This window comes from Mytilus galloprovincialis, chromosome 11 (assembly GCF_965363235.1).
Source record: "Mytilus galloprovincialis chromosome 11, xbMytGall1.hap1.1, whole genome shotgun sequence".
Lineage (NCBI taxonomy): Eukaryota > Metazoa > Mollusca > Bivalvia > Mytilida > Mytilidae > Mytilus > Mytilus galloprovincialis.
Genome location: NC_134848.1, coordinates 60,298,609 through 60,349,515, shown reverse-complemented (window position 1 = coordinate 60,349,515; position 50,907 = coordinate 60,298,609). Strand labels below are relative to the sequence as shown.

Genomic DNA, 50,907 nt, shown 5'->3' with positions numbered 1-50,907 from the left:
GACGAGAACCAATCAACAATAAACTCAATAGGTAGGTCCTGTAATCTGAGACTACTTTTATAGAATTCTCAGCTGTAATAGATGCCAGTGGCGGATCCAGAGGGGAGTGTAGAGGGCGTACGCCCACCCTTTGCTTGGATTTTTTTTTTTTTTTTTTTTTGTAAAAATTATTAATCAGACTAAGACTTCGTGAAATTTGCCATTTCCCGTATATTTTGTTTTTATGCGACATTTTTTAACTTATAACGATAATTTTTGCTCGTATTTACTGTAATATATTATTGGTTATGTCAACGTCATGTGATTCGGCTACGGCGGTGTTAACCAGTGCGTCGAAAAAAAACCTGTCATTCAGTCATTTTGAAATTCAGATTACAGTAACACTTGCTTATGATGAAGGTTACAAGCATGACACCTTCAACATGTTCAAAGCAACAAAGGATTGAACATGAACGTATACTGACTTCTATTTCATAATTCCACCAAACAGAAAGTAATACTCTATTACACTCTCGTGAAAGTTCCATAGCAATATTATCTATCTACAAAAAAATGTTTAATCCCAAAGGCCCTTCGGGCAGCCTATAAATAACATAGCTGATGATCCCCAGTCAGTAAGCTCTAGACAGATTTTATGTCTTTTAAAGGTATGGACTATTTGATTTGAGGGGGCAATGATCTGAGAAGTTTGAGAGAAAAAATCTTACCCTGATTTTTGTCTTAATCATAAATTCTGGTCGTATATATCTGGATTGAAAACAATAATTTTGTCCACTTATTTGCTATTAGAAACAAAAATTTCAAACATAATTATTTAGCATAAAATGAACATGATGAATAATAAACGGGTGTTATTTTTTGTTGCCGGGGTTTGCATGTAAATCCCATATCTGACCGGAATATTTGTTTCGCCGAACTGATATATTGAATACATTTTTCAAGGCCCGACTGCAATCTGCCTGCTTGGTGTGGCCATTATGTCTCCATTTGTCGACTATTATTCATAAATTCGTTGTCCTTTCAGACTCATTCGTAGCCGGACTTTGGTTAATTTGGAACCCTCACTTCCCTTGTTGGCTGAAACATTTCAACCAAACATTTGGACAAAAAATGTTTGTTTGTTTCTTATCTCGTGTCGGTTTATTGTAAATTTCATCGATAGCCCGGCGTCTATCTTGTTTACAGCAAATAAATTGTGAGGTTTTACTAAATAAACAAACGAGAAATTTCCATGTCCATTTTTTACTGCCAACTCCCACATCAAATATATTAGTACATGTATAGCTTTCGATCTATCCAATCATTTATAATGGGAGAATACGGCATCAAAAATGTCCGACCCTTACACTTTATAGCAACTATAAAATATGCATGCCCAACTTCAGAAACCGTGTAAAAAGTTCATTGTACACTTATTTTATGTATTTTATGTTTTTTAGCTCCGCTCGGCGAAATTCAATTTACTTCGCCCACCCTTTCCAAAATCCTGGATCCGCCCCTGGATGCCATCCAGGATGAAAAAAAGTCAATGAAACTTGGACTGTCACTGAAATATTAAAGTATATTGAATAGGGACAGACGTTTGCCTTGCAACAATCTGAGACAAAGGCCACCATCGGCCCCTCAAAAAGTTGTTGCAATGGTTCAAATTAACCTGCAGAGGAGAGCGTGGCACTCTCTTTGCCAGATGAATCGGATAAAACGTCATCACTAGATGTATACATACCGCGCACAATCAAACGGACGTCCAACTTTGGCAAGGGCAATGGTTTACGTCCAGTCGGAAGAAGACCAAAGTAGTAATTTTATTCCCACTTGCATTTTTCATGTACATGTATATAAAAAATCACTTGACCTTGTCAATCGAATGACTAAGAACAGGTAATTCAATTTATTGCATAGCAATATAATATTCCCCACAGAAAGTAACCAAAAGTTAACGTGCAATAAATTCTAATATTGCACTAGTGCAATAAATTATCAAAATTTATGACGTCATCAACAACTAAATCTTAGTTTAACCCAATTTATACTTTCAAATATTATATTGCTATACAATAAAAGGGTTATTGCATGAATATTGGGGAATATTGTCCCTCGTAGAACATATATTGCACTCGCAAGCTCGTGCAATATAAAATTCTACTCGGGACAATATTCCCCAATATTCATGCAATAACCCTATATTATCAAGGTTGGTTGGTAGATAAGTATATTAGTGAAAATAACAGGCTATATTTATAACTCAAACAAAATATAGAATGACTGAGACGAGAGTAGCGAACATTTTGCCAAACTAAATACACTTTGTAAAAATTTGTCGAATTACTAATATGAAGATAATTATGCAGATTTGTACCACTCCCACATCAGAGATTCAATTAAAAATAAGAAAGTTGAAGCTCCAACTGCTTAAACGATTGTGTGTGAGATGCTTCGTTCAGTGTCATAATTATTTTTGGTTTGTCTTTATAATACAATGTTTGTACTTAATTGCAGTGTCAATGTAAAGAGAAGTGGCGTGGGTTGCTAAAGTTATTTTCATGTAGTATGTTTCGTGTGTACAATTTGGAAATTAGTATGGCGTTCATTATCACTGAACTAGTATATATTTGTTTAGGGGCCAGCTGAAGGACGCCTCTTGGTGCGGGAAAACTTTTCGCTACATTGAAGACCTGTTGGTGACCTTCTGCTGTTGTTTTTTTTTTTTTTTTCTATGGTCGGGTTGTTGTCTCTTTGGCACATTCCCCATTTCCATTCTCAATTTTATTAATTTGCTCGTGTTTTTAAAGATGCAACAACGAACAAATATGAAAATATCTATATAGTATATATACCATAGGGGGGCAATACCTTTTCATGTAAACCTGTTTTGGCCTTTTTCAAGGTGTTGTTATCCGAGATAAAATTGGTTTGTTATCAACCCAATTTGTTAACTGTTATCAGATTTTTGCAGTTGTTGTTAACTGTTTTTGCCAAGATCGAGGTGTTGTTAACATGTTAACGGACCCCCTATTGCGCCCACTCTATAGTCAGAAAAAAACGTTTGGTGTTTTATAAATATGCAATAACAATGTCATATACTATCGCTTATGTAATCAGTATACATGCACATGGCTATTTGTACATTAATTAATGTTATTTATTTGTTGGTCTAATATTCAGTAGCAAATTTATATGTCATGACTATTCAGTTCAAGTTCATTCATTTAAATCAGAGTTTCAACCGTAATAAAGTCTTTTTTGTATAAAAAAAATACTCATCGGACAACTTTACTATCGATGTTATAAACTCGCCAATTTTCGAGTGTATTAGAATCATTTTCATAACAGCGTGGACCATACCATTTCTTGACACGCTCAGGTTAGGTGAGCGTTCGTCTGTAACGCCCAGTTGTCATATCGTGTGTGTCAAAGACATTTAAACTGTGGGTCGCTAAAGATTTTAAACGCCTTAATAAAATACTAGTAATACGAATAACTAGCAGAGGAATGAACCGTGTGTGGTGATTTAAATGTTTAATACTTTTTTTCTCTCGTGCACCTGCATGTACTTACTGTTTTATTCTATTTAAATCACCACCGGAAGGCCTCTGATAAACTGAATGAGCGTAAAACACTTATCAATAGCCGATAAGGGGACGACCATTTGATATTCTGGGGGGTGGGGGGGGGGGAGGATTTTGAAAATAAATAACTCAGCCTTGATAATCACAAAAATAAATGGTTTGTTCTGTGGTAGTTTGAAAATAAATTACTTGACTTGCAATGTATTGAAAATAAATAACTCAGCAGGTCTAATCGAAAGTATGAGATGGCACCAGATTCTTCATAAATTCATCTTTTTTTTTTTAAAGATAAAAGTATAAAAGTATAAAATCATTTAAATATACTTGAAATGTCTGAAAATTGATTTCATTTAAATTGAGGTATATTCAGTCAGTAGTCTACTTCGTCAAAATTATCTCCCCATTACGCCAGTTCATTTTTACAATCGTAGAAATGGAAGCCATTGTAGGGATGACGCGCTACCAATATTGCTCTTGGAAACCTATAAATTTATCCACATTGCACCATTACGATCCTTATATGTCAGTTGTATTTTAAAAGACAAATGTATCAACTAGCTAATGAGCATCAGTTAATAATCTTGTCTGCATTGATTCAACTTAAAACTATTGTCTGATCGGTTGTCAGGTGGAATTTTCGAAAATTCATAAACATTTAAAAAAATTCTAATTAAATATTTCGTGGAAGGGCAGACTAGATTTTTTAAGTGTATGAAGACTATAAACCCTAGTAATCACACACAAAAAATTAGAATTTTTCGAAGATATGCATTTTCATCATCCAACTTGAAAGACTGTCGTTAAAAAAATAGCTATTCGAACACACCTTCTCTGTTTTTGTGACTCATTAGATAGGTATTTCACTTGACCCATATATTTCATCTTTTAGTACTGTGATTTTTTTGTGTTATAAAGTCAACCTGTAGCTTTAATATATAAAAATGATAGAATCTGAAGCGAGACGATGTATGAAATATTCTTACTTTGTACGATATCAAGACAAAATACTCAACTCAAACACGCTGTTGTGAAAGTACAATTTACACGACGTAACGTCATATTTATTCCCGTACTTTCACTCATAGGCGGATTTAGGGGGGGGCCCGGGGGGCCCGGGCCCCCCTTTTTGGGAAAAAATTTGGTTGCTTATATAGGGAATCACTGAAGCGTGACTGGAGCGGGCCCCCTCTTAGGTCAGTCAGTGGGCCCCCACTTATGAAAATTTCTGGATCCGCCACTGTCACTTTCCCATTGTTGACGTCAACTTCCGCCGAGCAATTGTTTATATGGTTTTGAAGAGCGAAGTTGATATACACCTCGAACGAAGAATAAGAAGATTGATATTTGACTTGATATATATTTTATAAAAGGTAAACAGCATACATTTTACACATTTTACACACTGTATTATTTTACTGATCTCCGCATCAGGTTCTAAATATATACTTTGCCCTATTTATAGATTGTAGTTTCCCCTGTTTAATATAGCGCGATCGGCAATTCAAACACGTTAACGTTGGTTGTTCATTTGTTATTATTCATTCGCGTATTCCTGTGTGAATAAACTGTGTTGTATATTTATTGTGTATTATAATAAAGTATTGTATTTTTACATGTTGTTTGCATATAAACGTAACTGCCGTATAAAGTTGTGGTAATTGTTTAATGAGACAAATACTTGTTGTGAAGCCCATGTATGATTTTACCCGCTCGGACGTTTATTCTATAAATAAATAAGTTCACAACAACTGGTGGATTTGAAATATTTATTGAAATACCGAAAACGATCATATAAAAAAAAAAAAAACACACCTTCAAAACCAATAGCTAAATCAGCTATAAAAAGTATAGAAGTAATGCTAGCCCTACAGTTAAATTTCAAAACCAAAAGCTAAATACGCTTTGAAAAGTTTTGAAACCCTTATAAATCAGCGGAACACGATATTTCAAAACCAAAAGCAAAATACGCTTTGAAAAGTTTTGAAACCCTTACAAATCAGCGGAACACGATATTTCAAAACCAAAAGCAAACACTGCTTTGAAAAGTTTTGAAATTTAAATAACACGAATACGATATTTCAAAACCAAAAGCAAAATACGCTTTGAAAAGTTTTGAAATCAAATAACGCGAAGTAAAGGGGAAAGGGTCAAAACCAAAAGCCAATGAATGCTTTGAAAAGTTTTGATACGCGGGAAACGCGGGACAAAAGGACAAATTTCATAGACTAAAGCAAAATATGCCCTACAAAGTCTAGAAATTTAGGATCACGTGAACTTAAAACCAAAAGCTAAAACAGTTTTAAAAAGTTTTAAATTCGGTAAAATATCACGACAAGTTTCCGAACAAAGAAAACAAAACCAAAAGCTAAAAACTGCTTTGAAAAGTTTTGCAATCTTTAAATAACACGAATTTTAAATTAATCCCACGGCTGTCACCAGTTGTTGTGAACTTATTTATTTATAGAATAAACGTCCGAGCGGGTAAAATCATACATGGGCTTCACAACAAGTATTTGTCTCATTAAACAATTACCACAACTTTATACGGCAGTTACGTTTATATGCAAACAACATGTAAAAATACAATACTTTATTATAATACACTATAAATATACAACACAGTTTATTCACACAGGAATACGCGAATGAATAATAACAAATGAACAACCAACGTTAACGTGTTTGAATTGCCGATCGCGCTATATTAAACAGGGGAAACTACAATCTATAAATAGGGCAAAGTATATATTTAGAACCTGATGCGGAGATCAGTAAAATAATACAGTGTGTAAAATGTGTAAAATGTATGCTGTTTACCTTTTATAAAATATATATCAAGTCAAATATCAATCTTCTTATTCTTCGTTCGAGGTGTATATCAACTTCGCTCTTCAAAACCATATAAACAATTGCTCGGCGGAAGTTGACGTCAACAATGGGAAAGTGAAAGTACGGGAATAAATATGACGTTACGTCGTGTAAATTGTACTTTCACAACACACGCCCTAACATAAAAAGGTGCACTCGATTTTCTCTTTTCGATACAATTGTTACCCATTTTTTGGAATTTTTTCTTCAGTCACATAATGGAAGGGCAGACACGAAAATTACTGAACTAATAGATTGATATGTTTTCCGTCCGTGGTAATTTTTTCATAAAAATCGGAGGTTATGCATTTTCTTCATCCAACTTGAAAGATACCCATGTCGTCGACTTGATATCTAATTGTTCTGCTTAACTATGTACTAGATAAATTGAAAACTTATGCAAATGGTGTTTTTAAAATAAAACACCTCGTAATTGAGAAGAAAATTGCAATTTTGTTTGTTTCTATTAACTTTTAAAAATTTTGTCACTATAGTAAACAATACAGTAAACATTTATCGCCTTCTCTAACAAAGAGCTTCGATTCTTTTGTTCTATTTCAACCTGGTTTCCGACTGTATTGTCTCAAGAAACCTTACCTCACTTTTATTTTAACAGAGCCGTAACTGCATTGAGGCAAATGCCTCATGTAGGAAATTTCAAAACCAAATGATTGTCTCCATATCAAATTGTGTTCACGGCGAGTGCCTTGCAGGAAGCAAGTTCTGTTTTCCCTCAGACGTAGCCCTGATTTTTTCGGGATCAATGTTTCTTAATTATTTATTTGTCTTTTGTTCATCGATTGCCCTTCTGTATTCTGTTAGTGTTGCATTTCTTTTGTAATATAGTAATTTTCTTACGAACTTGATCATGAGTTTAAAAAAAACCACAGCAGCCACAGACTTAACTATGTGAATTCCATTTTTGCTTTATCATGCACATTGGTATTTTGATGTTGTTCATAGAATTAACTTAAGTCTTACACTGAATTGTTAAAATTTTGCTTTGAGACCAAAATAGTTTCAAAAAATGATTAAAACAAAACTTGCATTTTCAGATTATGAAAGGGTCTTCGGAACACCCAGAAAGCATGATTTTGCATCATTTGTTCTATAGCTTCTTGGGCCTTGAAAGTGGCTCCAAAACCCTTCAAAAAAATTGTTTGCCTCGCTCCGCTCGGCGAAATACATTTGTCATTACTTTTAAAAGAGGCTAGTTACAACCAAACTTTAATACTGTGTATGTATGCAATACATGTATATGCAGTTGGGAATATAAAAGATTCATTTCTGCAGAGGATGATGATTAATTCTGATTAAATGGTACATAATGACTTGACTATACATGTATTATTAATAATAAACAAATCATTTAAAAATTGTATGTTTTCGAATATCATAAATATAGTTGTGAAAATGAATAATCAGTCCCTTGCTTTAATGAAAATGAAAAATCTTGCTTCAATAGTGCAGAAAATGAATAATCTGTCCTCTTAGTTTAAAAAAATAAATAACTGATCAAAAACAAATCCTCCTGCCCCCCCCCCCCCCCCCCCCCCCAGAATATCAAATGGTCGTCCCCTAACAAACAAGTTAAAGGTAAATGATTCAGTAAATATTATTACCAACATAAGTAATGCGGTTGTCCACGCTGTTTAGAAAATGATTTTATCAATTAACATTTCGATAGCTCTCAGTTTTTTGTTTTTTTAAGTTTTCGATCTTAAACAATGTCATTTATCTTTTGGAACTGTATTTGCAAGATGAAAATCTGTCTAAGTAATGAAAAATTCTAAAATTAAATTCCTTTCTGTAACAATCTTCTAAGCACAATCTTCTCTGCTGTTATCAAAAGTAAAAAAAGCTGCCTTTTCATTCAATATACTGTATTTTATGTATAGATTTATTATATATAATTAGACCGTTGGTTTTCCCGTTTGAATGGTTTTACACTAGTAATTTTGGGGCCCTTTATAGCTTGTTGTTCGGTGTGAGCCAAGGCTCCGTGTTGAAGGCCGTACTTTAACCTATAATGGTTTACTTTTTAAATTGTTATTTGTATGGAGAGTTGTCTCATTGGCACTCACACCACATCTTCCTATATCTATGATGATCATAACTTATATTACATGAAATGGTTGGCATATATATATAGTAGATTAACTTTGTGATTCATCAGTGTGTTTACAAATGTTTATCTCTGTTATTACTAATGTATTACTCTAACTGAATCCTTTACTTGCCAAAATCTACACGTATACATGTATGTATGATTTAATAATGTCCTCCATGAAAAAATGTCCACCGGACACATTTTGATAATATTTACTTATTTAAATGTGTCCCGGACACAATTTCCTATGAAAACATGTCCTTAGGTATGAAAAAGTGTCCATGAACATGGCCATTATTCACTACCATAATATTGCTCCAGGTTAACATTTTTTCACAGGACATTGTGTCTGCCAGGGCATTTTTTGATAAGATTAAAGTATTAAATGATATCCATTGCCTTGTTATTACTGGACGCAATAATTATTTTACTTTAATTAAGAACTTGAATTAATTGTTTCTTTGACATAAACTTTGTCTCATTGGCACTCATGCAATCCCTATCTTCATATCTATATTTTTTAATAGAATTATATATACATGTATAATTCAAACTCAAATAAGGGAGCTACCATTTGATTTTTATGGGGGGGGCTAGGATGAAATTTGAAAAAAATAGGCAGGACAGGAGTTTTGAGTAAAAAAAAAAGGCAGGATGAGACACTTACAAAAAAAAAGTCAGGATAAACTAAAAAAAAAAAGGCAGGACCGAACAGAGTGAAAAATAAAAATGCAGGACAGAGATTACAGCTAAAAAAAAATGCAGTACAAAATTTTTCATCCTAGCCCCCCCCCCCCATAAAAGTCAAATGGTAGCTCCCTAAGTAACAGATGTTGTTCAGTATTATTTTCCTTGGATTTCCCACTTTAATAACATTCACTACGAAAATTTGTTCTGCAGATGGACCATATTTCACAACTGTTGCTGTAAATGCTGTCCAATTAAGAGTCAATATTTCAGGGCAATGGCCAATATTTTGTATTGTCTTCTTCTCTGACATAATATTTAGTATAGTAAAGTTCTTCATATTTGATTTTACACTTCCTTCTTATTGTTATTCTTTCATTGTCATTACCATTAATGCTGGGAATTTCTAAGAACTTAAATTTCTCTATATTCATTTCCATCCATTCTTTATTTGTTTACATTTGTATATTGATCAATTTCTCATCAATCCTTCATATTTTAATTAAAATTCAAGAATAATAAAACTTTGTAATGAGCTTTGCTGCAACTCATTTAAAGCCTTCTTCTCTATAAATGAGATAGGTAAACATGCTAGATATACTTACTGGAGGTGTGATATATGAGATGATTGAAGCTGTTAATTTTCTCCTTGATATATATTTGTGTACGTTTCGGCAACAAAGTTTATTGACAGGTTGTAGGTATCCCCATGGGCACTAATTTGTGCCCCTTTATAACAGACTTGTTTTTGTACTCTTACGAATTACAATTTATGACTAAACTCAGTAAAGACCCGTCGAAATTGCATTTAATTGATAAATTCAACAACACATACCGTTGTCTTGATGATATTTTTTCGTTAAATAATCAAGAATTTTCTCAATATACTGCTGAAATTTACCCCAAGGAACTTACTTTAAATAAATCAAATTTATTCGGTAATAACTGTCCTTTCCTGGATTTAGATAGTTCGGTTTTAAACGGGAAACTCCACACAAAAATTTACGACAAAAGAGACAATTTTTTTTCGTTCCCTATTGTTAATTTTCCATTTTTAGATGGTGATGTTCCTTTGGCACCATCTTACGGTGTTTATATTTCACAGCTCGTTCGCTATGCCGGTGTCTGTTGTGACGTTTTTGATTTTAACGAACACAATCTATGTATTACTGGTAAATTATTAAACCAGGGATATCGTTACCATAAATTACTTAAAACCTTTACTAATTTTTTCCATAGATATAAAGATTTTGTTTTGAAGTTTGGTTGTGCCTGTAGAAAACTTATTTCAAATGGAATAGCACATCCTCATTTTTACGGAAATGTTGTTAACCGTGCCCGGAGAAATGATCCATGTAAACTTGTCGCTCCTTTAAATAAACTTATTCTAAAAGGTTTCCTATTCAACACTGTAATAAGATCATTGAATATTGTTTTTATTGGTATAAATATTGATTTTGTTATCAGTAAATTAAAAGCTAACTAATTATTACTAGTATGTTATATACATATACATATTCAGGGATCTACAATCTGTCGATACCTGTAACTTGGCATTGCACAAGGTCATGTTTTTCTCTGGCTGTTTATGACGTCTTTACACTAAATCCATTGGATGTTTGATGTGTACGGATTGATGGTTTTGTCTTACAAATGTAGATGCATAATTTTTTTATTAGTTGTCAGTGGCTTTGAATTAGCTGTCAGATAACTGCGAGTACTCTCAGATCTGTTCATAGTGTCTTTTTGTGTCGGGATGTATAAGTACCCAGCCACATCCACTTGTATTTTTGTCCATCTGATGAGTTAAGCCCTTTTCAACTGATTTTTATAGTTCGTTCTTATGTTGTACTGTTATACCACTGTCCCAGGTTAGGGGGAGGATTGGGATCCCGCTTACATGTTTAACCCCGCCACATTATTTATGTATATGTGCCTGTCCCAAGTCAGGAGCCTGTAATTCAGTGGTTGTCGTTTGTTTATGTGTTACATACTAGTATTTGTTTTTCGCTCATTTTTTTTTTATATAAATAAGGCCGTCAGTTTTCTCGTTTGAATTGTTTTACATTGTCTTATCGGGGCCTTTTATAGCTGACTATGCGGTATGTTCTTTGCTCATTGTTGAAGGCCGTACGGTGACCTATAGTTGTTAATGTCTGTGTCATTTTGGTCTCTTGTGGACAGTTGTCTCATTGGCAATCATACCACATCTTCTTTTTTATATTTGTATTACTTCCCTTGGAGGACACAATTTACTAGCAACAACTGTGAAAATTTGTCCTGTGAGTGGTCACTATTTCATATTGTTAGCAGTAAAAATCTGTCCTTTTGAGGGACACCATTCCATGGCAATGGACATTATTAAATATCAAATTTCAATCAAAAACTGTCCATGTGGACACTTTTTTCACAGGACACTATTATGTCTTACATGTATACATAACATACACAACATTCACAAGGTTATGGTTAATCACCAGTGTGTGTTTACAAATGTAAATCTCTGCTATAACTTTAACTGACTCCTTTACTACACAAAATATCAAACAAAACATGCATAACTATAAGATTAATCACCGGTGTCCTGTGTTCACAAATGTTTATCTCTGTATGACTCTGGCTTACTCCTTTACTACACAAAATATACAAACATACATGTAACATACATAACATAAATAAGTATTCAAAGTTTAATCACCAGAATGTGTTCTTAAATGTGTATTTCTGTTGTTACTCTGACTAAATCCTTTTCCACACACATGACATTCATAAGGTTTATCGCCTGTGTGTGTTCTAACATGTGTATTTCTGCTATTACTTTGACTAAACGATTTTCCACACACATCACATTTATAAGGTTTATCTCCAGTATGTGTTCTCATGTGTCTCTGTAAGTCAAGCCTTCGAATAAATTCTTTATCACATTCTCCACATTTATAAGGTTTATCTCCAGTGTGTATAAGCTCGTGTCTAAGTAAGTTCCGACTCCTACTAAATCCCTTACCACATACTGTACAATCATTAGGTATGTCACCTGTATGTATTCTCTTGTGCCACTTTAAGTAAATACTTCTACTAAACCTTTTACCGCATAGTGTACATTCATGGGGTTTATCACCAGTATGTGTCCTCATGTGTACATTCAAGTTATTTCTCAAACTAAACCTTTTACCGCATAGTGTACATTCATGGGGTTTATCATTAGAATGTGTTCTCGTGTGCACGTTCAAGTTGCATCTCAAACTAAACCTTTTACCGCATACTGTACATTCATAGGGTTTATCACCAGTATGTGTTCTCATGTGCACGTTCAAGTTACTTCTCAAACTAAACCTTTTACCACATACTGTACATTCATGGGGTTTTTCACCAGTATGTGCTCTCATGTGAATCTCCAATTGGTTAATCCTACTAAACCAGTTACCACATACTGTACATTCATGGGGTTTATCACCAGTATGTATTCTCATGTGCTCCTTCAAAGGATTACTCAAACTAAACCCTTTTCCGCATATTGTACATTCATGGGGTTTTTCACCCGTATGTACTCTCATGTGCTTCTTCAAGGGATTACTCATACTAAACCTCTTACCACATACTGAACATTCATGGGGCTTTTCACCAGTATGTATTTTCATGTGCCTACATAAGTAATTACTCAAACTAAATCCTTTACCACATACTGTACACTTATGGGGTTTATCACTAAATGTGTCAGACATTTTTTCTTCCTTTTCTTTGTGAATTGGAGTCTTTTGTTTCATCAAATGGCCTGCAGTCTGAATAAGAAAAGATAATCATAAAATTGTGAGAAGCGGACAAACAAATGACAAAAGTATATTTGCAATCAGTACATACACATGTACAAAAATGTATCAGAACTCTTTTTTGTCAATTTATCGTTTTTCGAGATCTAAATTGACAGCGTGCCGGTACGGGGCGCCGAATGGGACTCTTGTGGTTTTGTACAAAATTCAATTCTGTCATAACAAAATCATTTTTGTCTTACAAAACTATGTGATACAGACTTGTTTTGTGAGAACTTCAATTTTGTATCACAAAATTCATTTTTGTAGACAAAGTTCATTTTTGTCATGACAAAAGTCAATTTTGTCAATTTTGTCATAAAGGTATGCAAATATAAACTTATTTGCATACAAAATTGACTTTTGTTACCTGATATGGAAATTAAAACACAAAAGTCAATTGTGTGAGACAAAATTGACTTTTGTGAGACAAAATTAACTCTTGAGACAAAATTGACTTTTGAGGGACAAAATTGACTTTTGTGAGACAAAACTGACTTTTGTGAGACAAAATTCAATTCAGGGTCCGGAAACGGTCATATATGCCAGACATGACCGATTTGGAAACTCAAAAGTCCTAATCATTTATTGGGATTTAGGTCAAATTTTATTTTTCAACAGAAATAATTTCGGTCATTTCGTTGAGATTGAGTTTCAAATCGCCATTTTAAACATATATTTTTGTTTTGTTATCGATTTTATGTAATTAAACTGCCACTCCAGTAAAGTGTTATAATCCTGAGGGCCCTCCTAATACTATATTAATGCCTCGGGGAGCTATTGGCTAATGATGGCTAATCTCTTTACCTGTGTATTTAATTCACACCTGACTATTAATCACAAGCTCCGAACTAATATTATGAAGAAATTAAAATTCAATACCAACTGTCTTCATTATTTAATTACTTTTCAGCTAAGACAATTGTCAATTATGATTTAAAATTAAATTAAAACTTGATTTAATTTACGTAGAAAAAAGATTTTTTTTTCACTACTAACACACGTGCTTTGTTTACTATGATACGCATGCCTAAAATTCTCTTCCGCAAATTTGACTAAATCGTAAATTTAAAATGATTTCTTGCTAAATAAAGCAAGTGCAACTATTTTCATTAATATTCTTACACTATTAAAGGTAAAATATTAAAAAAAAACGATGTTTTCCTGTGAATTTGATAAACAAAACTAATCCCGGGAATAAGTCCGGAATTGTTCGTTTTGGTATTGTCGCATTACATCCGGTTTGAATTTCGACTTCAGAATCGAAAGCCATGACTGAGAAAATTACGATTTTGAGTCATTAAAATCATTTTATTCTTAAACTGTTGCCTTCCCTTAATTGCTCTTGATCGATTTTAGGAAAATGGTAGGATAAATCATGAAGTAAACGCGATGCAACAGTTAAACAAGTTCGTTGATGCTACGAGTAGGAGCATACTCATGCAGTAATGAGATTTTGACAATCTGTTTTTGAAAAGGGGCACCAACTTTTAAGTTATATGAAAATGACCGAAATTAGGTGAAAAAATTTCCGGATCCTTTGAACTTTGGATTATGTGAACTAATTTACATACAAAATCGACTTTTGTGATACAAAATTGACTTTTGTGAGACAAAATTGACTTTTGCGGGACAAAATTGACTTTTGTGAGACAAAACTGACTTTTGTGAGACAAAATTCAATTTTGTATCATAAAAGTCAATTTTGTATGCAAATTTGTTTAGTTTGGAAATTCAAGGGTCTGCAGCAAACACCGGCAGCAGGTCTGCTGCAAACACGCAGGAGAAAGATTAATTTGCATAAATATGTTTGCAGCAGATCTGCCGCAAACACTCAATTGCATATAAATGTTTGCAGCAGGTCTGCAGCAAACACTCATTTGCATGGTAAATTGTTTGCAGCAGACCTGCAGCGTATTTGCAGCAAACACGCTGCAAACACAGACTCTGTGTTCGCTGCAAGTCTGCAGCAAGTTCGCAGCAGACCTGCAGCAACTATTTGCAGGAGGCTGATTTTTTCGGTAAGGTATCACAAAATTCATTTTTGTAGACAAAGTTCATTTTTGTCATGACAAAAGTCAATTTTGTCATAAAGGTATGCAAATATAAACTTATTTGCATACAAAATTGACTTTTGTTACCTGATATGGAAATTAAAACACAAAAGTCAATTGTGTGAGACAAAATTGACTTTTGTGAGACAAAATTAACTCTTGAGACAAAATTGACTTTTGTGGGACAAAATTGACTTTTGTGAGACAAAACTGACTTTTGTGAGACAAAATTCAATTCAGGGTCCGGAAACGGTCATATATGCCAGACATGACCGATTTGGAAACTCAAAAGTCCTAATCATTTATTGGGATTTAGGTCAAATTTTATTTTTCAACAGAAATAATTTCGGTCATTTCGTTGAGATTGAGTTTCAAATCGCCATTTTAAACATATATTTTTGTTTTGTTATCGATTTTATGTAATTAAACTGCCACTCCAGTAAAGTGTTATAATCCTGAGGGCCCTCCTAATAGACCTTTTCAACATCTCTCGACACCGACTAATGACACCTACAGTTTACAGGTAAAATGGATGGGTCGTCTCAAAAACAAAAACCATCATGGGTATCAATACGTTACATATTGGATTGGCGGTTATATACTGTCTTGACTATATAGCTTCAGAATATATATCAACCAAATAAATAAATAAATATATGTCTCTGTCATATAATATTCTTATTTTGTATGTATTCACGCGACATTTTATGTTGACTTGATTAAAACAAATACAGCAACCATTCTGCATCCTGATCCGCTTTCTCTTTAATTTTATGATTAAGCGAGTCTTTTACCAAATATTTGTCGCATGTAAATAACGGTTCATTTGTTGGGGTAAAAGCTTTTATGAAATTTTCCATTTATGAAAAATACTTACTGAACTGTCCGTACGTCCGTATCAGATTTGTGAACACGACCAAATTGGTATTTTTCGACCGATCTTCATCTTAGTTGATGTACATATTCAATTTCTAGAGGGATAATCACATATTGATTTTGAAGGTCTTAGGAAAATATCACATCTATTTTTTCAACGGCGGACTTCTCTAGAGTTGAGGTTGTTCATGATGAATTTTGAAAAAAAAAATATAATTGACTTCTCGTTTTAATGTTACAACATCTAAGCAGTGCATTTCTTTTACATACCTGCATATGGAATTTATATTTCAAGTTGTTAGTAATTACTATAGAGCTATTTGACATTGCAAAATCAAAATGGACATTGCTAATCAGTGGTTTGGAGACCAACGGCTGATGTCCCGAAAATAACATACCTTGTCCCTTCGTCATTGTGTCCTTGAAAATGACCTTTGGGTTTCTTACAAGAAGTTAATGAAATTTCGTTGATTTTATTTATACACTGTCATTTCTATATTTTGTTTTGTTTTCACCGGGTCAGAATTTGTTTCTCTAAATCCAATTTCTGGAACAAAGTTTTGTACCTTTTTCAATTTTTTTCGTACTTTAGATTTTTTTTATCTCATCTATGAACATACATACGGGAGGTTTTGGGTCAAAATAGGGAGAAATGATCCGCTGCATTTCCAGGAGGACTGTGTTCTCCTTGGAGACAAAGTTTATCCAAATCGTCATCCTTTAGTTACACCATTTACAACACCTCAAATTAATTGTAAAGCATAACATTTGAGAGAAAGAGCAGAAAATTTAATCGCATGATTGGTGAATACAGAATTCAAGTGGAACACCAAATTGGTGAATTGAAAATATAGAAAGTATTGAGTACATTATGGAGGCACCCAAAGCCAAAATTAACAGACATTGTGGAAACATTTGCCGCTCATATCAACAGACATATTTATGATAAAACATTGATTAATTAAATATCAACTACAATTAAACATGCTTTGTTCTTTTCATTTCCCAAATTCCATCAGGACAGCTAGAAGCTCAACGTCTAAAAAGATGAAATGTGACTTAAAGTCCATCATTTTCGTTATAATAAATTAAAAAAATCCATGTTATTTGGACTCTGTAGGAAAGCTGTATCATTGTCAATGAAAGCGATAAAATCAATAATGATTTCATTTTTTTTAAGTTTTGAGACGACCCCTCACATTTTACCTGTCGTAGTCGTTCTCAACTGTAGGTGTCGAGAGATGTTGAAAAGGTCTAATAGACGTGTTAGAAAAGTCGACACTGCTGCTGGCGCTCGTGTTGGATGAAGATTAATACGATATGATATATAGGGGTCATCTCCAAAAGTTTAAATGCTCTCTCATATTGTGTTACCTGTATGGGTGTGTTTGATACACTGTAAGGCGTAATTACTTTTAGCAAGACATTTATACGCATTGTATGTGACTTTTAAAACTAATCACGTGGAATATTGAAAAAAGTATATTCACACATGCAATTGGTATTATTTGATTAAAGGAATATATATAAATTATTAAAAAAAAAATCTTAATTACTTTTCGTTGAAAAGGGGGGCAATGCTTGTTTCTATTTACTTTTCAGAATCAACAAATGCTAAATGACTTGCAAATCCACTAGAGGAAGAAGATATAGTATGTCTTCGCCTTAACTCCTAGGAAACTCAAACTATTGTTTTATTCTCATTTAGTGACGATTATTTTCCCCAATATATTATAACGAAACATTTTTTTTTTAAATATTCCTTGTTCATAAGATAAAAGCATGATGCTTATATGCCAACGTAAATACAAGATTTTGTGGGCTCTCGTCTTATAACATAAGCATTGTTTAATTGGGTGGAATTTGTTTAATACGAAAATAAATCATGTTGTCTTTCAACAAGTCCAGCACATAATTCAACAATTTGATTAAGTTCATTTCTGCGATGTCTCCACAAAGTTCCAACAACTCTAAATGTCTTAAGACGCCTTATTGCATGTTCAACGTACACCCGACATGTAGACATTCTTCTATTAAATTTCTTACATATTCTTTTTTCCCTCGGCGTTTTCCGTCTCAATTGATGTCTCCTATATGGAGTAACAATAGGTGCACGATCTGCATAAATTTTATCGGCTAAAATGACATAATTTGGCGGAAAATCTAATTCTAAATTAGTCCCAATACTTGGTAACAGATTGAATTGTTGAGCATCGTTTTGATGGCCAAGAAAGCCACTTTTAACAAGGCGGATATGATTTTCATTGTCCACTACAATTTGTGTATGGATGCAATGAACATGGCGATGTCCAGAGTAATATTCCTCCTGCGGTTCTACTTGAGGCCTGTATATGGCATGGGAGGTTCCATCAATGGCTGCCAAAGCAGTAGGAATGTTTGACCAGTTCCCATGTAACTGAAGCCATTGTTGACGGCTAGGCCAGGCTATATTTGGTGAATATATTTCCCATAAAATTGGTATAAGGGCTCTTATGTGCATAGAAACGGTATGAGACGAAACGTCAAAAAGTAAACTAAGAAGATTGTAACACGGGTAACTACGGAGCCATAACAGAACTAACAGTAGACGATTGATAGGTGAAAGTCTGTGTGGTCTTCCAGTACGACTCTCGTGTATCCTTGGCCCAACTGTTCCCAGCATTTGCAATATAGTTTCTGGTGTTTCCCCACATGAACGGTAAAATGCGTAACGATGATTTGAAAATATTAAAAATACATCTCTACCATGCCACATTTCATTTCTTCCTTCAGACACCCGATGGTAAATATCTAAAGTGGGTTCTGGGGGAGGGTGTATAACTACCATAACTGAGTTGAACGTATTCTGAAAAATTACTGATGGGTCTGCTGGTGGATTTACCAAAGAAGGAATTGAACCTGATAAAGTTGCAATATCCATTATGACCTGAAACAATAATTCAAACGAAATTATGTTTGAATTATATATATATAGGGTGTGATTTGCTCATTATCGGCCGCCTAGTCATATTTTCGTTTGAATTAGTGCATTGATTTGAAATCTGAAGAATCTAAAATTATTCTGAAAAATCTAAATATATATATAAGATAAGATAAGATGCAATATTGTTAATTTACAGGTCATATAAAGTTTTGTGTTGACAATTGCAAAAAACCATTGAAATCGTAAATGCAAATGAATGTTAATTTACACGAATGCAATTGGGACACGAAGGGTCGATTGAAAATATATGTGTGAATTTGTAGCTACGGAAAACATCATCTCTGTTTTTCGAAGTGTAAAGTGGCGTCCATTTTCTTGGTCTAGTATACATTAGGTTTTCGGGGCCTGCTCAAAACTTCCGCTGGGTGCGGGATTTCTCGCTTGTTGAAGACCCTGGAGTTGTTTTAAATATTGTGGTCTGGTTGTTGTTTTTCTGACATAATCCCTGTTTCCATTCTTCTTATTCAATTAATTGAGACGAATTGTATTTTATCATTTTCTTTCAATAGCTTGCAAACTTGGTTTTGAAAAAAAATTAGAAAATTTGAAAGTAAAAAGATTCCATCTTATCAAAGACGCTTGCAGTGGCGTAGCTAGGTCATTTTTACGTGTACGCCCGAAATTCGGTGAGGAGCGCCCGAACTTCGGCGAGGAGTCTAAGGACCTGCCGGTAGTCGGTCCAAGTGAGGGGACAAAGCCCACGAAAGCAATATTGTATCGAGAATGAGATACGATTCCTGTCACTAAATAATCATCAATATTATTATACTGTGCTCGGAATCTAAATGTTTTTTTTTACGTATAATCTATTCATCGTGTTAATTTAGAATCTAACGGTCATTGGTTTTAGAGAAATCATCCAAACCAATTACTTTCAAATATGAGTAAAAGGAGCTGTTGAGCCAAGCATTCTATCAACAACCAAAAAATCGTTAATGAACTTGAAATAATTAATTTTCAGAAATTTTCTGGTGCAATATTAACTATGATTCGCATTCTAAGAGTTCTGTAGAACCCTGGTTCTCGCCTGGGATTTCTTGCAGCAAAGAGTGAATCCATTTATCGGTCCTTTACAGCAGTTAAAAAGATCGATCATTATTTAAGATATTTTTTCTTAATCTGGAATATTGACCTCTGTACAAGTGTCATTACCATCTATGCAGGTTTCAAAGTTAAGGAAGCTACCATTTAAATTATAGACAGGACAGGGGTTTTGAGTAAACAAAAAGATCAACTAGGCAAAAAAAGAAAAAAAGAAAACAGCATGTCAATTTATGTAAAATAAAAATAAAAAAAAAACGGTATACTAATAAAAAAGGCAGGACCGAAAAAAAGTGAAAAATACAAAGACAGGACAGAGATTACGACTAAAAAAAATACAGGACAACATTTTTCATCCTAGCACCCCCCCCCCCCCCCCGCCCCCTTTTTCCCCTAAAAATCAACCGTAGCTCCCTTAACAAAATCCGAGACGTTTGTTAATTGCGTAAAGATAAGTCTGTCAGTTTGGTACTGAAAAATGTACGATTATTTTTCAAAATTTTGGCTTTAAATATTAATCATAATAAAGCTTCTTCCAAAGTTGACGCAGTAATTGATGTATAATAAATATTAACCCCAAAATGTAACTACTTTTTACCTGCAAAAAAAATTCTTTTCTCAATAAAATACGGGAAAATTAAACATTAATTCTATTATTAAGCTCTGGATAATCTTTTGATCATAAACAGTTTCTGTGCAACTTCCGTAAAGTCTCACAAAGATTTTACAAAGTTATTTATATTTTTATATTTAAAAAACTTTAACCACATACTGAAACTAAACTGACGCCGCCGACGAAAATTTAGGGTCGCCAATTTCCCTTTTCGTGACATAAATCAAAGACTGGACAAAAGTTCAAACCACATAAATTATCGAATCTCATCGGGGTTGCGTTCAATTTTGTAGCAGTAACATACATGTATATATAAGGGCTACATACATTTTTGACTACTGAACGTGTAGCTAACCTTGCTGCTGTCAAGATTTAAAAATCCACGTAGCCCTACGCAGATTTATGTAGCTGCTACGATATTGAACGCAACCCATATAATGCATTTCTTTGAACAAAAGAAAAGTACTCCAAACTCACAGTAATTTCATACTTTTAGTATTACAGAATTTGAACAAATATATATATGATACGATATCATTTGGATAAAAAATGTATATTTCGTCCCTTTTATTCGCATACAAGCCTTTGAAGAAAGAAGTGCACGCGCGCGGCTGATGTGCATTTAACAAGTTCTTTTGATTTTATTCAGATTTGGTTTTTTTAATCAAAATTCAAGTGTACGCCCGGGCGTTTTGACGTAAATGTAGCTACGCGCCTGGCTTGATTAATAAACGTTAAGCGAAACAGAAATCATAATCCCTGTTTTCTGGTCTTATAAGAGTTGACCTGGGGTGAGGATGGAGGGGGTTAGGGGTGCATTTTAATGTTTCTATATTTGTTTCTGCTATTTGTTTTGAACTATTTTTTCTATCTTTTTAATTTACTTTCAGCTGTTCTACCATCAGTGAGCTAAAAAGGAATATATTAATAAACAATTTAATATAAAAACGTAAATATGTGAAGTCGTGCGTTATACGACTATGCCCTTTTTACCATTTGTTTACAAAACGTAAAACAAGATTAATATGATAATTGATAAAAAAAAATATAAAAATTTAAACTATTTTACTTTTTTTTACATGATATTTGATCGTCTTCTGTGTTATTTATTAAAAAACTGCTGCAGGTAAACATCAACTGTATCAAACACACCCATACAGGTAACAAAATATGAGATATTATTTAAACTTTTAGAGATGACCCCTGTATATCATATTGTATTAATCTTCATCCAACACGAGCGCCAGCAGTAGTATCGACTTTTCTAACACGTCTAATACTATATTAATGCCTCGGGAAGCTATTGGCTAATGATGGCTAATCTCTTTACCTGTGTTTTTAATTCACACCTGGCTATTAATCACAAGCTCCGAACTAATATTATGAAGAAATTAAAATTCAATACCAACTGTCTTCATTATTTAATTACTTTTCAGCTAAGACAATTGTCAATTATGATTTAAAATTAAATTAAAACTTGATTTAATTTACGTAGAAAAAAGATTTTTTTTCACTACTAACACACGTGCTTTGTTTACTATGATACACATGCCTAAAATTCTCTTCCGCAAATTTGACTAAATCGTAAATTTAAAATGATTTCTTGCTAAATAAAGCAAGTGCAACTATTTTCATTAATATTCTTACACTATTAAAGGTAAAATATTAAAAAAAACGATGTTTTCCCGTGAATTTGATAAACAAAACTAATCCCGGGAATAAGTCCGGAATTGTTCGTTTTGGTATTGTCGCATTACATCCGGTTTGAATTTCGACTTCAGAATCGAAAGAAACGTAAGCCATGACTGAGAAAATTACGATTTTGAGTCATTAAAATCATTTTATTCTTAAACTGTTGCCTTCCCTTAATTGCTCTTGATCGATTTTAGGAAAATGGTAGGATAAATCATGAAGTAAACGCGATGCAACAGTTAAACAAGTTCGTTGATGCTACGAGTAGGAGCATACTCATGCAGTAATGAGATTTTGACAATCTGTTTTTGAAAAGGGGCACCAATGAAAATGACCGAAATTAGGTGAAAAAATTTCCGGATCCTTTGAACTTTGGATTATGTGAACTAATTTACATACAAAATCGACTTTTGTGATACAAAATTGACTTTTGTGAGACAAAATTGACTTTTGTGAGACAAAATTGACTTTTGTGAGACAAAATTGACATTTGTGAGACAAAATTGACATTTGTGAGACAAAATTGACTTTTGTGAGACAAAATTGACAAAATGGAATTTTGTCTCACAAAATTGAGTTTTGTCTCACAAAATTGAGTTTTGTCTCACAAAAGTCAATTTTGTCTCACAAAAGTCAATTTTGTCTCACAAAAGTCGATTTTGTATGCAAATTGGTTCACAGAATCCAAACTAAACAAATTTACATACAAAATTGAGTTTTGTGAGACAAAGTTGACTTTTGTGAGACAAAATTGACTTTTGTGAGACAAAATTGACTCTTGTGAGACAAAATTGACAATTTTGTGAGACAAAATTGACAATTTTGTGAGACAAAATTGACAATTTTGTGAGACAAAATTCAATTTTGTCAATTTTGTCTCACGAAAGTCAATTTTGTCTCACAAATGTCAATTTTATCTCACAAAAGTCGATTTTGTACGCAAATTGGTTCACAGAATACAAACTAAACAAATTTGCATACAAAATTGACATTTGTGAGACAAATTGACTTTTGTGAGACAAAACTCAATTTTGTGAGACAAAATTCAATTTTGTCAATTTTGTCTCACGAAAGTCAATTTTGTCTCACAAATGTCAATTTTGTCTCACAAAAATTCAATTTTGTCTCACAAAAGTCGATTTTGTATGCAAATTGGTTCACAGAATCCAAACTAAACAAATTTACATACAAAATTGAGTTTTGTGAGACAAAGTTGACTTTTGTGAGACAAAATTGACTTTTGTGAGACAAAATTGACTCTTGTGAGACAAAATTGACAATTTTGTGAGACAAAATTCAATTTTGTCAATTTTGTCTCACGAAAGTCAATTTTGTCTCACAAATGTCAATTTTATCTCACAAAAGTCGATTTTGTACGCAAATTGGTTCACAGAATACAAACTAAACAAATTTGCATACAAAATTGACATTTGTGAGACAAAATTGACTTTTGTGAGACAAAATTGACAAAATTGAATTTTGTCTCACAAAAGTCGATTTTGTATGCAAATTAGTTCACAGAATCCAAACTAAACAAATGTGCATACAAAATTGAGTTTTGTGAGACAAAGTTGACTTTTGTGAGACAAAACTCAATTTTGTGAGACAAAATTCCATTTTGTCAATTTTGTCTCACAAAAGTCAATTTTGTCTCACAAAAGTCTATTTTGTCTCACAAATGTCAATTTTGTCTCACAAAAGGCAATTTTGTCGCACAAAAGGCAATTTTGTGTCACAAAAGTCGATTTTGTATGCAAATTAGTTCTCAGAATCCAAACTAAACAATTGACTTTTGTCGCCCAATTTTCAAATTAGGTAACAAAAGTAAAGTCTGTGTTACAAAAATGAATTTTGTCATGACAAAAGTAACTTTTGTCCACTGAAAGAGAATTTTGTATGACAAAATTTTAAATTTGTAGTATGCTACAAATTTTGTTAAACTGAACTCATTTTTGTTGAACAAAACTCACTTTTGTCCGTACAAAATTGAATTTTGAGTACAAAATCACAAGAGTCCCATTCGGCGCCCCGTAGCTGGTGGCATCCCTCAAATGGTTTTCCATTTTAAAGTTTGTAAAAGGTAGTTGGTAATTAGACAATGAGTTTTAACTTGAATTTTCCAAAAGTACCAATATAGTAATTGGTGAAATATTGTCCTCATTCATTTGTCATTTGGTGTTTGAGGTTTGCCTTTTATAAGTTTTTCAACACGTGTACAAATCAGCGTAGTTCTTATGTTGATGTTCTAAGTAATAAATAAGAAAGGTCATCTCTGTGTAAAATAAGATTGAGTGCACAAAATCTTGCTATTAAAAAAGGGCGACATTTAGGTTAACCCAATGATGAGTTTATAATATATTTCAATCGTGTGAGGTAGAAGATGAAAACAACTTTTTACTGAAATGTGAAAAAATTTCTAACTACAGAATAAACTTTAAAACTGTAAAGAGTATTATATTAAATCATAATAACATGTACTGAAAATGAGCTAAATATTAAAAGTTGCATTAATAGTAATTCTTTAAAAGTTCTGAAAGTGACAAGTTCTTATATATATAAAATGTCTGGTATATGGAATTGAGATTCTTAACTATAAACATATTTAATTATAATGTATTCATTGTTTTAATGTACTGAAATAATTCACTATAAATGGTGTTTGTGCCAATAAAATATTTGTATTTTTGTATTTCATAAGGGATCTACCATTTGATTTTTATGGGGGGGCTAGGATGAAATTTGAAAAAAATAGGCAGGACAGGAGTTGAGTAAAAAAAAAGGCAGGATGAGACACTTGCAAAAAAAAAAGGCAGGACGACAATTTAGGTTAAAAAAAGTCAGGATAAACTAAAAAAAAAAAAGGCAGGACCGAACAGAGTGAAAAATAAAAAGGCAGGACCGAACAGAGTGAAAAATAAAAAGGCAGGACAGAGATTACAGCTAAAAAAAATGCAGGACAAAATTTTTCATCCTAGCCCCCCCCCCTAGTCCAAATAATTATGACGTCTTGAAAGGCTATTATAATTTTTTTCTTTGACGCCTTACTTCGACATCAAAGAAAAAAATTATAATAGCCTTTGAGTTTCAAGACGTCATAATTATTTGGACTAGCCCCCCCATAAAAATCAAATGAGGGGGGGGCGAGACCATTTTCGGGACGCCGGGATTTGGCCGATTTAAGCAACGGGAAATTGGGATTGCCTTGTTTAAAGATCGGGAATTCGGGATAGAAAAACATCAGAATACGGGAAACCCACGTTTTTAGCCATGGGAAATCGGGATTTTTATGTTGAAATATAACGGGATTGACAAAAAACTGTACCTTGGACAGATAAAAGTGCCATTTTCATTATACAATGTACTTCAATCAGAATCGCATCTAGAAACAGAGTAGATCCAGATCTTATTGTTATTTTCTGCTCGTTTTTTTTTTAAGTAACTGTAGCCAGTGCCATATTTGATATCCACTGTACGCAAATGATTTGCTAACCAAAATTCATGATGAATGTCTAAGCTCCTTGGTATTAGTGTCGCTCTGATTTAGAGGATCAGTATACCCAAAGAGGATGGCAAAGGTTTTTTTTCGTGCAACGTGTTTTGCCATTTTTAATTTCAACCTTCCGTGAAAAAAGTTCGTGCTTCACTGTGAAATTGTTAAAAACGGCAACGTGCAAGCAATTTTTTTTATTTTTTCGTTCATCGTGAAATTGGAATTGTATTTCGCGTTTGTCCGTGAACATAACGCCTCTTTACAATCCTTCCCAAAAGTTAGACTTGATTTGGATATTTTCAATAAGAGTCAGATTATGTAAGACCTAAAAGAAAACACATGTGTTTCCGGTACCCCTATATATATCTACTCTAATTTTAAGTACCTATAATCTAACTCTACTCTTAAAAGGTTTTTGGATGTTATGTGGACAAGCACTTATAAACTAAAAGTCAGAATTTTTCTCCCATAACATTGAATCAGTCAAAAACGTTTGAAAAAAACTATTTTGCTTTCCTACCGATCCTAATTTTTTAGGGGATGTTACCTGAAACACATGTATTTTTTTCTTGGCCTTACTACACAGACACTTTCACAGACACAGTCTTCTCTATAATCGAATATCATAAAAACATTTATGGCATTCTGCAATTTTGAAGAAAACAAATACCCCAACTTGGTCAAAATGCACAAATTGAAAGCAAATAAAAGTGGAGGACCTCTTTAACAAATAAATGGGTATTTCTTGTTTATCGGGATTGGGATTTTTAACAAAATATGTCCGGGATTTCGGGATTTTTCTGATATTAAAACCGGGAAATCGGGATGAGACCCCCTCTAGCCACCCCCCCCCCCCTCAAATGGTAGCTACCTAAATAAATCATATCATTTTTATGACACACCTAAATTCATTACATAAGACCATATTCTCACCATATCAATATTCTAAGCTTTAAGACATTATATTCAATATAATCATCACTGTGTCAAGATGTTATCTTCACAAATTGACAAAAACACCATTTTCCGTAGATGTCAATATCTAGGATGTTCCAGTTTCCGGAAGCATGACACCAAATCGCCCCTATTTCTCCACAAACTCGCCACTCTTGTTAACCATGTTAACTAACTCGCCCCACTTATGAAAAATGGTTACCAAGGCCGTAGCTACCCTTGAGGCAAGTGAGGCAATTGCCTCACTAAAATTTCGACACTGATTATTTTTTTTATACATATATATAAATATAATAGTCATTTGTTGTTCTGTCTCAACCTTAATTTTTCTATAACTTGTCATCATTCCTTTTAAACTATTTTTCCTGGATATAACTCAGTATCTCAACGGGTGATGTTTCTCGATTACATTAACCTAGTAACGATAATCACCATGGATCTTTATAGTTAAAACAGGCTCTTGCAGAAAAAGGAAAAGCGACACTGAAGGTAAAGAAGGAATAACTGTAGTAAACTAGTTTTTTTGTGAATATAGTCTGAGTATATTGCATATAACTTCATTAGAACAATCCAAAAACGATAAGTAGACTGACAAATCAAGTACTGGTCTTCGGAAGGGGACAGTCATGTCTGCGTATTCATTTCTCCGTTTCACCACTTTTGACAAATCAAGTACTGGGCATCGCAAGGGGGAGTCCTGTCTGTGTATTCATTTCACGAACTTTAATCTTTCTCTTTACAGATAAATAAAATGTAAATAATATGAAACATGAATGCATGGATTAGTTTTTATCCATGTTTCTTTAACCTAAAAAATTGAAAGAATATCCCATATTCCAATTTGATATTATTGAGGAATGGTATCTACCTTTAACACAGGATTTTGTCTTTACTCGGGACTACGGAATTTCGTTTCTTTATATTCGGGGTTTCGGAATCGGACACCCCAACCGCTAACCCCTAAATTTATAGATTCTGGAACTAAAATACCACCAACTATTTCCAGAAATAATTTGAAACTACATGTAAACGTCAAAAACTCCATTCCAATTCCCCTGTACCAATATTGTATATACTTACTCTATAGATAGAATCATATACATGTATCTTATCTCATTCTATCCTTAGTTTGTCTACTCTTTGTCAGCATAAAAGCGAGTTTAATATTTTGTAATTGCGACTGTATGATGGTGCTTACAGGAAAGCTTAATTCCCTTTTGCAAACAAAACTGTTACTACCGATGCTGCTACCGATTTGCTGATGGAGAAGGAATTAGAAGAAGAAATTGATCATTGTGTTGATGATAATGTGCTACCTTTAGAAACATTGACCGCCCTGAAACGACTGAAAACTTGGAAAAGAGCATGCATGAGTGGCGAAAGATTGTGCGGTCTTGCCATGCTCCATGTTCATCGCGATAAGGATATCAGCAGACCAAATTATGATTCTGAAACGATTTGACTGAACCGGCCATAGAAAAATGTGGCAAACTCTACTGAATCGATGTTTTTTCTATGTTCTGGCAGCAGACTCAAATCAGAGATATTTGGATGATTATCTTACATATAAATTTAAATAAAGTTTTTAAAAATTTGGTGTTAGTAAAAGTCTTAAAATATGAAAAATTTATATAAAAAGTGTCTAAATTCAAAACATTATCAAACTCTCTAAAAATGCCTAGAATGCAGGATTTTGCACCATTCATTTCATACCTCCCAAAAAAAAATTTAGCCTCGCTTCGCTCGGCTCAATTATTTTGCCTCACTAAAATAAGATGCCTAGCTACGGCCTTGGTTACGCTCCATCTATTGTTTTGGTCGTATATTAAAAAAAAAAACTCGGGATCAATGGATTCGTTTTATTCATTGTAACCTGAAACAAATCATTTTATAAACAGACCAAATATTTTAAAATTTCAAGCTAGGTCTCATGAATAGTCGGTAGCAACCCGTCTGAACTATAAACAATCTGTACAAGTTTATAAGAATTATTTTAAAATAAATGCCTAGAATCTCCTGGGTAATTACTTAATGTCTGTATTTTACATTTGTATTTAAAATTTATACTGTGTTAATTTATTTGTATATGTCTCTGTACCATTGTACTTTGGTTTACGAGAATAAAAATATATATATGTTATCTGTTACCTAGTCTTTATCTTCCTCCGGCTAACAGCCAGGAGCTTCGCTTCTACAGCGTACTTCTTTATTTGCAACCTTACCCTTACACACGGGGCACTCAGTTCAAACGCTATAGATCCTTGTTATCATAAAATCTATAAAAAAAAAACTGTCCGCTGTTCATTAGGTAAGCAATTATTCTATATACAACACTCCTGGCTGCCCTCGCATTAGCGTTTACTGTTCAAACACTAAGTACTATAGCTAGTAAATATCCTTAATTGCTGTCTTAAAATATAAAAAAAAACTCTCGGCCACTGTTCATTTGGTAATCAGTTATTCTATATATAACACGCATACGAAATACTTAAAATCTAAAATCAGTTGATATCTTACAAGCCTCGGATACGAGTTTTCAGTTCAAACACCTCTTAATATTGCAGAATAAGAATCACTATATAAGATCATATAAATCCTGACATTGTCTTAAGACTAAACTCATTGGACGTTGGATGTGTACTGACTGATCGATATTTAACATATTTTTTTACAAGTTGTTATTGGCTTTGATCTATAGCTGTCGGTAACTGCGAGTATTCTTAGATCTCATATTCTGTACTTGGTGTCTTTCTTTTTTTAATTAGGAATGAGATTCTAGAGAACATACGATCTACAATCATAGATATACATGTGTCTTCTTTATATTACCATTGCCAAGCTAATCATAAATAGGTGTATACTGTCAATTTCCCCGAATCTTCAATGATGTGATATATATACAAACTCAAATGTGCAACATACATGACATAATCATTTGCAATCTATATTTTCAAATGTGGAACATAATCATTTGCAATTTGTATTTTCAATTCTAAACTAAAGGAAGTAATTTAATCAAAAGGGCCAAAGTCACGTGGTACAAATCATATGAATAAAGTACCCTTGATTTTACTATACGGCTTATCATAGATAGGTGTCTGCTATAATGTTTATATTTCAATTACCCCGAATCTTCAAGGATGTGAATCTGATATACAAACTCAAATGTGCAACATAATGTCCATAATCATTTGCAATCTTGTAATTTATTAGACTAATGTCCGTGGCTGTTTGATTGGAGTATATTTGTTAGGGGGTCTCATTGAGGGGTTCTGATCCTGGATCCCGTTTACTCATATCCAACTAAGTTAGACATCACTTTTGTGACGTATACTAGCCGCCATTTTGTATTATATTTCCCCATATAAAATGCACAGATGCTTCAATAAAGTTTAATTTTCTCATAAACCTGACCCGTTTTCTAACATTTGCAAATCAATTCTTGATATTCAAAACATATTTCTATCAAACAATGTTGGTCCTAACAGTTTAATTTTAGATTAAAGTCTGTCATTTTAGAGTTGTAAAACATGCACTTTTTCTCGTCATTTCTCCGTTGACTCAATGCTAAATTACCGATACCCATGTCTACTTGTACAACAAATAAAGAAATTCCGTAAATGAAATGTACAACAAATAAAGAAATTCCGTAAATAAAAAAACAAACTGTGCAAATCGATTAAGTATATTCAAACATATATCTGGCGAAGAATACTACTAAAAACAGTTTAATTTCAGGGCAAATTCTGTCAAACATATAGACTTAAAAAAGGGAATTTTCCGGGATTTTTCAAAATGGCGGATGATGTATATGGAAATCAAGGATTTGTATAGTAAGACTTTTCTAGATTATATTTAAATTTTCATTCAGAATCTCTGATATTTCTGTTGTTTTCTTTGGTGACATTTCGATATGATTGATTTCAAAATTTCTTGATAAAGAAAATATTATTTTAAGTGTGACACGGGAACATTCATTTTGACAGATATACAGGCTAAACTGTTACCAGAAAATAGTTTACAATAAAAAATTTCTCTTCTTTTTTAAAATGTGTTTTTCCTGTTTTCTGTATATTTTATCTTTCTATAGAAATATATTTATACATTCCTTATACACGCCTGGTAAACCATCTAATCTCAACCAAATGTTGAGACGGAAAAAAGTATTCTGGCACTTCCTGTTGAGCTATTCTGGTTCAAAATATTCAAAATAAACACAGGGTAGGTCGACTTTTCGTCAATTTACTGAAAATCAATGCGTTTTTTGTAAAATCGTAGAATGTCATGCCAGAGATATTTGAATTACAGTTTGTCTCGTGTATAACACAAATGAATAGGATTTAAAATGACATCGTAATGACTTTTCTCCAGCAGGTAAATGTGGCCAGCGCAGTCAGCTATTGACAAAATGACAGTGATATCATTGATAAACTAGCATATATATTAGTAAATTATTATTTTTCTAAAACATTATAAACATAAAATTATAGTTTATTTTTCTTTACTAATATAATTTCATTATGCTTAATTTGTTATAAAGTATGTCATGTTGAGATTTTCTGGTATCGGTTGAGATATTCTGGAACAATGTTGAGATCTTCTGGTGAATGAAATTTTGAACTATAAAAAGGAAGATATGACTGCCAATGGGACAACTGTCCACAAGAGAGCAACATGACACAGACATTAACAACCATAGGTCACCGTACAGCCTTCAACAATGAGCAAAGCCCATACCGCATAGTCAGCTATAAAAGGCCCCGATATGACAATGGAAAACAATTTAAAGGAGAAAACTAAAGGCCCTATTTATGAAAAAAAAAAATCACGAAAAACAAATATGATTCAATATTTAACACACAAACAAACGACAACCACTGAATTACAGGCTCCTGACTTGGGACAGGCACATACATAAATAATGTGGAGGGGCTAAACATGTTATCGGGATCCCCCCTTACCTGGGACAGTGGTATATATAACAGTACAACATAAGAACATAAGAACGAACTATAAAAATCAGTTGAAAACGGTTTAACTCATCAGATGGACAAAAATACAATTGGACGTGGCCGGGTTCTTGAACATCCCGACAACAAAAAGACAATAGGAACAGATCTGAGAGTACTCGCAGTTATCTGACAGCTAGTTCAAAGCCACTAACAACTAATAAAAAAACCATGCTGCAGGTAAGACTAAACTATCAATCCGTACACATCCAACATCCAATGAATTTAGTGTAAAGACGTCATAAACAGTCAGAGAAAAACATGACCTTGTGTAGCTTAGTATCAATTACATATACAGCTGTCAAAATTCATAAACTTGCCGTATATTGTTTGACATTTCAACAGTCATTTTAATCGTGTCTGTAGTTATCACAGCAGCTTCTAAAGAGGCCTTTGGTTGTAATAGAGTCTAAATAGTAAATAGCTGTGTTTTTAAGTACTAGTATTAAAGTTCTGACGCTGGAGATTAAGTCTAGCGTTTGAGATGCAGTTTTGTACAGAATCTTTAACGTCAATAATGTTGTAATTGACATCTCCAGGGCTAGAATTTATCTATTTTTTTATGTGCAACATATTTGTTTTTCGTTCATTTTTTTTTATATATCAATAAGGCCGTTAGTTTTCTCATTACAATTGCTTTACATTGTCATTTCGGGGCCTTTTATAGCTGTCTATGCAGTATGGGCTTTGCTTATTATCGAAGGCCGTACGGCAACCTCTAGTTGTTACTTTATATGTCATTTTGGTCTCTTGTGGAGAGTTGTATCATTGGAAATCGTAACACAGAAAGATCATTGATAATAAAACGGATACATAAAAATTGAAACATGACAAATCGCGTAAGAAAAATCAATTATTGGTATGTAAGTTTTCTTTGGTATCATTAATATTTTTGGCTCAACTTCTTAATCATGATCAGGCAAAATTATTGGCTTTTTATTCTGACATTATTTTTTTTCTTATTCCTCTTCCACCCCATTTTTCGGCATATTACACGTCCGTTTTATTTGGTCATTACATCGCGGACTCCTAACGGATGCAAAAATTTTGTAAATGTAAAACTTTTGTTTATCCTTTCGGCGTTAGTTCGAGCTATCTGGTAAGGTGTGACCACAGTTTTTAGCAGATATCGAATACTTAGCATAGACACACACATTTTGTTTTAGAATTTAAGTTGACCAGGCCAGAGTTCAAACTAACTATCTCCCACAATTTACCTACGTCGAATCCAGTTTTAAAATATTTCAAAAGAAACCTGAATTAATATTCAGAAATGGATAATCATTAAATTCATTCATTTAAGTTATTCTCATTCAAAAAATTGCAAAGGAGATGTTCATACAATGGAGATTACCTCTAACTGTCATAATCTGAAGGAGAACTGTTCTAGCGGACAAATGTGGAACTATCTCCTGACACTTTTAAGACAGTTCTAGCTAGAACAGTTCTAATCAAGAACTGATTTGGTCATTGGTAAGTTCTATACCTAGAATCGATTTACACAGTTCAACATGGAACTGATCCTGACAGTTCCACGGCTAAAAAAAATCGTAGTCTCGATCATTCAGCCGCTTTATTTTTCAAAGTAGATAATATTTAAATATGCGTCTGGGTAATCGAGACTAAAAAAATCTACGACTAGAACAGAACTGCGACCTAATTTCGCCACGAACGCATCACGATTGTTTTGAACATGTTTAAATTAATAAAAGTGGGCTACTCTCAACACGAATACCAAGACCTCATCAAGACCGTAACACGACCATACTGCACTACGATCGCCAATAGCATTATATTTTTAGAGATCGTAGTGCGATCACGGCCTAGTGTGACGGGGCCCGGGTTATAATATAAATGTTGCTGAATATTACCAAATATTAAGGATTTGCCCTGAATGCAGTTGTGAACAAACATCTACGTTTTAATTATTTCAATACAACACCTGTGATTACACTAAGTTGGACGTCACTTATAATACTTACAAAGCAATTTTAAAATCGAATCATATTTTTTTGTGATAAGTATTATAATGACAAAAATGACATCTTTTACTCATATTTAAGTTATCACCACCTTTTACCTGAAATAATGTGTACGATAAAATAAACCTGTTCGATTGTTTAGTTTTTAACTAATTTTTAACGCATTTTCGGCATTAAATAAATTTTGATGTCTGTTGGGAATCGAATTCATCCAAATCATATTTATTTAATAAATAACCATTGTAAAATAATCTTATTTATATTTGTAAGGCATGTATTTTTCTATCGGCAATGCTTAAAATTGTATCTGAGTGTATTTAGATTTTATGTTACCACAGACAGAAAACATGAATCAGGTTAACCGTAAAAAAAGGTAAACTCGAATAGTACAGCGCAACCAGAAAGTCTCAACATCGTGACAGAAAGACTCAACCAATACCTTTATATCTCAACCATTTATATATTTTTTTTTATTTTTCTGCTCAGAGTAGGCTTGACAAAAAAATATTTGGGCAATTTACAGACGTGGTTATCGTAAAGCCTAAAAAAACACAAATAATTGACATATTTTCTTGCTAGTCATTAATATCATAGCAGTTCTATCGGATTTAAAGAATGTAAACATTATTATCCGTAGGAGAAAAGTGATTGTGACTTCAATCTAAAATATTTTAAACCAAGAAGAGACATATTAGTTACAATTATGATTTATCTATGGCATGACATTCTCCGATTTTACAAAAAAGTCATTGATTTTCAGTAAATCGACGAAAATTCGACCTACCCTGTGTTTATTTTCAATATTTTGAACCAGAAAAGCTCAACAGGAAGTGCCAGAATACTTTTTTCCGTCTCAACCATTTGGTTGAGATTAGATGGTTTACCAGGCGTGTTATAGAACAAAAAATGTTTTCATCCGATGAGAAAAAAACCCAAAGCCCAACAATTATTACATCTTAATATTATATACCTTTATTAAATTTCATCCCGTTACAAAACAGGTTAACTCTGACTGACTTGGGTTATAATGTTACGTAACAATATATTGTCAGGTAGACGTGCAAACCAAAAGCAACCAGGTGACATTAAACATCCTGTGTATACATTTATCCTGATTTAGAGTAATTTCTCGCAATTTGATTGGCTGATATTGTTCTAATAAATTTCAGTACAATTTTTTATCACGTCAATTGGAATTATCTCCCTTATTTATTACGTCAATTGGAATTATCTCCCTTATACCATTGACCTAATAAAAAAACAAAAAACAATTGAGTTGCTTTATAGTCATAATATTTTTTTATTTTTCACATTTTTTTATTTAATATCTAAAATATATTTATTGATATTGTCCTAACATTGAATTTGAATATAATAATATGTAATATAACAAAATCAGGATAAATTCGTCACACAGTGTTCAATTGTCCTAATACGGAATTTATCGGGTCAATAAAATTCATATCGGGTTTGGCTTCGCCTCACCCGATATGAATTTTATTGACCCGATAAATTCTCGTATTAGGACAATTGCACACTGTGTAACTAATAGTATTACCAGAGTTTAAATTTTATGATATACAAAAGTTTTCATAAATGTACAAATAAATATCTTTTCTTAATTTTCCCTGAGACTATTATAACAGTGTTATAGTAGTCTCAGATTTCCCGTGTCAAATCAGAAGAAGTATGTATCATAATAAACTTTAAGAACATATAAAAGATATTCAAATATTTATGTTTCCATAATTATTTTAAAGAAATATTATGATTCAAATTTAAATTTAAATGGATTTTTAAAAATTATTTTATAGGAAATCAGAGACATATATACACATATATACACATATATATGTATATGTCTCTGAGGAAATTCATTGCATATCATTTTATTATTTTATTTTATTTTTTTTTATTCAATATTTTAAGCTAAATCCTGGCATTCTATGAATCGATATAAAGTTTAACTTGTGTAAAAAATGTTATTGTATACATTTCAACAGAGACGTTTCTATAGATTGCTCTGATTTAAACAATATTGTATACCCTATATTATCTATCGACAGAGTTATCGGTCCTGAATAGGACTGATATATAGTTGGGTATGGTTTTGTCGGATTCCCGTATCCCGCTTACACTATAGTAAGAAATTGACGTTACCATTTGAGACGCAATATTGTGCTTAACGTCTATACAAGTAAGCAAATCTCATTTTTTTGTAATTTCCCGTGTCCCGCTAGACTTCATTTCCCGTTTTCACGACACAATAATTTGACTTTCACGGATCACGCTTACAAAAAATCGGCAATCCCGCGTCACGCTTAGACCCCAATGAGACCCACTTGTTCATCGCATAATTATGACCAATTATCAATAGATTAGGTTGACAAGAGTTGGTGCATGCAATTTACAATTTAGTCAATATATGGGTCATTTTCAAAAAATGTCGAATTTTCAGCACACCCATGCTAATTTTTTTTTATTTCTAATGGAAATTTCAGTTGTAATGGTTTAAATGAAAGCGTGTCGGATTTATGATTCAGAACATTAATAATAAACACACCTTACATCTATTTTGATAAGATTAAACTGCATTTAAGTCCAATTTTGGGGGTATTTGTGTGCGTACAGTGTCAGAAAAACACATTTCAAAGGATTTTTTTCCAATTTTCTGATCGCCTTGATATATGCAAAAGGGACTTTATAAGAACGTTAACATTACTCTAACGAAAAATTGTAGCTTCTTTATCATTGTATGTAACATATTATCTACAAACTAAATTCAATCAGCGTACGGGAGGTTCGTGTCTATCATGTTACCGCTACTTAAATCAGCCGTTAAATTAGGTAAACGGACAGAAAGTCACAGGACAAAAAGTCACAGGACATAAAGTCACAAATTTGGTAGGACAAAAAGTCACAGGACATAAAGTCACAAATTTGGTAGGACAAAAAGTCACAAATAATATGTTGACAATTAATTGTTTGAATATCTAAGAGAAATATCTTGAAATATTTACTTTTTAATACATATATTCATATTAAAGTTAAGGAAATGTGTCATCATACTTGAGAAATGAAGATGATTTTTAAAATTTTATCCTGCAAAAGAAAGAATTCTTGGCACCATGAAGCCATTTAAGTGCTAAGTCACTTTGACATTTTGTTTTTTTAACAATTATTTGATTTACTTTGATATTTTTTTGATAAATTTTGATTACAAAGTTCGATTTTATACAATAGTTCAAGAGAAATACAAAATTATTTTGTAGAAATAAGCGTTTTTTATTCAAAGAAAATAGTCAGAAAAAATGAATTGTGACTTTTTGTCCCGTGACTTTTTGTCCGTGACTTTTTGTCTGTGACTTTTTGTCCTGTGACTTTCTGTCCTACATTCTTAAATTATTCTCCCTATGAATATTGAATCAGTCAGTGTTGATTTCAAAAGTGAAAAGTAATCTTTACATTTAAAACGCCTCATTTCTTTAACGACAGTGTAGAGAAAAGAAATTTCAAGACATTTAGTGAAAAAAAAGAGTGTACTTTTTTTCATGTCTATACTGTTACCGACAGTTTTGATTAATTACACCAACAGTATGCTTGTAAAAAGTGCAATAGCATGTTGGAAACCAAATTCACAATAGAAAACCATAATCACTTCACCAAAGGGAGTAGTTATTTAACAACAGCAATCAAAAACGAAGAAATTTGTCTATCCTGCTATGTCTATCCTGTTACTATGGTTGCTATGGTTTCAGTAACAGGATAGACAATTGTAGACCAAAACGTTGTTAAATTTTTTATCTTAACATATAGGTGCAAAACGAATGAAATATTTCGTTGTTTGAACTCATCTTAAGGTTATAACGTCTTAAGCTTCTCAATTAAGCATTTGCAGGTACAATACTGATCGGTAACAGGATAGACAAAAAGGTAACAGGATAGACTTTTATATAGTGATATATCACAAACGTACGTTCCTGTTACCAATGAAATAAAGAGAAAAGTAAACTAAATTATGAGGGATTTACTTGATGTTGGGTTTGTTTGAAAGGGTGAAAAAATGCCGAACAATATAAATTTCTATCTTAGACTTGCATTACTGGTGGTAATTTTTACAACCTTTGAAAACCAATTTTTAGGGGCATTTTTCAGTACAACCCGGAAAATTGGCAAATAATCTATTAATTTTCAGAATGAATATATTAAGAAGTTTATTCTCTTGAAAACCATCTAATTGGCTACGTAAAACAAGCTTAACATTTTATCTAAACCTTTTCTTAATAACCCAAAATTTCTTTTGAAAATGGTAACAGGATAGACAAAATATTGTACCACCGATCAAAAAATGTTTCAAGATATTCTTGTTCATTAAGATTGCATCTTTTAATATGTTGTTCTTAAAGTACTGTTTGTTTTGATTTGCTTATGTAGAGGGTTGTTTGAATAAGTTACTTTTAATAAATTTTTCAATTTCAAAATTCTACATTTTTTTAAAATGACCCATATATCATGGGACGTCAGTGTTGCAGAGATAGACATTTTTGTCGAGCCTGCGTCTATTGTCTCAGAAAGCTCGACATATGGATTGTGAACCGGCAGTGGCGTTGAGTAACCACTTGAAAGCTGTATATTTTAGAAGATGGAAGAACGACGGAACTAGTTGCTTCATACTTTGCATGAAGGTGCCTTATGTTACGATGTTTCCGTTTGTCACATGACCATTGTCCTTGCCACCTCACTTTCGTAGTCCAGTTACTACTTGAAAAAAAGTTTGGATTTTTTGTGAAGTTAATTATGAGTAATAGGATAACTATAATTGTTATGTGCTACCTCGGTTTGCAAGGTACTCATGCCCGTCAGACAGTTTACACCTGGCATCGACCTCATTTCATGGATCAGTGAACAAGGTTAATTTTCGTTGGCTAAGTCCATAGTCCCAAATACTATTAATTAGCGATATACATAGGTCTTGTATAGTTTTATGGAAGGATTGTTAGGTGTGTATGTCCAACGGGCAAAGTTGCGATGCGGCACAGTTGCGGTAATTTTTTACATTTGTTTGCCAAAAGGTCGAGGTTGGCACAGATCAATAACTTAATTTCAAATCTTCTGGGGACTAAAATGATTGCCTCAAGATTGTTGCAACGGCTTCACCACAAGGTTCTAGCAAAGTTTCACCTTTCATAATGGGCTTTTGTGATCAGCTAACATCACTGAGCTATTTTCTCTAGTCTAACAATCTCAATCTGTATATATATATACAAACACCGGCTTAAATCGGGATTGTCTTTAAATATTTTTATCAATTTATATAGAAATGTTTGCCAATCACGCATGCGCAAAAACTTGTATTCTTCAGTAGTGGAGCCTTGTTGGTCCGAAGAAGAAGATATATTTATCGGGATTACCTTTTCATTTATAATTGAGGCGAGTTAGTTAATAAAATTGCATGGGGCGATTTTTAAAAAATTGTGGCGAGTTGGTGAAGAAGTGGGCGATTGGTGTGGGGCGACTTTGTCTTCCTTCCGAATACAATAACATCCTAGATATTGACACCAACGGAAAACGGTGTTTTTGTGAATGAAGATTGTGTTACTTGATACAGTGATTATAATGTGTCGAAACTTATTTTTACATGGTGAGAATATACTTTTGTGTAATGATTTGATGTGTTGTCATAAAATTATATAATCAGTGGCGGATCCGGGGGGGGGGGGGGTTCCGGGGGTGCGCACCCCCCCTTTATTTTTGCCGATCAATGCATTTGTATCGGGACATATGTTTTGCACCCCCCTTTGCCCTGGGTGCCCTGGGTTAGCACCCCCCCTTTCGAAAATTCCTGCATCCGCCCCTGATAATATAATTTATTTATGAAATACACGCACAGGCACTTGTTTCTATCCATGGGAAGACCCACTATCAACGTAAATGTACGTTGATAGTGGGTCTTCCCAGACTATCAACGTAAATGTACGTTGATAGTGGGTCTCTCCATGGATAGAAACAAGTGCCTGTCATTATACACGTGTTGGAAAACATATTAAAAAGGCAAACCTTAAACACAAAGCAAACGACGAATGAATGCATACAGAATATTTCATGTATGATGTATTGAGACAATATTTATTTCTGGAACTGTAAACAATGGTAAAGAGCGAAATGAAATAGAAACGGAACAAAACGAATCGAAATGAAATGAAATGGGCCATAATAGTGAAACGATGTAATGCAGAACGAAACGAAATAAATATTTTTTTTACAATTTCAACTTAAAATAAAATGACTTAGATGTACCAATATTATTAAGGCACTGGCTACGCTTACATGGAAATGTAACAATAATAAATATTATTGTTACATTGGTGACTACATGCCGGAATGCATGATTAGGTAAGGACCTGATTAATTACGAATGTACCAATAACTATTGAAGCTATGGTTTATACATAGCGTTATTGTAACATGATAAACAACAATGAGACTTGTACTATGTAATTGTTCTAAATAATAAAAGTCAAAGACATTTATTTTATATTTACAATACATAGAGATTAATACATGGCCTTTTCCATATCAGCCTGGGTATCATCCCAAGACCCCCATATCCATGATATCAGCCCAAGACGGAGTCGAGGTGCTGATATGGATCGAGGGATGATACCCAGGCTGATATGGAAAAGGCCATGTATTAATCGCTTTATCATATACTTCCGACAATAGTTTTATGTAAGGCAAATAAACAAATGCAATAACTAAAACAGTCAAAAACTTTATAAAGAAGTTAAATTATGAATCAAATATACTATAATTGTCCAACAGCATCACTACCTCCATCACGGGGGGGTAACTTCGATATTTTTTTGGTAGGGGTGTGCCATTTTTGCCTCAAAAAACGTACCCATTTTAATATAACATTCACTGAAATTCAGTACCTATAGTTATATAAATATTTAAGAAAGAATGACCTATATTTATATATTTCTGGGGTTCATTTGGGAACTTATTTGAAAGGTGAACTTTCAAATGAATTGATTTAATTTAATATAATAATTGACCATTAATAATGTAAGATTCGCAATAGCACATTTATATATGATATGTAGATCATACCCCAAATCAATATACAGTTATCAAACGTAAATGCATTTTAATATAGGATGTCATTTAAAAGGAGGGTCATTTTTATATAAAATCTCGCAAAATTATGACCCATATTTTTGGCACATCCCCGTATACCCAATAATAGGAAGTAACCCCCCCGTGACCTCCATATATATATATATATATAGAGAATAATACATGGCAAAATCCGTATCACATGCCGTATCATCCCGAGATATCAATATCAGCCCGAGGGCCTTTAGGCCCAAGGGATGATATTGGTCGAGGGTGATACGGCATGTGATACGGATTTTGCCATGTATTATTCTGTTTATCATATATTTTAATGGAATCAGATTCATGGGATATCCATTTTTTTTAAATCGTCCGAAATTATAAGCAAGAAAAGAACATTGTGATTGTGCTGTATTTTCCCAGCTGAATTTTTTTTTTATAGACTTCCTTATTTGCTTAATATCCACATCGTAATATCCCCTATAACCAAATTTTATTCTCAATATACGTTTAAGACAATGTATTAAAATGCATCCACCAACAATACTATCCTAATATTTCAACAAAAATTAATATTCAAAAAATAAATATCGTAAGATGTAAAATGTTTAAAGTTTTATTGTTTATTTGGCGATGATATTATTCATGATCTGGTTCATTTTAACTCTGGCGAGGTGAACACCAAGAAAAATATTTATTGGAAAGTTTGCTACCTTTTCTAATCAAATTAAAATCGTAAAAATTTTCATTTGTGTTTAACCCATCAGGTAATGAAAAGAGACTTCATAAAAAATAAGACTAAACAATAAAACTTTAGATATTTCCATCTTATTATGACTTTTTTTTTTATATAGATGAAAATCGCTCGTGAAGTCACTGGGTACTATTTTTTTTGGAAAATATTGATTTTATTTGAAATGCTAGGACATTTTTGTTAGTTTGAACTCATTTTTTTTCCTTTCATGCCAGGAAATACAGCAACTGGACGTGATAGGTCAAAAGTTGACGTTCTTCACATGACGTCACGCAGCCATGCGATACGGGTTTTGCCATGCGATACGGGCTATGCGATACGGGTTTAGCTATGCGATACGGGTATGCGATACAGGGTATGTGATACAGACTGGAAAAAAGACCCTTTATTAGATATACAAAATTGCTGTATTTTGTACTAAGTATATGATAATATCAGATTATTACATGTCATTTTTCATATCGCATGTATTATCAGCCCTAGGTTCAATATCATCCCAAGAGCCGCATGGCTCGAGGGCTGATATTGACCGAGGGTTGATAATACATGCGATATGAAAAATGACATGTTATGATCTTTTTATCATATGCTTCAACAATGGAGAAAAATAACAGATTCATGTATTGATCCTTTTACGTGGTTCCCAAATAGAAGTTCAAAGAGTGAAAAGTTCACGGACGTCGGACCCAAAATTTTATACATTCGATATGAAATCTTTCTATCATATGCCTCAACAGAGACGAATCGACAAAAAAATGATTCAACAATATACATAATGAACATTAATTGTTTGGAAATTTTTTTTAAAGTAACTTTCTAAATTATGTTTCAGTGAAACTTTTAAAAAAATGCATTTATTTAATATTTTTTTTTGTTTTTTGTTTTTGTTTTTTTTAAGTATTATTTTACACAATATACTTTCCAGTATTCAAATAACTTGTAATGTACACTACTTTGTAATGTTTTTCACTGAAAACGTAGCATTGAGGTGTATTTTCCGGAATTTGCCGAGTATCACCGGAATGCCATGTGATAACGTTACGGAAAGGCATGTGATAACAATCGAAGCATGTGATAAACTTTTCATATCAGCCCGCTAAGCACCAATTCGAAAAATATGGAATATACGTTAATTTAATGCTATTATCATACGGTAAAAATCATATGTTATTGAGTCTAAGTATATGATAAATATATATATCATATATGTTTGGTAACATTTGCTATAGAGGCATTTTGAAACATCGAAAATTTGGAAGAGTTTTATGATCATTACTCCATGTTTGTTGTACTATAAAATGGTTCATAATTGCCAATTGGCATTTGATAGCAAGTACTACTAAACTATCCCCACAAAAGTTCCCATAAATTTGAAAAAAAAAATGTCTGACGTCACAATGGAAAAGTAAACAACCGATACTGAAAACACCGGAAGTAACTTGCACGAGAGGCACTATTATGGGTTTTGTGCACGAGATGCACCTGATATGGGTTATCAGCCCATGTGGGAAATTATGGCTTGTGTACTTCCACTCATTACACATATGCAAAAGCCATGAAAGCTATCATATCAATGCTAAGTATATGATAAATAGAATTATTACATACAATTTTAGTTTATTATTTACAATGACAGCTTCTACATATCCAGTAAGTGGTTTTTGTAGCATGTTCAAGTCCGACACATTTTTGATGAATCAGGCCACTCCAAGCAGCCATCACTCACCAGTGATGCCGCTTTGTGAACATCTGTATCGCATACTGTGCAATTCCATTCTGCAATATTCCTCAGTTTTAGAAGATAAGGCAACCTTTTATGTTTGCCATGCTTCTGGTGAGAAATACTTTTTTACTCTAGCAATGTTGATATTCTCATCCAATATTTTGGTTGGAAGTATTTGGTGTAGTTTCATGTCGTCTTTTGATATGATCGCATTGCCATCCATTACGGGTTTTAGGTTTACCTCACATTTCAGTATCCAACTTAGCAGTTAGCAAACTTTGCTTTGATGTATCATTTTTTTAGAGCTGCGTTTGTATCTATAGCTGTATGAAATTTGTGTCATGATATTGTTTCAGTTTCGTTTCAAACGCATCCCAAGTTTTAAAATTTTCATCCAAAACAAAATTGGTAATAGGATTAATCTCCTCATCCATTTCAAAGTATACTGACAGTAATTAGAGCAGTTGTGCAGTTAAATACTTTAAAAAGTGAACACTTTTCTCAGCCCGAGTTCTCAACAACAAACCATTGAACTATATTTTTCTCCTTTGGCACTTAATATATATATATAACTAATCTAAAGTAGTACCTTTAAGAATATCAAAACCATTAATAAGTAAAACTATTTAAACACCATTTGTTGAATAATAATATTCATTATTTATCATTATTACAAGTATTATATAGTACTATAATACAACCAATCAACCAGCTAAATAACATATTTCTATAGAAATGGCTTTTTTGACCGGCACCAGCAATATAGAGATTGCAAATATGTTTTTTGCCTACAGGGTGCTTCTCACAATTTTATGATTACATTTTTGTATTTTTTTCTTATTTCAGACTTCAGGCCATTTTGATGAAACAAAAGATGGCAATTCACAAAGAAAACAAAGAATTCATGATGTCTGATACTGAAAAACCCCATGAATGTACAGTATGTGGTAAAAGGTTTAGTTTGAGTAAAATTTTGAAGGAGCACATGACAATTCATACTAGCGATAAACCCTATGAATGTACTGTGTGCAGTAAAGGGTTCAGTAGAAGTAATCACTTGAAGAAGCACATGACAATACATACTGGTGAAAAGCCCTATGAATGTATAGTATGTGGAAAAGGGTTCAGTGGGAGCAATCAGTTGAAGGAGCACATGAGAGTACATACTGGCGAAAAACCCCATGGATGTACAGTATGTGGTAAAAGGTTTAGTTTGAGATGCAACTTGAACGTGCATACGAGAACACATACTGGTGATAAACCCTATGAATGTACAGTATGTGGTAAAGGGTTTGGTTTGAATAAAATTTTGAAGGAGCACATGAAAATTCATACTGGTGAAAAACCCCATAAATGTACAGTATGTGGTAAAGGGTTCAGTAGGAGTAATCAGTTGAAGGAGCACATGAGAACACATACTGGAGAAAAACCTCATAAATGTACATTATGCGATAAAGGGTTCAGTGGAAGTAATCACTTGAAGGATCATATGAGAACACATACTGGTGACAATCTTTATGAATGTACAGAATGCGGTAATTGGTTCAGTAGGGAAAATCGCTTGAAGGGGCACTTGAGAACACATACTGGTGAAAAACCCCATGAATGCACAGTATGCATTAAGGGATTAAGTACGATGCACACCTTACGTAGACATGAGGATATACATACTATATACATGATATATAAACCTTATAAATGTGGAGAATGTGGTAAAGAGTTTAGTCACGAACAGTCCTTAATACAACACATGAAAACACACACTTTTAATAATGTGGTTAACAATTAATTCAAAGGTTTCACCTAGAGACATATGATAACAAATACTGGAGATAAACCACATAAGTTTAACAAATATGATTAACAATTTGTTCAAAGGATTGACTTACACATGTGTTACAGAGAGTCGGAGACACATGAGAAGACCACCAATTAAAAATCCCTATCTGTTCAACCAAATTTTGCAATTTTCACAGCTTTCTAAATATTTTACCTTAAGTTTAACTTCAAGGAAACCAGGTATATCCTGAATTGTACATGTATCACCTTCCTACATGCCAATTTTCAACCAATGTTTAAAGTCTTGTAACAAATTTCTGATTTTGAAAAGACAGGTACTACCAAAATAACTCCCGGTTTTCTGGAAATCTTAAATTAGTGTACAATGTAGCGCATTAATCCTGAATTTTTAATGCAAACTCATAGACAAGTGAATTTTGGCTCAAAATAGTCTATATATATTTCCCTTTCACCAAAAGTTTCATTTCTGCAAATTTGTTGGTTAGTTTAAGTAAACAATGACATCAAAAGCACTATTTTGTGTCAAAGTAGGACTACTTTTACATACGTTCTAAATTGGAGGGAGTAATTGGTGGTCTGACACCTTATAAACGAATGTGTTTGGACTTTTTTTTTAGTCAAGAGTCATAGCAGAAATGCACATGTAAGGACTGGACACAGTGTATGGATTAATCTTTTAATCCTTATGAATGTTATTTAGATTATGTTTGTATGTTTTGTTTGGTAGAGGAGTCAGTCTTAAGTCATAATATAGAGATAAAAATTTACGAACACACACCACTTATGTCGATTTACCATAAATCTTAAGCTTGTGAATGTTATGTATGTTATGTATACATGTAAATTTTGTGTAGTAAAGACATCAGTCAGAGTCATAGCAGAGAGACATGTACACAGCTACTTTTGCATAGGTACTATTTCTGTACTAAAATATGTAGTACTGGAAATTTACTTTTAATATTTAGTACTATCTCTTTACTTTAAAATTATTGTAATATTTAGGTACTTGTATTTTACAGTACTTGATTTGTACTAAATATTTTGGTACATAAATTATACAATATTCCATGTTTGAAAATCATAATTTTAAGAGATTTGAAATAGAAAAACTCTCAAAATGCTGAAAATGTAACGGTAGTAACCAAAAATCTGTAGTACCTAAATTTCAAGTACAAATTAAGTAAGTACTGTAAAATACAAGTACCTAAATATTACAATAATTTTAAAGTAACAAAATAGTACTGAATATTAAAAGTAGATTTCCAGTACTACAGATTTTTAGTACAGAAATAGTACCTATGCAACAGTAGCTGTGTACTCTAGTTATAAATCTCTTAAATATGATATATGAGTTATAGGGTTTGTTAGTTTTAATTTACAGCCTGCCCTCACACGAGAGGTACCATATTATGTGACAGTGGGAATGTGTCAAAAGGCTTGGCCAGAGACTGACTGTTTTTATGCCCAACCTACGATAGTAGAGGGGCATAATGTTTTCAGGTCTGTGCCTCCGTACGTCTGTCTGTTCGTTCGTTCGTCTGTGCGTCCGTTTGTCCGTTCGTCCTGCTTCAGGTTAAAGTTTTTTGTCAAGGTAGTTTTTGATGAAGCTGAAGTCCAATCAACTTAAAACTTAGTACACATGTTCCTTATGATATGATCTTTCTAATTTAAGAGCCAAATTAGACTTTTGACCACAATTTCACAGTCCACTGAACATAGAAAATGAAAGTACGAGTTGCAGGTTAAAGTTTTTGGTCAAGGTAGTTTTTGATGAAGTTGAAGTCCAATCACCTTAAAACTTAGTACATATGCTCCCTATGGTATGATCTTTATAATTTTAATGCCAAATTAGATTTTTTACCCAACTTTACGGTCCATTGAACATGGAAAATGCTAGTGCGAGTGGGGCATCCGTGTACTTTGGACACATTCTTGTTTTTTAAAAGTCTGTTAAATTTTGTTTTTTAAATTATAAATTTATGTTTATCGTCGTTTTTACCTTTATAATTATGATAAATATAAGAAAGTTGTTTGTGGATCGAATTAGTCAATCAAATTATTTACCTTTGTTTCACTTTCCATGTTGACATTCTTTTCCTTTAAATAACCATACACGGGCAATGCATGCGTTATTCCATCTCTTTTTACGGGGTTGAATTAGAGTTCACATGAATACGGATTTAATGAGGTCGAATTATTCACTTGCAAGTGAATAACTCATAATCAATATTTATTAGCTTAATTTGACAAAATTGAACCATTTTAGCTAATACAAGTAAATTATTATTTCACTATTTCACTTTCATTAATGATTGAACAAAAAAAATCAAACTTTAGATTTTTATATATCTCGTAGCTAGTGCCCCTTTAGATAAGTTAACAATGATAAATATATCATAATTATCTATTTTAGAAATGTATGAACATTTTATCTGACCTCCGATAGATTTAGAGGGATATGTATTCGTTAAAGGACTACACGTGGTAACTATATATATTTAGTATAGGGTGTCCTAAAAATATATGGTTAGTCACCATATAGGGGTAGTTACCATATGGGGTTAATAAGGAATTGATTTGTAATTCAGTGGTTGTCGTTTGTTTTTGTGTTTCATATTTGTTTTTCGTTATTTTTTTATACAAATAAGGCCGTTAGTTTTCTCGTTTGAATTGTTTTACATTGTCATATCGGGGCCTTTTATAGCTGACTATCCGGTTTGGGTTTTGCTCATTGTTGAAGGCCGTACGGTGACCTATAGTTGTTAATGTCTGTGTCATTTTGGTCTCTTGTGGACAGTTGTCTCATTTGCAATCATACCACATCTTCTTTTTTATAATTATTTCCCTTTCAAAACAAAAAAGATGTCACTTCCCCTTATAAAAAACAACACGGTGTTGAGGAACAGGCTAAAGGTTCCAAAGACGAAGAAATTGGGGGTAAAAGATTAAAATAAATTCATAAAACCAGAGACATATATGTCTCTGATCTCTGATAAAACAGATTCAAAGCTAACAAGTTCTTGTTGTTCATTGTTGTTGGCATTTAGGAGTTACTTCCTAGGGCTTTCAAAACAGAAAAGAAATTTGAAAGGTTGCAACAGACGCAGAAATTGGAACATTTAAAGAACGAGTGGTATAAATATATCAAATTTAGAGCTTACAACTACAACTTGTTATCGTTTGCATTTTTATGCAGTTAATCTGCATTATGCGAGCACCCTAGATTTGTGGTCTACCCAAAAAATGCTGAAATACTTGCCATTGTTATTATCTAGCTGGCTACTATGTTATATATAACTAATTGAACACTTTTTTAATACTTTTTATTCTAGAATATAAAAAATATTACCATAAAAACGTTAAATGGTCGTCGATTTTCCCAAAAGTTTTGAAGTTGCACATAGGAAGTAGTGCTCATTAGGAATTCTTATGTAGTTTATTATCGCCTGTGCTTTTGGCTAAGATGTCAAAAAACAATTGTACGAAATATTTAATCGCCGAAAATCTTTCAGACAAGTAATTAAGATTTCCCAAATGGCAAAAGTCGTAGGAATATTGTTTGTCGTCAATACGTAGTACAACTACGTCAGTAGTCTATTATATAATAAGTTCAACTGTTCATGCTGTTGGCGGCAATTTCAAATTAGAAGACGAAATTCGTATCTTTTCAATTTGGAGGCAGGAGTTCAAATTAGCGGTGGTCCGAGGTCCGCGACCTTCCACTTTCGAATTGGTTACTAGCCACGCCCGACGGGCCTTCCACTCTGAGACAACTATATCACAGCTAGAGTAGTCTCAGTTCCACTTGAAAGAAAATAAAAAATAGCTTTGCAAACCTTTTCGCCAAAGTCTCCAAATCAACGATCTCAAAACTTATTTTAATCATTATTATTCATGACAGCGATGTCAATTTTGTTCAATCGCTAGCTATATACAGAAAATCGCCGACAAAAAATGTGTTAATACGAGTAAAATCGTATCTGACTGACAAAAAACAACATTTGAACACAATGACAATGGCTGCCGTGAAAAGACAATTACAATTTCGGATCCGATTCCGGAAGCGGATAAGGGTAATTCCGGGTTTTCGGCGAATCCAGGCAGGTGACAAAATACATCTATGCATGGTAAATGAATAATATAAACACTAGAATTAAAAACCAAAAGATATAAAATTATGTAAAAGAAAGAAAAAGCAGAAAAATATTTTAAACAGAAACTCAAAATCACTTTTGACAAATTTTAATGTCAAAATCCAATACAATGTGACAGCTTGGAACAGTATATCTTACAATATATGTTCCTGGTCACACAGTTTAAATTTTCTTTATCAGTGATAAATGTTGATAATGCATGTAAGATGTGTAAAGTGTAAACATTTTACTGCAATTTTGAAGGGGTATTTTTTTTTCTCAATTTTGAAGGATCAGTTATAAAAGTAGCTGGAAGATTCTTACTTTATTTTCACAAATAACTACCTGAATGTAGGCAAATCATATAATATATAGGTGGCGTCCTTTGGGCCACTCTACCCCCTCCTGTTTGATAACTTTGAAACGGATGACCTCTCAACCATATACATTCATGTATGGGACTATATATATAACTAATCAAATGAAATATAAGGGGATTCCATGGGGTGACCCACCCCCTCCTGTTTGGGAACTTACGAAACGGTCGAGATCCCCACCCCTAAACAATATATATTCATGTATGGGTCAATATAACTAATTAAATGAAATATAGGGGGAGTCCCCCTACCCCCTCCTGTTTGAGAACTTGGAAACCGATGAGATCCCCACCCCTAAACCATATATATTCATGTATGGGACAATATAACAAATCAAATGAAATAAAGGGGAAGTCCCTGGGGTCATCCTATCCCTTCCTGTTTGAGAACTTGAAAACCCTCGAGATCCCCACCCCTAAACCATATATATTCATGTATGGAACAATATAACAAATCAAATGGAATATAGGGGAAGTCCCTGGGGTCACCCTACCCCTTCCTGTTTGAGAACTTGAAAACCCTCGAGATCCCAACCCCTAAACCATATATATTCATATACAATGTAACCAGACAATATAACAAATCAATTACATTTACTATGGGCTGGTCAGTCAGACCTCACCTTTGATCCTTGTAGTAGTGAACATTTGTCTGATTTGTGTCGCATAACTATTGTACTATATATACTCAGTTTTCTTTACAGGGAAACTAGTCCATTCATACTATTACATGTTCGTACTAAGTCAACACGTACTACTAACAGTCAACTAAAACCCACGTTAACTACCAACTAGAACAACTACAATCATTGCGAACTTGTACCACTGCAGACTCACCATAAAAAATATACATTTATATATTCATTGCTATTGAAACCTTGATCACATATAAATTATTTGCCTTAATAATTAATTCATTAGATAAACATAAATGTACAATATATGAATGTTTAATGCCACATCAGAGGCGGATTTAGAGGGTTTTTCAGTGCCCCCCCCCCCCCCTTTCCATTTTTGAGAAAAAAAATTGGTTGATTATATAGGGAATCACTGAAGCATGACTGGAGCAGGTCCTCTGTTAGGCAGGCAGTGGGCCCCCACTTATGAAAATTTCTGGATCCGCCACTGCACATAATTACGTTTGCCTGGTTTTTGGTTAACTGCCTTCATCGCTTACAGCGCTTTGATTTTTTTTTGCATAGATAAATAAACGTAGGTACTAAATATTGAAGACATAATCACTTTGTTCGGCCGCTAGTCTAACTTAT

General features: G+C 33.2%; 2 protein-coding genes across 2 annotated transcripts; one reads left to right on the top strand and one right to left on the bottom strand.

Annotated features, from left to right (window-relative positions):
* Positions 1–11,607: 11,607 nt before the first annotated feature.
* LOC143052514 (uncharacterized) lies at positions 11,608–26,822 on the bottom strand. Its single transcript, XM_076225562.1, has 2 exons — positions 26,723–26,822; positions 11,608–13,013 (listed from the first exon to the last, which is right to left on the bottom strand). Exons 1-2 carry the CDS (start codon positions 26,723–26,725, stop codon positions 11,925–11,927), a joined length of 1,092 nt encoding a protein of 363 aa, XP_076081677.1. The 5' UTR covers positions 26,726–26,822; the 3' UTR covers positions 11,608–11,924.
* Positions 26,823–39,248: 12,426 nt separating this feature from the next.
* On the top strand, positions 39,249–50,578 carry LOC143052515 (uncharacterized). The gene is made up of 2 exons (XM_076225564.1): positions 39,249–39,375; positions 44,177–50,578. The coding sequence occupies exon 2, from the start codon at positions 44,193–44,195 to the stop codon at positions 45,117–45,119; it is 927 nt and encodes a 308-aa protein (XP_076081679.1). The 5' UTR covers positions 39,249–39,375; positions 44,177–44,192; the 3' UTR covers positions 45,120–50,578.
* The last annotated feature ends 329 nt before the right edge of the window (positions 50,579–50,907 follow it).

What these genes read in the sequence shown, in the direction of transcription:
- LOC143052515 (XM_076225564.1), top strand. Translation starts at nt 44,193, where the DNA reads ATGAAACAAAAGATGGCAATTCACAAAGAAAACAAAGAATTCATGATG.